The sequence below is a fragment of the Entelurus aequoreus genome, linkage group LG13 (genome assembly GCF_033978785.1).
Source record: "Entelurus aequoreus isolate RoL-2023_Sb linkage group LG13, RoL_Eaeq_v1.1, whole genome shotgun sequence".
Classification (NCBI taxonomy): Eukaryota; Metazoa; Chordata; class Actinopteri; order Syngnathiformes; family Syngnathidae; genus Entelurus; species Entelurus aequoreus.
Genome location: NC_084743.1, coordinates 50,994,414 through 51,066,502, shown reverse-complemented (window position 1 = coordinate 51,066,502; position 72,089 = coordinate 50,994,414). Strand labels below are relative to the sequence as shown.

At 37.3% G+C, this 72,089-nt stretch overlaps 1 protein-coding gene and 1 long non-coding RNA gene across 2 annotated transcripts; both read left to right on the top strand.

Annotated features, from left to right (window-relative positions):
- The first annotated feature begins 40,817 nt into the window (after window positions 1-40,817).
- On the top strand, window positions 40,818-47,427 carry LOC133663890 (uncharacterized). Its single transcript, XR_009828428.1, has 3 exons — window positions 40,818-40,901; window positions 42,600-42,706; window positions 47,286-47,427. It is a non-coding gene; the product is annotated as an uncharacterized LOC133663890 (long non-coding RNA).
- A 3,765-nt stretch (window positions 47,428-51,192) lies between these two features.
- On the top strand, window positions 51,193-70,884 carry mrps22 (mitochondrial ribosomal protein S22). Its single transcript, XM_062068612.1, has 8 exons — window positions 51,193-51,389; window positions 51,758-51,912; window positions 59,344-59,508; window positions 61,550-61,693; window positions 63,692-63,775; window positions 64,712-64,857; window positions 66,468-66,576; window positions 70,611-70,884. The coding sequence occupies exons 1-8, from the start codon at window positions 51,263-51,265 to the stop codon at window positions 70,701-70,703; spliced, it is 1,023 nt and encodes a 340-aa protein (XP_061924596.1). The 5' UTR covers window positions 51,193-51,262; the 3' UTR covers window positions 70,704-70,884.
- The last annotated feature ends 1,205 nt before the right edge of the window (window positions 70,885-72,089 follow it).

The following is a 72,089-nucleotide window of genomic DNA, read 5'->3' as shown; positions in this document are numbered from 1 at the left end:
ACACATTTAAAACAGCAGTTTCTTTCATTCAAAATTTTCGGCTCATTTTTATACTTAGCAAACTCATCCCGCGGGCCGGATAAAACCTGTTTGCGGGCCGTACGTTTGACACCCCTGCTCTAGTGTGAATCGTCCATCATCAAAATTGTCTTTCAATAAATTGAAGCTTAAAGGACCCATAGCGTCAAGATGACTGAAATTTACTAACAAGTTCTCTTTATGTATATTTTGGTCCTAAAAATGAATCTAATTTCCCATAATATCTATTAGTTTTTGAGTAATGTGCAGATAACAAATATGATATGCCGCCCCGTCTTGGTTTGACGTCATCTACAGAACTGGAGACCATTTCCCCCGCATAGAAAGTGTGGATTGTGGAGGGGGCGTGGCCTGCGGGCCTGCAGCGAAGCGGGGTGTGCCAGGCATGTGCAGGACCGGCTCCCCGCAGAGGGCCTTTTTAACCCTCTCAAACGCCTGCTGGCACTGCTCCGTCCACTGGACCAGATCTGGAGCAGCCTTTCAGGAGAGGTCAGTTAGTGGGCTGGTCAGGTCTGCAAACCGAGGGATAAACCTCCGGTAGTAACCTGACCAGCCCACCCCATCAGCCCAAACTCTGACTAAAAACCTTCTTCTTCAAAATCAGAATCGTAAAAATGATCGCTCCAAAATATATAGTACTTCTCTTGCTTGGTCCGTCCCATTTTGTATGAGTCAATTTGATTGGAGAGGTTCCTACTTTCCTCATATTCCATTCCATTCCACATACAGGCTGACTCCTTCTTTAGTTGTATTGCTACACTGCCAAAAAGAACTGACCAAATCCATCTATCCATCCATCCACCTCATCGCCGGGCAAATATCAGTTGAAAAGACTAGATTTTAGGACAAAAATACTAAAAACTAATGAAATGATCTGTTAATACAGTTAGTTAATTTTACTGGATAAAACATTAAATTAAGATTTGTATATTTATAATTTTGCAGAACTTTTAAACTAGAAATAGGTATTTTATTCTCAAAACAAGCACTATTCAACTTACAATTGTTAAATTAAGTACCCTCGGGATGTTGCAGAATTTTTAAACAAGTTTTTCTATTCAGGGAAAACCACACTTTTGAATATTTTTTTTTTTCTCAAATTTAAATGTTATAAACTAAAATAGACAAAATATAATTATTCATGCTAAAACTAAGATTATGATGTAAAGTCAATGACTAAAAATGAGTAAATACCTCTTAAAACTAGGGAAATTTCTAGAAATACATGTTTTAATCTTGGCAAGTGGCAAATACTATGCAGTGTACAACCTGCAATAATGCATCTGGCATTTGCTAATTCCTTCAAATTCTGGATGGATGGATGGGATGAAGATGCTACCAAAACAGAGAGATAAAGGCCCACCAAAAAAGGGGGGCCACCGGGGGATGTGGGGGATTGTTTTATGACCGGAAGTGATGGGGGGAGGGGCGGGGGGTTATGACCCCTCTCAGGAAGTGGACGTCGCTTCCACGTACCTCTAGGGGTCAGCAGGGGATTGATTTATGACCCCAGGAAGTACCGTAGGCATGGCCTAAACCGGAAACAGGAAGTATACATCATATCGGCAGCCATTTAAATTTTGTAGTTTTTCTATTCAGGGAAAACCACACTTTTGAATTTTTTTTTTTTTCTCAAATTTAAATGTTATAAACTAAAATAGACAAAATATAATTATTCATGCTAAAACTAAGATTATGATGTAAAGTCAATGACTAAAAATGAGTAAATACCTCTTAAAACTAGGGAAATTTCTAGAAATACATGTTTTAATCTTGGCAAGTGGCAAATACTATGCAGTGTACAACCTGCAATAATGCATCTGGCATTTGCTAATTCCTTCAAATTCTGGATGGATGGATGGGATGAAGATGCTACCAAAACAGAGAGATAAAGGCCCACCAAAAAAGGGGGGCCACCGGGGGATGTGGGGGATTGTTTTATGACCGGAAGTGATGGGGGGAGGGGCGGGGGTTGTGACCCCTCTCAGGAAGTGGACGTCGCTTCCACGTACCTCTAGGGGTCAGCAGGGGATTGATTTATGACCCCAGGAAGTACCGTAGGCATGGCCTAAACCGGAAACAGGAAGTATACATCATGGCGAAGTTGGTAGAGTGGCTGTGCCAGCAATCGGAGTGTTGCTGGTTACTGGGGTTCAATTCCCACCTTCTACCTTCCTAGTCACGTCCGTTGTGTCCTTGGGCAAGACACTTCACCCTTTGCCTCGGATGGCTGCTGGTTAGCGCCTTGCATGGCAGCTTCCGCCATCAGTGTGTGAATGTGTGTGTGAATGGGTAAATGTGGAAATACTGTCAAAGCGCTTTGAGTACCTTGAAGGTAGAAAAGCGCTATACAAGTACAACCCATTTATCATTATCATTTATATCCGGCAGCCATTTAAATTTTGTAGTTTTTTTAGCTGTCTGCCATCTTGGTTGTAGTCCTTAATGATTTATGACTATTACAGGCTGAAAAGGGTATTACAGTTTGTAATACAACACAATATGAAATTTCCTCCAATCTTCTGTAGGTGACTTCACCAGGCTGATGCAGGCATTTTGGAGCTAAAATTGGGCGTTCCAAAATGTGCTGAAACTTGATGGCAAACAAGCCTAAAATCGCTACTTTGTCTAGATGGGGTAATTTTATCTGTAGACATCATCTTTCGGTCCACAACTATGAAATAAGTGTCAGTGTTGTCAGCATTGGAGGGGCACTTTAATGTGTTGGCTGAAAATGTGTATCACTTTCATTTTCCATCTCACTGTAACAAGGATGAAATAAACCATCAAAGACATTCTGACACATTGTGACAACCTCATCCCACGGATGGTTTTAACATTCTATGGGGTTGGTTGCCATAACGTTATTTTAACGGGGAAAATATATTTAAAAGGGAAAAGAAAGCAGAACTCAATTTGAAAGTTGTATTGCACTGACAAGTTGACAAATACATAACTTAATTAATTTTAACACAAAAATGAGCAGGCCAGCCCACTGAATATTAGGACTGCAGCTAACTAACATTTTGTTTGTGAACAATATTAAAGATTTGTCAACTAATCCGATTACAAAGTGTCTGTTATATATATTTTTAGGCACGTGCTAATCAACAAAAAACATGACTTATTCATTCTGAATTATTTATTATTTATAAATTTAAAAAGTTATTACCCTTTCGCTCATGTAAACAAAGGGCAGTCAAAATAGCAACAATAAAAAACAACAACAAAGCTATGTAGCTTCCTCAAAAAGAAAAGTGCATTTTGAGATGATGATGTGTTTAAAAACCTGCACACATGTATATAGACCAAGTCTAGCTAGCAGACGTTGGTTATTATGATAGTTAAAGCAACATTTCATGTAACTTTGTCTCAGTTATAGCTGGCTAGCTTACACTAACTGTTTTACCAAGTAGAGTTGGTCACCGCATCCTCCAGATGTCCGACATGCCTGCGCTTTAAATGTTAACTTATTAGTTTGTATTGCTTTGCAAATTAAGTAGGTTATAAGTGTCTTTGTCCCCCTAAAACATGTGTCAAACACAAGGCCCGGGGGCCAGATGTGGCCCGACACTTCATTTTATTTGGCCCCCCAAAGCCTGGAAATAATATGTATCAATAAAGTACTAAATGTATTATTTTTTTCTATTTTGGCAGAAGAAAAAAGAATGTACTCCATGCAATCGCAAATTATGTTAACTTAAATATTGTCTAATAATGCAAAAATATATCATCAAACATTCAAACCATTGTTTGAATAGAAATACATACTAATAATAATGAATTCAAAGAAAGTTATCAATCAAATTGTGCACTGTAAAAGTAGCAATAGATTTCATGGTAAAATTGTGAAATTTACTGTGGTTTTTACAGCATTTTTCTCTAAATTAAAAAAAACAACATACTTTTTTTACTGTAATAAACTGTGGTGTCGTTTCGGCATTTACAGTAATACACCAACATATCTACAGTTGTTGATTTGCGGTAAAAACAAAACAAACAGGCAGCTCAGGTGCCAATCTTTTACTGTAAAATTGCAGTTTTTTTTTTATGTACAGTAAAAAAACAAAAGTACATTTTACGGTAAAATTCTGGCAACTGAGCTGCCTTTTTTTAACCATAAAAGCAGCAGTACTGTTTTTACATTTACAGTAATATACACTTCATTTTGAAGTGACATCATTTCAATTTACCATATTTTTTTACATTTTAGTTTTAAAAAATCTACTAATAAAATGCATTAAAAAAATTGTGTAATAATAGTATTCACTGTTAGTAGCGGCCCTCTGGGGCCAAACATAACTGCGATGTAACCCTCAGTGAAAACGACGTTGCCCTAAAATATTCTTAAACCCCCCTAAACAGTTTTGGTATAATTTTAATTTTTTTTCAAAACAATGCGGAGAAATTCTATATAAATATGCAGGAATATGACTTTAAATACATATTATTATAATCTGTCATTATTCACTATGATTATAAATCATTTGGAGACCTTTTGTCAGCGCTTAAAGGCCTACTGAAATCCACTACTACCGACCACGCAGTCTGATAGTTTATATATCAATGATGAAATCTTAACATTGCAACACATGCCAATACGGCCGGGTTAACTTATAAAGTGCAATTGTAAATTTCCCGCCACACTTCCGGTTGAAAACGTCTAGATATGATGACGTATGCGCATGACGTCAACAATTGATACGGAAGTATTGGTACTCCATTGAATACAATACAAAAAAGCTCTGTTTTCATTTCAAAATTCCACAGTATTCTGGACATCTGTGTTGGTGAATCTTTTGCAATTTGTTTAATGAACAATGAAGACTGCAAAGAAGAAAGTTGTAGGTGGGATCTGTGTATTAGCGGCTGGCTGCAGCAACACAACCAGGAGGACTTACTTGGATAGCAGACGCGCTAGCCGACGCTAGCCGACGCTAGCCGACGCTAGCCGACGCTAGCCGACGCTAGCCGACGCTAGCCGACGCTAGCCGCCAACCGCACGGATGATCGGGTGAAGTCCTTCGTCCTTCCGTCGATCGCTGGAACGCAGGTGAGCACGGGTGTTGATGAGCAGATGAGGGCTGGCTGGCGTAGGTGGAGCGCTGTTTTTATCATAGCTCTGTGAGGTCCCGTTGCTAAGTTAGCTTCAATGGCGTCGTTAGCAACAGCATTGTTAAGCTTTGCCAGGCTGGGAATTATTAACCGTGTAGTTACATGTCCATGGTTTAATAGTATTGTTGATCTTCTGTCTATCCTTCCAGTCAGGGATTTATTCATTTTGTTTCTATCTGCATTTGAGCCCGATGCTACCACGTTAGCCCAGTAGCTAAAGAGCTTCGCCGATGTATTGTCGTGGAGATAAAAGTCACTGTGAATGTCCATTTGGCGTTCTGGACTCTCATTTTCAAGAGGATATAGTATCCGAGGTGGTTTAAAATACAAATCCGTGATCCACAATAGAAAAAGGAGAGAGTGTGGAATCCAATGAGCCAGCTTGTACCTAAGTTATGATCTGAGCGAAAATAGATATGTCTTGCACTGCATTCTAGTCCTTTACTCTAACGTTCCTCTTCCACAAATCTTTCATCCTCGCTCAAATTAATGGGGTAATCGTCGCTTTCTCGGTCCGAATCGCTCTAGCTGCCTTGAAAACAATGGGAAATTTTGAGGAGTCCTTCCTCTGTTGACGTCACGCTACTTCCGGTACAGGCAAGGCTTTTTTTATCAGCGACCAAAAGTTGCAACTTTATCGTCGATGTTCTCTACTAAATCCTTTCAGCAAAAATATGGCAATATCGCTAAATGATCAAGTCTGACACATAGAATGGATCTGCTATCCTCGTTTAAATAAAAAAAAATCATTTCAGTAGGCCTCTAATATCCAATCCAATTCGTTCCATCAGCAACGCCCACATTAATATACTGAAAATCGAGTCCACGTTTTCACTTTTACCATAGCAAGGTCGCGCGACAGCGGAAGCATTAAGCCTACGTTCAGTGCGTTCACAACACTGTAGGGTAGGATGTCCACTTCAGATTTTTTTTGGCAAATCTAATTTTTTATGTAATTGTTCACACTACAAAAAAATGTGTCCAGACTTCAATGTGAATGCAAACTGACCCGAATACAGACATGGCGTCACAACGTCACACGTCCTGCAGTGTTTCCGGAAGTAAACCCAGAAGTAGACCTGCTTTAATTCCAGTCGTTTCAGTTCTTGTACATTTGTTGCAATTTCAATGATTCTGTGCAATCAAAATCAACATTTTTTTAACCGCGGCGAAGATTATGAAAGAAGATGTCTCCTGCAGTTTTGGGGACTTTTGCCTCGATGTCTGCTCTGAAGAGCGTGTTGGCGATCAGTGGTTAAACATTGATTGCAGTGAGGTCCTAAAACATTATTTTGGCCTGTTTCTGTTTTTGTCAACTATTTATTTTGTATCCGTCTATTTGGGTGAATAATGATGAGGCTTATGATAAGCCTCATCATTATTCACCATAATGCGACCAGAGTGCGGTAGAGTTTACACTTAAGTCGCATCATAACACTATCTGATTGGTTTGTAATATACAACTCATAATAATAATGTCTATAACTTCCATACTGTAGGATAAGCAAAGCACATTATTACAGCTTTGCAGTATAAGTGTGCTACTTAAAACTTAATTCATGTAGTTTAATAGCCTTAGTGTTTATTTAGAGTAGTGCTTTGGGGGCTGTTAAGACTGGATGCACTGGCAGACTCAGTTTTTTATCTTCACTTTAATGGTTTTCACCATAAATGGCAGGTTATTGTGATAGTCCATATCCCCCATCCCTACTGGCCTGTGGGCCTTGAATTTGACACCTGTGGTCTAAATGCCTTAAATTACCATTACAGTAATAACAGGAAACTAACAATATTGCTTTTCAACCATTTCGATTTCTTCAATATTTGCTGTGTAATTCTAACACAGTAACAACAAGTTGTAAGCAAAACAATCTTGCCAGTGCAAAAATTGTGATCAAAGAGGTTGTGCGCAGACAACGTATTTTTGGGTGGACATGCAGCCCGTTTTCCTGGCAAGAAAGTTTCTTTCCACCAGAACCTCCTCTGTTTTCAGGTCTACTCTGTAGTACTGTGCAAGTTCCTTTACACTGCTTTCATCTGTGCAACGTTCCCTGTTTGCAAGTTGCCTGCTAGCTTTTCCATGCAACAACACTGTCCTTATGTGTTTGGGCCATCTCATGCTTATGATTGAAGCTTTTTTACACTTCCACTTTCAACCATTTAGATGTATTCACTGTTTGTTGTGTAATTCTAATACAGTGGCAAAACGTTGTGAGCAAAAGATCTTGCAAGTTCAAATCTAGTGATGCCCCTGTCTTTGACATGTTTAGGGAATAATGTTACCTTACTTTTTCGCTTGCTGTTGCAGTGCGAGCAGCCATTTTTCTTTTCCGTTTACTCGTCACTGGCACATGTTCGCTTCCGTCCTGAAAAACATGAGCGATAATCTCTCTAAATATTATCAACAAATTAATTTGCAATCAGCAACAGTAATTTTTGTAGGAAAATCAAATATTGCACCCCTACTGTATACAATTTATGTTTAATGCATATATGTAATTTACAGTCCATCCGGAAATTATTCAAATCGCTTCACTCTTTCAACATTTTGAATGTTATAGCCTCATTCCAAAATGGAATAAATTCATTTTTATACTCAAAATTCTACAGACAATACTCTATAATGACAATGTGAAATATATATATATATATATATATATATATATATATATATATATATATATATATATATATATATATATATATATATATATATATATATATATATATATATATATATATATATGTATATATATATATATATATATATACATATATATACGGTATATATATATATTTTAGGGGTGTGGGAAAAAATCGATTCGAATTCGAATCGCAATTCTCACGTTGTGCGTTTCAGAATCGATTCTCATTTTTTAAAAATCGATTTTTTTTATTTTTTTTAAATTAATCAATCCAACAAAACAATACACAGCAATACCATAACAATGCAATCCAATTCCAAAACCAAACCCGACCCAGCAACACTCAGAACTGCAATAAACAGAGCAATTGAGAGGAGACAAAAATGAATATTATCAACAACGGTATCAATATTAGTTACAATTTCAAAATAGCAGTGATTAAAAATCCCTCATTGACATTATCATTAGACATTTATAAAAATAAAAAATAAAGAACAATAGCGTCACAGTGGTTTACACTTGCATCACATCTCATAAGCTTGACAACACACTGTGTACAATATTTTCACAAAGATAAAATAAGCCATATTTTTGGTTCAATTAATAGTTAAAACAAATTTACGTTATTGCAATCAGTTGATAAAACATTGTCCTTTACAATTATAAAAGCCTTTTACAAAAATCTACTACTCTGCTTGCATGTCAGCAGACTGGGGTAAATCCTGCTGAAATCCTATGTATTGAATGAATAGAGAATCCTTTTGAATCGGGAAAAAAATCGTTTTTCAATTGAGAATCGTGTTGAATTGAAAAAAAAATCGATTTTGAATCGAATCGTGACCCCAAGAATCGATATTTAATCGAATCGTGGGACACCCAAAGATTCACAGCCCTAATATATATATATATATATATATATATATATATATATATATATATATATATATATATATATATATATATATATATATATATGTATTCATTTATTTATTTTGCAAATGTATTAAAAATAAAACAAAAAAAATCAATGTGCATAAGTATTCACAGCATTTGCTCAATACTTTGTTAATGCACCTTTGGCAGCAAATTACAGCCTCAAGTCTTTTTGAATATGATGCCACAAGCTTGGCACACCTGTCTTTAGGCCGTTTCGCCCATTCCTCTTTGCGTTGGTTTTCATTCAGGATGTCTATCTACATTGTTGCATTCCTCTTTCTCTCCATCCTGACTCGTCGACCAGTTCTTGCCGCTGAAAACCATCCCCTCAGCATGATGCTGCCATCACCATGGTTCACTGTAGGGATGGTATCGACCTGGTTTCCTCCAAACATGACACCTTGCATTCACACCAAAGAGTTCAATCTTTGTCTCATCAGACCAGAGAATTTTGTTTCCTATGGTCTGAGTCTTTCAGGTGCATTTTTACATTTACATTTTAAATTAGAAATTGCTTCCGTCTGGCCACTCTACAAATCCAATTTCTTGCTAGCATCAAGGCTATTACAATTACAATTGTTTTTGTTATAAACCCATTGTGTAAAACCTATGACTGAATAATTACAATTCCGTATTAAAACCTCACCTAAAGTTAACCTGCTTTACTCCAGAAAGTACTATGTAGGTGAGCTCTGATCTCAGTTTCGTGAATATTAATACCACAATTTGAGAGACAACGCCCTCTGGTGGTGAGAAATAATGAGCGTGACAATTAACCCCTTCTCCCCTAATTGATCATCCCAGGGTGGGTAGCAGCTTCAAACCCGTCAAAGAAGGCTACAGTAATGATTTGAGGCACAGTGGAGCCAATCACTTGCTCCTCTGTATATTGACACAGGACGACCTTTGAGGCCAGCCTCTGCTTGCGAAGATGTATGGCATTAGTCATGGTATTGCTAAGTGTGTGCGCGGGTGTGTGTGTATGTGTGTGTGTGTGTCTGCAAGTTAATACAGAGGACATTTGTGTGCATAGTAGGTTGGCTGAAAAAATTCTGGTCGAAGCCCAAACCACACATATTCCCTATATGATAGTTTTTGAGAGGTGTAAACAAGCAGAAACCAAATTGTTTATACAATTCCAGTTCTGTGGGAGAAGGGTTTTAATATGAAGTGATTTGCTAATATTTTGTGGTATTTCAGGGACTGACACTGATTGTTTTTAGAGAAAATTGTCCGACTGCCTAAAACATCTCCATTTGCCTTGTGACATAATGTTGATAAGTGGAAAGTATATTGCATATATGGGTCTATTCAACAGTTATCAATAAATACATTATATTATTATTATTTTTAGTTTAACAATGGTTAACTTATTTTTACACCTGTGTGTAGGGATGGGTACCATTCACATTCAAACCGATACGGTACCAATTCCTGGGAATTGACACCGGTCCTCAACTTGACCAATTTTTAATACTTTAGTGTTTGTTCATGTAGTAATACATGTTCATTTGTTTCATAATAACATCTATTTCATTATTTAACATGTAACACTAAAGTGATAATGATAACTGTGTTATTAAATCTTACACTTCTGAGGCTTACTTGCAAGCATACTTGCCAACCCTCACAAATTTTCCGGGGTACTCCCCAATTTCAGTGCCTCTCCCGAAAATCTCCCGGGACAACCATTCTCCCGATTTCCAGCTGGACTTAAGGCACGATCCCTCCAGGTCCATGCGGACCTGAGTGAGGACAGCCTGTCGTCACGTCCGCTTGGCCAACCAAAAAGTAACCACAGAACACTATACCGTATAGTGTTCTGTGGTTACTTTTTGGTTGGCCAACGGTTTACGTTTTATTGCGCACCCTGACGGCAAGTGTGGGATTCGGTTCCGAAGTATGAAGTAAAGAGACGTAACTTCGTCACCTCGCCTGGTTATTGACTGCAACCCAGAATAATACACTGCTTATACCTATGCTCCTCCAAAGGCTGTGCTACTGGCTGCAAAGCATTGCACTTTCAAATATAACAATGAGTAGTGAGGAGTGTTATGTGTGTATATGTGTAAATAAATGAACACTGAAATTCAAGTATTTATTTTATTTATATGTATACGCCCCGCCTACCTTGACCCAGCCCACATCTTCGTTGTAGTTTTCATGATGGAATTTGGAGGTGTTGAAGTCGCCATTTGTAATCGCTAATGCTAATCAGTAGCATGTGTACCGCAAAGCCAATGTCCAGCTGGTGCATTTAGAAAAGTGGAGCCTTGCTTTTGAGTGCTTTCTATCAGGCATGCTTGCTTTTTGGTATGGACTTTTTCAACATTACTTAGAGGCAGTCTGCTACTGTTTTTCAAGTGCTTAAGTCGGTGCAGAGTGTGCAACCGGGCGTGACATGATGTACAACAAAGGTATTAAAAAGTGGTACTGTTTGAGTTTACAGGAATCGGTACAGCGTAGTAGTGCAAAATGTGGTCAGCACAGAATTTGGTACCCACACCTTTTCATATGACATAAAAAATATATGAAAATGTCTTTCTCATTATGCGTTTTTTATTGTTAAGACAATACGTTATTGTTTTGAGTTTTTTTGGACAGTGGTTAACTGATCTTCACTGTATGAATGTTGAGAACATTTAAATGTTGCTTAAACATTACTTGTACAGTTAGTATAATATTGTTCTGGAACTCTAAACAATATCAACCAATATCGTGAACTGATTGAGATTTCACAGTCCATAATGATACAATACATTAATTACAACAGCTTTGGTTTTATAAAAGGTACTTTTTTGCGCTCTTGACTTGCTTGGAAAGACATTACCTTTTTAGGACAGAAAGTCTAATAATTAGCCCATTAGGGTACATTTGAATGGTTAAAGGGGAACTGCACTTTTTTTTAAATTCTGCCTATCGTTCACAATCATTATGAAAGACATGACCGCGGATGTTTGTTTGTTTTTAATGCATTCTAAATATTAAATAAATGTGATCAAAAGCCCGCTTACAATGGAGCCCATAGAAGTCGCTCTATTCTATACCATACCATACCAACTTTATTTATAAAGCCCTTTAAAAACAACCACAGTTGAAAAACAAAGGGCTGTACACCACAAAGAAATAAAGGCAAAGGACAGACTAAAAAATAAAATTTAAAACAGAAGTAAAATACACATTAAAAAAGCAAATACAAAATTACCCTAAGAACAATTTTGTTAGATAAAAAGCAGTTAAAAAAGTTAAAAGTTAAAAACAGTTTAAAGTCTCATGCTGGGTTAAAAGCCAGTGAATAAAAATGGGTTTTAAGAAGGGTCTTAAAAATAGCCAAAGAAGGGGCCTGTCTCACATGAAGTGGAAGATCATTCCAGAGTTTTGGGCCCGCAACAGAGAAGGCTCTGTCCCCCCTGAGCTTACGCTTGGATTTGGGTACCTCCAGGATCAGCTGATCAGCTGACCTGAGGGACTGGGTGGGGGCATAGAGGTGGAGCAGCTCAGAGAGGTAAGGTGGGGCAAGACCATGTAAGGATTTAAAAACAAGTAAGATAATTTTAAAATGGACTCTAAAAGACACAGGCAGCCAGTGGAGGGAGGCTAAAACAGGAGTAATGTGCTCTCTTTTTCTTGTGTTTGTTAAAAGTCGGGCAGCTGCATTTTGGACCAGCTGCAGACGTGAGAGGGAGGACTGACTAATTCCAAAATATAAAGCGTTACAGTAATCCAGCCGAGATGTAATAAAGGCATGGATTACTGTCTCAAACTGTTGCCTAGAAAGCAGGTTTTTAACCTTAGCCAGCTGACGTAAATAAAAAAAGCTGGCTTTCACCACTGTGCCAATCTGACGGTCCAATTTAAAATCACTGTCAATACGAAAACCCAGGTTGGTGATCATGGGCTTAACGTACAAAGCCAAGGGGCCAAAGTCAACAGGGGGAAGCTCACAGGTACCACTAGGTCCAAACACTATTACTTCTGTCTTCTTTTCATTGAAGTTTAAGAAGTTTAGGGCCATCCAGGCCTTGATGTCATCAAGACAAGCAAGTAATGGCTGTATTGAAGAGGCATGATTTTTCTTTAACGGAAAATAAATTTGTGTGTCATCAGCGTAACAATGAAAACAAATACCATGCTTTCTTAGGATTGAGCCCAGGGGAAGTAAATAAATAGAAAAGAGCAGTGGTCCTAAAACTGAGCCCTGTGGGACCCCACATGTTAAGGGAGCAACAGAAGATTCAGAACCAGCAACATTTACAGAGAAGGTCCTGTTAGTCAAATATGACTTCAGCCAACTCAGGGCAGTACCACAGATGCCCACTTGATGTTGTAGGCGGCTAATTAAAATATTATGGTCTTCTGCCTATAAAGCCCTTAAAAAACACCTCCATTAAGGTTTTATATACTTGCTGTAAGTATATATGTAATGTAACAAGCACATTTATAATAACATTTAATATTTACGTATTTTGATCATTTTAAGCATATTTCAAAGACACATCACAACGTTCACCTTTCTTTCCCCACTGTATCACTGATTTCTGCTCACTGCAGACTTAATGAGAGCCAACAAACAAAATAATACATTGCTTACTGTACAATGTCTGTTGTCATTAGGATGCTGACTGATATAATCTTGTTATATTGATGAAAAATTACTCATAAAAAGGGGGGATGGAACCCAGCGTCTTTTCGTGTGACAGTTTGACCCCACACTGTCACTGTTTGACCTTTGGACTTCCTCACAAACCGTGCACATTTGTTAGGAAGCCTAACATGGACAAACTACAAACATTCAATCTTGTGAAAAGCATGTGCGCAACAAACAAATTGTTACCTGTCACTCACCATGGCTCTGAACAGTTGACTAAAAGAGTCAGGGTGGGGTTGAGGGCTTTATATAGGTGAACACACCTGCATTCACTAATTAGGCCAAATTTGGGTCGAACCATGATCTTCAAAAGCTGGGTGTTACAGAAGGACACTGGACATTTGGAAGTTATGTTACCTAAGCCTGAATACACTGTGTACAAAAATGACTGCTCTATACATGCAAAAGTACTATGTGAATACTTTTTAGACATGTGATGGTTATTTATGGTGTAATTTACATAATAACTGTTTTCTTAATTCCCCCTGTCAAATTGGTCCCAGCCAGTGGGAGGGGCTATGGGCTATTTAAGTTGGAAAATGCCTTTTTTTCTGACAGTCTGCTGTCTGTCACTGCCAGAGGAGGTTCTCTGTCCTGAGCAGGAGTTTCGGTCTCCATGCATCAAACATCTACTGAGATTGTGGGTGTTTTGTTTTTTCATGTTGTTGTTCACTAGTGATGGGTTGATGAGGCCTCATGAAGCGTTTCGACACATTGCAAAACTGTATTGATACTGTGTCGATACTGTGTCACTAAATACTGACATCTGCTGGACATTAAAAATCCCTACAGGCAACCTATGGACCGACTCAACTGACACTGATTTTATGACCTAGTATATACAATAATATAAACCAAGTCATTGTATTTCATTTAGGATTATTTAATATCTTCATTTAAATAAAAATATATTTTTATCTTTTTTAGATACAGTCAAATAATGTGAACATGTATCATGACTAGGATGGTAGAAGGTGGGGATTGAACCCCAGTAACCGATTGCTGGCACGGCCACGCTACCAACTTCGCCACGCCGTCATTCCTGTACCTTCTCTAGTAACAGTAGTGATGGGTCCTGCAACACAGATGCATCGGCGCATGCGTCGAGCTCATAGAGCGAAACCCTGTGTCGGTGCGCGTACCGCTTTTAGAAAGACACGTGACCGATCATGAGCTGCTTTGGTCACGTGACCGATACGCGAACTGTATCGCACTGACGCCTCCTCTGTGCCCTGTGAGCAACATTCCCTCTAAGGTGCGCGCCTGCGCAATTGCGCAGTGCTCAAGCGTCCTCCGCGCACACCGTGCGCCGCACAGCCAATATATGCCGCGCACCAAATCAAACCCATCTTAATTCTAAACAAAATAAACACATTTATTCTGTGTAATTTTGAAATGCAACTTTGAGTGACAGTGACAACAAGCGGCCCTAACGGTGTTCGTCAACAACACGCATTGCGCCGCTTCCTAATAAACACAGTTTGACGCGCAGGCGTCAGTGCGATACAGTTCATGAGCGGTCACGTGACCAGAACAGCTCATGAGCGGTCACGTGACCAAAACAGCTCGTGTTCGGTCACGTGACTTTCTAAAAGCGATACGCGCACCGACACAGGGTATCGCTCTATGAGCTCGACGCATGCGCCGATGCATCGGTGTTGCCGGACCCATCACTATTGTTCACCTTTTGACACTTTTGGGGTTTCAATAAATGTTTGTAAACTGTTACCAACTGCGTGCTTTGCCATCCTTGATTTGAAAGTCTGGTTTGCAAAGGTTACATTACCTTCACCCGAGGCGGGGTGTGACAGCCAGTCTAGATTGGCTGTCAAAGTGTACTAACTTGTCGGAATACGTCTTCGTTCTTCTACTATCCAGGTGAGAGGCATAATTTATGACAGGGGTGATGGACGGATGGGCAGCACCTGAAGAGCTGCAGCCTGCCACCGTGACCCCCACTCCCTCCCCTCTGTTGCTAGATATCTCGAGATGTATGTTGTAATATGTAAACGTGCTTTTCTATGGAGGTTTTTTCCCACTCCAGACTGGGCCCCCTTAGGAGCCCAGTCTAGATTGTATTTTTTTACTCATCCTTCCCCAGCGTTGACCTTTTTCCCATCTTTTACGGGGCGCCTTGTGGCGTCTCATCAGCGTTCCTGTTCTGTAACCCTGTACACTGTGTGTTTGTCTAATCTTGAATGGGTTTGTGCTGAAAACAAAGTTCCGTTGTACTTGTGCAATGACAATAAAAACCTACATACCTACCTATCTAGATTAAACTTTCACGAGCAAATGAAGAGACGAAGCACCTTACCACTCAATGATGTAAACATTTGCACACAAGCTCGTGATCACGGCGCCGCTATTAATAGTTTGTCTGCCTTAGCCCTTATAATAACAGTATCACTAATACTTGGTTAATACCTGCTCAGTGCCTAGTGGTTAGAGTGTCCGACCTGAGATCGGTAGGTCGTGAGTTCAAACCCCGGCCGAGTCATACCAAAGACTATAAAAATGGGACCCCTTACCTCCCTGCTTGGCACTCAGCATCAAGGGTTGGCATTGGGGGTTAAATCACCACAATTGAGACAATTGTGAATTAGGGCTATATAAATAAACATTGATTGATTGATTGATTGAAAATGATTCCCAGGCGTGGCCACCGCTGCTGCTCACTGCTCCCCTCACCTCCTAGGGGGTGATGGGTCAAATGCAGAGGATAATCTCATCACACCTAGTGTGTGTGACAATCATTGGAACTTTAACTTTTAACTTGGTTAATATTTAAATGACAAAATGTAAATGAACATTGTTGGAGCTTTTTATGTTTTTTTATTGGGATTTATGGGCGGAAGCAGACTATGATGTACTTTTATTTACGTGTAAGAATGCATAAAAAACAAAAAACATTGTCTTCATGTCTTTCATAATGATTGTGAACGATAGTCAAAATTCCAAGAAAAGTGCAGTTCCTCTTTAAATGTACCGGTACCTCAAGAAGGCCCCTCTAATGCTGACAACATTTGCACCTACTTCATAGTTTTGTTCCTAAAAATGTCTACAGATAAAAATGTCCTCTCAAAATAGACATAGTTGGGATTTTAGGCCTGTTTTCCAACAAGTTTCAACACATTTTGGAACGCCCACTTTTAGCTCCAAAATGCTGACGAAACCTACAGAAGACTGGAGGCAATTTCATATCGCATAGTATGAGCTCGATCAACTGAGATCAAAATAACATGTGCTAAACAGCGTGTCCAAACTATAAAATTGCATGTGCTATTTGTGGGAATGTTGCATGTGATCTACTAAGACAATTGATAAGTACAATTAATAACAAAAACAAAAGTGGTCCAGACCGCTCTATTTAAATGAGGATTTTGCTTGTACTGCATTGTGATTTTGCTTGTACGGCATTGTGTGCCCTTGGAAACACTCATTTCCCAATCTGGCAATGGAAACATAGCATTCCAAGTACAGTGAGGTTTTCTACACACTACTCAAAAACTCATGGATATTGAACGAAATGACTGCCAGATTCATTTTCATATCTATAATATATAAAGAGAACTTGTTAGTGAAATGTCGGTCATCTGAAAGCGATATGTCCTTTAAGTCAGTGTTTCTTAACCATAGGGCATGTTGGACTGCAAGCGGCCTGTAGAGGGCTGTCAAAAAAAATCTGTTTCTCAGCTGTGGTCTGTATGGGCCGCAGTGGTACTCACAGTGGCGGGCCGTGGGTTTCCCTCCAAGGCTTTCAGTGATGTCCAACTTCAATGATTACGTCTCAAAATTCCATAATTTATGTCACCACATGACCATTGCTGGAGAAATACTATACAGAAACATATTTACGCACTACTGTGCATTGAATCACCTCAACAGTGTACAAAATGGGTTATTTTCTGTCGCATTTAAAAATCAATAAACCCGCATCAGCAATTCAAACATATCTTATGTGGTACTGTCAAAATTAAGATTGCAAAAAACATATTAAACACAAAAAAATAAAGAAATAAAATATTTGAACTCACAATTTGTAGCACCCATATAAGCCAGTAGTACCGCTCGTAGTCGGTTGATTCGAATGGCGGGTATTTCCCCATTTTATTGCCGGGACAGCTGAACTAGCTTCTGGGGTTGGCCGACATGGGCTCACAAGATGTAGTTTCTCTTTAAATATCCTTCTTGAAAATGGCCTTGCAAATATATAGCTGCCACCTAATCAACATGTTGTTCTCCTTCTTTGTGGGTTAAAATAGTGAGTTTGGGTGATTTCTCTGCTAGCCCGGTATGGCTACGGTGCAACACTTCCTGCTTTCTGCTAAATTGCTACTTGTGATTTGATACTCACTTTGGAGTGACAAGTGAGTAACCAATCACAGTCTCTGTCTCAAGGTCTGCTGTCATTAGGATGCCAACTGCTAGGATGTTCATATATTCCCATTTAGGTGAAGTTCACGGAGGGGTCACCCACATCTCCAAGGTTTCTCATTGTCATCCCACTGGGTTGAGTTTTTCCTTGCCCTGATGTGGGATCTGAACCGGGGATGTCGTTGTGGCTTGTGCAGCCCTTTGAGACACTTGTGATTTAGGGCTATATAAATAAACATTGATTGATTGATTGATTGAAGAATGTCTCATAATCCTCACGAAGAAACAGGGTCAGTGGGGGACCAAGCGTCTTTTCATGTCGCACTTGCCATTTCTGGGTACTAAATGACTGTCAAAGTGTACCAACTTGTCGGAGTACGTCCTCAGCCATCTACTGTACAGGTGAGAGGCATGATTCATGGTCTACAATAAACTTCCGGGGAGCAAGGAAGCCAGTCGATCATGTGGAATTTCTACACAAGCTTGTCCTTAAGGCGCCGCTATAAATAGTTTGTCTGTGTTAGCGCTTATAATAACAATATCACTAATACTTGAAAAATATTCAAAACACGAAATGTAAATGGAGTATTATGGTTATTTATTGGATTTTACGGGCAGAATAGTGGAGCTACCATTTTATTTACATTTATTTAATACTTAAAATGAATTAAAAGAAAATCCATCCGTCGTCATGTCTTCATAATGATTGTGAACGATTGGCAAAATTCCCCAAAAAAGTCCAGTCCCCCTTTAAGTGACACAAACAGAATATTTGTTATTTTTGTAGGCAACCAGAAAGCAAATGTGGACCCCGTCAGTAACGTCTTTAAACACATTTTTGACATTTCACAAGATGTTGTACTCACTGTCACGGCGCATGCGCAATCCCGCATGTCATCTGCGGCAAGCTCTGCCGGCACCTCCGCTAGAAGCGCACGTGGATACGCCCCTGCTCGCTCTGCACGCATCGCGGTCACGCGCCTGCAAGGCTGCAGGCAATCTACAATATGCGCACCTGTGTCTGATGAAGACAGACAGCATAAGGACCAGCGGACCAGAAGATCCAGTGCCGGAACGTAGTTCACTCCTGTAGTAAGCATCCCGTCTCTGCCTTCCCTCCCGTGTACTTGCTCTCCTTTGTGCCTTCCCTGTTCCCGTGTCTTATGTCCTTTGTGTTCCCCACAGTGCTTCCCTTGCTTCCTGTGATCAAGCTGTGTGCCTCGACTTCCCTCTGGATTCCGGACTGCCTCCCTCGATCCTCGACCCCTGCTTGGACACGGACCTCGTTGCTTCTCTCCAGCCCCCGACCGCTTGCCTGCCCACGGACTGCCTTCTCGCCTTGTCCCTCTGGTCTGACGAAGGATTCATCCAACACGCACATACAACAAACTCTGCTAACATTTACATGGTTGATTCCACACATCGTCTTGCACCTTTCGATTAGAATAGCATACACATCCCACCTAATCATCAGTGAACTGATTCGTAACACTCACCTGGTCTCAACAAAGTGTTAAAAATACCGACACCTTCCAAAAAGTGCAGCCCGAGGAGCAAAGTCGAGCAAATGGAGACGATGTTAAAGTGACTCGGATACCACGGAGACTTTGCGTTGGACAGAGTTGTGAGAGAAGGAGGCAGGCAAATTGTTGGGACAGAATGGAAGACAGAGACGTTGAGTGTTGAGTGGTGAGGGTTAGCCTGATTCTGTTTCACTTAATGTAACCATGGAGGGCTGGGAGCCCCAGTGCTGCCCGCTCTGGACTCTTTAATGTAAATAGCCGTCACTGGTCCAACGCTCTGACACATGTGAATGAGCAATAGCCGTGTTATATGACTCTGTCTAACCAAACAGCACTCACAGACACTGAAATTCTTGCTCCTGCTCGCTTCCCATCACCGAGACAGACGAGGGAATGAGGTGAGACAGACAGAGACAGAATAAGAGAGAGATCATGGCGGTGAGAGAGGAAGCACTTCTTTAGCATGAGGCAAAAGGCAATTACAAGGGAGACATGCTTTTCCAAGACAAGTGGGGGGAAAAAAGTTTTTTTTTTCAAGCAGACAAGGAAGCAGAGCTCTTCTGGAGTGAAAAGTTCACGATCTGTATAGAAATGGCCCTGTGTGGAGTTTAGTGGTCCCTTTGGGGCCTGGGGTGCCATGACCTGATTGGATGTTGGCCTGAGATTGAGGCGCATGATTGGCTGTGGAGCATTCCACAAGCTGAACCAGTCCAATTTACATTCTGTGTCTCCTGAAGACAGTTTATACTTGCTATATGTATAAAAATCAAAGAATTCTAGTTTACAAGCAAAAGTCAATTTGCTCTCAACTGGTTTGGCACCATCACCACTAAATGACAACCAATGAACCAAATTGTGGAAAATTTCGTGAAAATACAATTTGAATTTGAGGTAGTGTGCCAGCAAAATTGTTTTAACAACGTGTCAGTAAAACGTTCTACTCCTGCTAGTGTCTATTTGCTGGCTCAGCAGACATATGACAGGTTCTGGAACTGGGATAGGCTCCAGCACCCCCCGCAACCCCGAGAGGGACAAGCTTCAGTTAAGTTCTATTTCAGAATCTTTACTTTGAAGCACTTTAAAAACTGAACATATAGCAACAAAGCATGTCAATTAAAACTTACAAGAGATACAACATATGTTCTACTGTGACATTCGACACAAACAAAATGTACGTAAACAAAATGTGCTAGCACGATGCTAAATCCATTGCACCGGTCGCCCAGGTTTCTCATTGTATCCCATTGGGTTGAGTTTTTCCTTGCCCTGATGTGGGATCTGAGCTTGTGCAGCCCTTTGAGACACTTGTGATTTAGGGCTATATAAATAAACTTTGATTGATTGATTGATTGATTGATGAATTACACTGAACACCCAATTCAGGTGCTAGCGATTAGCATTTGCGATTTTATATGGAGATTACAAACACTTTAATTTGTTTATCCTACATTAGGCAAAGACACCAGGGATGTAACCATATCAAACATTTCTCATCATTCGTATTTTGTGACCAACATTAGCATGGTTATTATCACGGTATTGTTGAATGTGCTCAAAAAGTACCAACACAAACTAAACTCTTTTAACCAAGTTGTATTTAAAGATGTCATAATATGTATAGAAATCCAATGTAATTTATTGGCAGAAAACTAAGTTTTTTTTAAATAATAAAGGCAAAATGATTTATATGACGTCACACAAGTTTCCGCCGAGTATAGATCGTTCACTCTGTTCTAAAAGAGCACATCCTGGTTCAGTGTGCACAATTAAATAGCTTAGTTGCTTAAACATCAATGTTTAGACACACATTTACTTTAGGGAAGGGGTGTCAAACTCATTTTAGATTGGGGGCCACATGGAAAAACATCTACTCCCAAGTGGGCCGGACTGTTAAAATCACGGTACGATCATTTAACAATAAAGACAACTTCAGATTGTTTTCTTTGTTTAAAAATAGAACAAGCATATTCTGAAAATGTACAAATCATAATGATGTTGTTGTTTTTTTACACTAACACGTTGCAGTTAATAGTTTTCTAACTTTATTTGTTGTTATTTATACTTTCTGAATAAATTATGTGATGACAACTCCTTGGTGTTCATTTTCAATCTATCAAGATAAAATAATAATATCAAAATCAAAATGTTGTCTGTCTATCTGTGTTGGCCCTGTGATAGGGTGGCGACTTGTCCAGGGTGTACCCCGCCTTCCAGTTCGAATGCAGCTGAGATAGGCTCCAGCAACCCCCGCTATCCCGAAAGGGACAAGGGGTAGAAAATGGATGGATAAGAATTTACAGGATGTTATTTATGACTGGTGCACTAACATCATGTGGTTTATAATTTGTTGTACATATGTAGCATAATCTACAAAAATACAAAGAATTGCTATTGCGACATCTAGTGGACACATTTAGAACAGCAGTTTCTTTCATTTAAAAATGTCGGCTCATTTTTATACTTAGCAAACTCATCCCGCGGGCCGGATAAAACCTGTTCGTTTGACACCCCTGCTTTAGGGTGTGTAGTTTCTTAACGGGGAAATAAGTTAATGTCTCTTTTATTCATGTCATCCTTTAAAGCAGTGGACCCCAACCTTTTTGTAAATGCGGACCGGTCAACGCTTGAAAATTTGTTCCACAGACCGTTGGGGGGGGGGGGGGGGGTTGGTAATTTAAAAAAAAAAATTTTTGTCATACAAAAATACAATCATGTGTGCTTACAGACTGTATCCCTGCAGACTGTATATATTGATATATAATGTAGGAACCAAAAATATAATAACAAAAAGAAACAACCCTTTTGTGCGAATGAGTGTGAATGAGAGTAAATGAGGGAGGTTTTTTGGGTTGGTGCACTAATTGTAAGTGTATCTTCTGTTGTTTATGTTGATTTAATAAAAAAATAAATACAACATTTGTTTTGTATTATTATTATTGTTATTATTATTTTTTTTAATTTCTTGTGCGGCCCGGTACCAATCGATCCACGGACCGGTACCGGGCCGTGGCCCGGTGGTTGGGGACAACTTCTTTACAGGGCTCATATTAAGATTGTTTTGTACATTTAAAACACTTCCTTGTAATCTATATAACATGTAATGGTGGGGGGGGGGTTTTGGTCAAAATTTGGCATAGATTATGTTTTGTGGGTTGTACTTCAACAGCGTCTTCTTCCCGTCATCCATGTTATAGTTTTTAATACTTCAAGAGCGAGTCTACTGATATATATAAGTTTGAACTGTACGCCACTTTGAAATAATAACAGCGCAGGGTGCATGTGCATGTACGAGCGAGTCTGCCCCACAACAAGGGGATAGTGAAAAAGAAAGACCACAATGGCAGACTCATGCGAACCACTTTGGGTAAATTTCTACCAATTATGGATATATCCGCTGACATCACAGTTAGGAAAAACATCCCAATTGGGCCAAATTCCAAATGCTCGTTTGGAGGAAGTATGAAAGAAGGTAAGATTGTTTTATAAATATCTTCGCCATGCTTTCATGGTTTAATTGAACATTTTGGGGACTTATGCAGATCTCAAATACACAAAAACAGGTACCAATAGGAAAGAACAGTTGTGCTGAGGATATCAATTACGGTTTTTGAATTAAAATGGTAATACTAACTCGTTTGGGAGTTTTACCGTTATTTATCATTACTATCGATTATCAAGCGACCCACTAGCCTCTTACTCTCATCATTGCCCACACAAGCCTTACATAACCTTTTCTTGCCTCTTTATTTTACTGATAAAATCTAGCTACGGACTCCAGGGAAGTGTTCAAGTTGAAGGTTCAGATTTGTTTCCACCTCCGCCAGCTAAGCGCTTACTATCAGTCATCGGCCTCATCACATGTGTCAAACCTTACGTTCGCTTCTGGCAGCTCTCGCTCCATGGCCCTACAAGCTAAAACAATAGCCCACATCCTACCATTGTGCCTGCCATGTCTGCCATTGCATCAAGCCAACAGGGCCTCAAGCCATGTGGGCATACATGTGGGTGCCCATCCTGTCCCCAGGCATGATGCCTGGTCACGCGTGCTTACCTCCGCCGAGAAACCATTGAAGGGAAGCGAACGTTCACACACGCAGGCCTAAGCAGGAATCCATTAAGTCCAATGTTAAACAAACTCAAAGTGCCGCTTCCTTTTCCTATAGTGGAGAATTTTTATCCACTCTGACCCGAGGGCAGGCATCTAGAGGGCCAGAGCCAGTGCACAGAGTTGAAAGACAGGGCAGCCCCCGTGGGTACAGTCTGTAGGTAAGAGGTCAAAGACAATACAAATTATCACTCATGTTTACACTGATTGATGTGGCAGACGGATGGGTTGCTATGCTGTATGGAATGTAATGATTTGAGTGAAACAATTCTCTTGGTTAATGTCCTCGGTCAAATCAAGTCCTTTCCGGTGTTCGTCCAAACTCACTGCCTGTGCAAAATCCACTCTAAAACCTCAACCATATACTATCGCTTGTGCTGAACTGGCAACAAGAACTTTTGGGATGGAGGAATGCCATCTGCAGAGGTCAGCTCAAAAAGCATGTTTTATGACAGAATGACTAAAATAACAGACAAGCATTAGGAGTCACTTTCTATCATACTTTCACTTGACGAACCCTTAGCATCAAGATGACCAGCATTTCACTAACAAGTTGTCTGAAAGAATCCATACAATAAATTAGTTATGAGTAATGTGTGGAAACTAACTGTACTTGGATCGCCTCCTTTCCATTGCCAGACTCGATATGTGGCATCATCTATGTATATAACTGGATTAACTGTATAATTTTACTTCCTTTTTGAATCTATACTGTGATTTCTTATGTACTATGAATTTAATGATAGGATGTTATTTGCTACTGTAGGTCAACATACAGTTTGCGATCGTTTGTTGTCTAATCATGATTGCTTTTAGGTAGACCATTTTTAACATCGGTCCAAGGACAACGGATGTAAAATAGCTTTAAGGCTAGTTCTGGTACATTTCCAGTAGTGTCTATTAATGTACACTGCCCCTGTCAAATAAATGATTAAACAAAAGAGTGAAACTATTAAAAAAGAATACTGGACAGGAACTTAAACACCACACTAGGGTTGTACGGTATACCGGTACTACTTTAGTACCGCGATACTAATGAATCATATTCGGTACTATACCGCTTCTGATGGTGGATCTACACCTGACATCCACTGTAATGATACCAAGTACAGGAGCGTATCTAGTCGATACTACTATGATTACTATGATATTTTTTGGCATCACAACATCTTCTTTCGTTTTTTTTAAATTTATATTATGTTTATAAACTCAGGTAATATGTCCCTGGACACATGAGGACTTTGAATATGACCAATATATGATCCTGTAACGACTTGGTATCGGATTGATACCCAAATTTGTGGTATCATCCAAAACTAATGTAAAGTATCGAACAACAGAAGAATAAGTGATTATTACATTTTAACAGAAGTGTAGATATAACATGTTAAAAGAGAAAGTAAGCAGATATTAACAGTAAATGAACAAGTAGATTAATAATTCATTTTCTACCACTTGTCCTTTATAATTGTGACAAAATAAAAGAATGGAAAATGACACAATATGTTACTGCATACGTCAGCAGCTGAATTAGGAGTCTTTGTTTGCTTACTTACTAAAAAAAGACAAGTTGTCTTATATGTTCACTATTTTATTTAAGGACAAACTTGCAATACGAAACATATGTTTAATGTACCGTAAGATTTTTTGTTAAAATAAAGCCAAAAATGCAATTTTTTGTGGTTCCCTTTATTTAGAAAAGTACCGTTACCGGTACCAAAATATTGGTATCGGGACAACACTATTCCTGTCAAAAAAAAATGCTTAAACAATAGAGTGAAACTCTAAAAGAAGAATACTGGACAGAAACTTAACCATCACACAATTGATGAAAAACATACAGTAAGTGCAAAATAGTTACCAGGATGTAACAAAGTCTTCAGTAGGCTAATCGCAGGCCTGCCCACAATTTGTAGCTAAAAGTGGGCAATCAAAAATGTGCTGAAATCACAACTGTGTCTATTTTGGGGGGCAAATTTTACAATGTTACCATTTTTGGGTCCAGAACTATTAAACTAAGTGCCAATGTTGTTAGCATTAGAGGCGGCCTTTTTAAATGGAAACAAGCCCCGTGGAAAAAGAAAAATGCTAACCTACTTCAACTCATCACAACAAAAAGGTCGTGCACATGACAATACTGGATATTATTCATAACAATAAGTGCAGAGCCTGTCTCTACATTGCAGTGCGTGAGCAGGACACGTCCTCAACGCCCGTGTATCTCAAAATGTGGGCTGCCACTCTTCCGTTCTATCGAGGCATATCTTCATAATTGACAAATGTATCTAATAAAGAGCTCTCCCTATCTACCACATTAACATGCCATTTAAAACAGATTTGGTCTCTTCCACTTCACACACGCAGTGTGGTTCTGGTGCTGTCTCCGTGGTAACTTGAGACCGGAGGGGACTTTTCAAAGGAAAGCAGCTCAAAGCTAAGTGAGAGCAGCTGATGTTGCATCATACTTCAAACATTCTTCAATTTACCAATATGTCAAAGGCTATGGAGTGTTCCTTAGGGTGCAAACACACACACACACAAACACATTTGCTCAGATCTGGTTTAAGATTAAGAATAACCCCACTACCACGACTAAGAAGTCAGTTCCTAGCACGTTCAAGTCCGACCAAAGTAAAAGTATTACTAACCAATTCTGTTATCAAACAGATATGTTCTAAAGCAGCAGGGGGTACGTTTCTCACCAGTGGTGGATATAGCAGATGTTTCTGGAACCTTCTGAAGCCAGCTGTTGCAGTGTTTTCCCACCGCATGAAGAGCCAAGGCCAACATCACTATCGGCTGCCCCTCCAGGTCACGTGACCCACTTCATGTGACCAAGGAAGGCCTGCTCGCGGAGCCAGTGACCATCACCACGGCGGTCATCTCAACCGGATCGGCCCACGCGGGCCCGGGCCACTGATCTGAAGCCAGACGGAGAGAGGAGGCAACTGTCAGCAACATCAAACGTCTCAAGGAGCCTCCCACTCGAAAATCGCACTGCAGGCCCGTGGAAACAGTGCGGTGGAGACTGAGGTCAGCCACACGAGCCATGCAAACACACGCTTCGTTGTGTGCACACTGTGGGCAAACTTCGCCAAATGACTGAGTCTCATTCTGTCAAGTGCATTTCGAGCATGACTTACAACTGCAGTCATCAGGAGCTAGACTGACTACCAGCAACACTCTAGTCCAGGAGTGTCAAACTCATTTTAGATCGAGGGCCACATGGAGAAAAAATCTACTGCCAAGTGGGCCAGACTGGTAAAATCACGGTACGATAACGTAAAAATAAAGACAACTTCAGATTGTTTTCTTTGTTTAAAAATAGAACTAGCACATTCTGAAATTGTACATATCACAATGTTGTTGTTTTTTTTTTACACTTACATGTTGCGGTTAATAGTATTCTATCTTTATTTGTCGTTATTTATATTTTGTGAATAAATTATGTGATAATGGTTATCGGTCAACTCATTGGTGTTAATTTTCAATCTATCAAGATAAAAAAAATTATATAAAAATCAAATTCGAGCAAATATCTCAACATCAATAGCATTAATCAAAATAACAGAGGAAATTACCAATGCAATAGATGGTAAAGAATGTGCGGCAGCAGTATTCATGGACTTAACAAAAGCATTTGACACAATTAATCATGACATTTTAATACAAAAATTAGAACGATATGGCATCAGAGGTTTGGTATTGAACTGGGTAAGAAGCTATCTAACCAACAGGAAGCAATATGTGAAGATGGGTGAAAATATGTCAACACGGCTAGATATATCCTGTGGTGTACCCCAGGGATCAATACTGGGACCAAGATTGTTTAATCTTTATATAAACGACATTTGTAAAGTTACAAAGGACTTAAAGTTAGTTTTATTTGCAGACGACACAACTGCTTTCTGTTCAGGAGAGAACACACAGAAGATAATACAAATAATAACAGAAGAAATGAACAAATTAAAAAGATGGTTTGACAAAAACAGACTATCTTTGAATCTCAGTAAAACTAAAATAATGCTATTTGGTAATAGTGTAAAAGAGCATCATACACGAATACAAATAGACGGAGTAGACATCGAAAGGGTAAAAGAAACCAGATTTTTGGGAGTATTAATAGATGATCAAATGAACTGGAAATCTCATATACAAAATATACAACATAAGGTGGCAAAAAACATTTCAATAATGAATAAAGCAAAATACGTCCTGGGCCAAAAATCACTTCATATTCTCTACTGCTCGCTAGTGTTACCATATCTGCGCTATTGTGCAGAAATATGGGGAAATAACTACAAATGTGCACTACATTCGCTAACCGTGTTACAAAAAAGATCAGTTAGAATAATACATAATGTTGGATATAGAGAACATACAAACCCTTTATTTATTAAGTCAAAAATATTAAAGTTTGGTGATTTGGTAAAATTGCAAACAGCTAAAATGATGTACAGAGCAAAGTATAAGCTGCTACCAAAGAATGTACAACAATTCTTCTCAACTAAAGAGAAGAAATTAAACCTTAGAGGAAAAAAATCATTTAAAACATTTATATGCACGTACAACACTTAGAACTTTTAGCATATCAGTATGTGGAATTAAATTATGGAATGGATTAAGTAAAGAAGTTAAAAATTGTACTGATATGATCCAGTTTAAGAGGTTGTTCAAAATAATAGTGCTTACAAAGTACAAAGAAGAAGAATTATGAGAAATACTTCCAACCTTATTGAAAATAAGATATTCTTCATCTCAGTATGTTAATAATGACTGAATTAATTAATTACATATTACAAAACTGTTGTTTATACTAATTCATAGATGTTATTTTATTATATAAAAAGGGCAGTAAATGATTCTATATATTTGTAAACGCTTAGAAGTGGGAAAGGGGTATGATTAAATAAGCTTAGCTTCTTCCTACTCCTTTTCGGGCATGATGTAAAATGAAATGATATGAAATTGTGTGCTGTATTATGATGTAAGTGTGTTCATGTTCGAAATAAACTAAAGAAAGAAAGAAAAAAAAGAAATTACAGAATGTTATTTATGTAGTTTGATCATTTTCCTCGACTGATGTACTAACATAATGTGGTTTATTTTGTACATATGTAGCATCATCTAAAAAGATACAAAAAATTGCTATTGCGACATCCAGTGGACACATTTAGAACAGCTGTTTCTTTCATTCAAAAATTTCAGGTTCCTTTTTATACTTAGCAAACTCATCTGGCGGGCCGGATATAACCTGTTCGCGGGCCTGATCCGGCCCTCTGGCCGTACGTTTGACACCCCTGCTCTAGTCCATGGAGTCTCAAACTGTGGTATGTGTGGTACCCAGGCTCCATCTAGTGGTACTCTAAATACTCACTTATTTAAATATTTAAACACAGTGTTACTGTTCAAAATGTGTGTAGTGTTACAGTGGCCAAAAATATTAAACATACTCGTTAAGTAGTTTTAATGAATACTTAGGCCAACTGCGCTACTGTATTTTAATGTTTGATGATACCTGAAGAGCCTAGTGTTTTCTGAGGTGGTCTTTGGTGAAAAAAGTTTGAGAACTATTGTTCTAGTCTTTCTAACAACAAGGCACAGCTTTAGAGCAGTGGTGTCCAGGGGCGTAGCACCAAATTTTCAGCCCCCAAACACAACACACATTATTATAAATAAATTATAGATAAATTCAAACAAAACGGAAACTCTGATAATTGCCCCCGATAAAAAGATCCCCCTGATCAAGAACGCCCTTGGTGCTCTGGGTGCATCTGTTAAAAACAGCCTCAGAAACCTTGGGGTTGTGTTTGATCAGTCAATGTCTTTGGAGGGTCACTGCCATCAACTGAACAAAAATGTTTTTATCATCTCAGAAATATTTCTAAAGTGAGAAATTTGTTGTCAAAATTAGATCTCGAAATGAACATTCACACGTTCATTTCGTCTCGCATTTACTATTGCAATTCTCTTTTCACTCTGTTCAACAAGTCAACACTAAAGAGACTTCAGAATGTACAAAATGCAGCTGCCAGACTTTTGACCGGTGCACCCAGAACAGCCCACATCAACCCCGTTTTATCCAGTCTTCATTGGCTTCCAGTTAAATTCCGCATTGAATTTAAGATTTTAGTCCTGACTTTCCGTGCGCTGCATGGTGGGGCCCCTCAGTACATCACTGACTTGCTATGCCCCTACTCTTCAGGGCACAGCCTCCGGTCTTCAGGCCAGGGTCTTCTAAAGATCCCAAAAACTTGTTTTAAAACCCGTGGAGACCTGGCATTCCAGGCTGGAGCAATTTGCACCAGTCCCTCCGTGATCTTGACTGCGTTGAAACTTTTAAGAAACATTTGAAAACTTCTCTTTTTAGTAAAGCTTTTAGTTAATGCACCTTTTAACTATCATTTTTAATCCTCGTTGTATCCTTTTTATGATGTTGCCCCTGTTGTTTTACATTGAATTGTTGTTTTACTTTACCTATGTTTTGTACAGTGCTTTGTGATTTTATCTGTGAAAAGCGCTTTATAAATAACATATACTTACTTACTCACTTATTGTTATGAATGCGTTATTATTAGTGCACCTCCTTGGAGTTAAGGGTCCCTTTGTCTTTAAAACCTGGTAATAATCAAGGGTCCGTGAATGCACCACAGGTATGGACAATGACAAGCAATCATCAATTTTGTCCATCTTGAATTTCCGTCAGTAATTTTTCTTGTTGAGTTTTTTTATATATATATATATATATATATATATATATATATATATATATATATATATATATATATATATATATATATATATATATATATATATATATATATATATATATATATATATATATATATATCACTATAAGAGCTACTTTGGCAAAAATAAATGATTTTATGTGTTATTTATATGACGGGCAACTTTTAAATTGTGTCTAATTAGGAAGAAGATCTCCACCACAAGCTTTGGTGAGCTACGCAAAATCACTTGGCGAGCTACCAATACAGTAGCTCACAAACTACAGGTTGGATACCCCTGATCTAAAACAAACATAGATTCTTGTTTTTATATCACCTAATCATTCTATTTCAGCAACGGATGAATATGAAAATCGGCAATTTTAATTAGTGGTTTAAAATAACATCCATTTTTTAAATGTCTATGTTACACAATTGCTAATAATATTCAATAAAAAACGTTTGTCGGCCTGAGGACAAAGCGTGGCACTAATGACTGTCATTTACCATATGCACACTGCTTTTGTAGCATAACATTGAAACTGGTCTCTATTACTACTAAAAAATCCTGTTAAAATCACAAACAAATTAGTCTTTTTTGTTGTTTGTTACAATAGGTCAGACTTTTTTCACCAAGTGCCACCTCAGACAAACATGGCTCTCCAAGTACCACCACAATGACCAACATTAAAATACAGTAGCATAGTAGGCCTAAGTATTCGTTAAAAAACAAAGCAGTGTTTTCTTTTTGTAAAGTAGTATATTTAGTATTTTTGGCGACTGTGACATTACAAACAGTTTGTACAGTAACACTGTGTTTGAATAGAGGAAAATAAAACACTGTACATTAATCAAGTGATTCTTTGGCGTAACACTAGATGTAGCCCGCGTACCACTAGTGGTACCTGTACCACAGTTTGAAATACATTAAATGACAGCTAGCGTTATTAACTAAACTTAGCCAAATCGCTATCATTAGCTAACAACCATAACAAGTTTTAACCCCGTTCCAAATCTGGCATGCTCACTAAGTTGGGTGGCTTTTCCAAAAGTATTGCATATTCATACTAATCTCTTTCAAGCTCACACAATCAATTATGGCTAACTAGTTGCTATCTATTAATTCAGTGTTACAATTTGAGTCGTCCCCGAACCCCTCTGTATTGAAAAAGTTGGGCCCCGATTTGAAAAATGTTAAGAATCCGAGTCAACGGAACGCTTAAAAAACAAGTCAGTTTGAATTTAGAGTCATTTGTTGCAATATTTCAGAGGACTGTGATTACAGTATTATTACTGTAAAGTAACAGTTAATTAAAATTTAATGTTATCTTGATTTTTACAGTCATTTGCAGTAATGTTAAGGTAGATTTTGATTACACTATTTTACTCTAAAAAAAATACTGCAAAAATCAGTAAAAACCCGTGTAAAGTGTAACATTGATTTATTTTCTATTTTCAGGACAATCCAATCTAGTCTCCACACAGAAATGTTCCAATTGGCAATTAAACTCAGGTCGCCAGACTGTGAGGCTGGTGTAATAAACAATAATCTAGAAATATGGTAAACTAACTAAATTAATTGAGTTCCAGGAACTACCATACCATTTAGAAAAATGTTAATGATCATTGTCATGTATCATTTATTATTGTAGTTGATTCATATATGAGTGTCATTTTCCTCCATCTTGTTAAATAAGCAGTCTTTACTGGCCACTTTAGCGGAACAGGTGCAGGAACTTTGTGTTGTTCAAAACAGACTTAAGGCGACATTGATAGGTGTTGACAGACATGTATAAATATTGATCATGTTGCTACAAGTTAAGATGTCGCCCTTGATGTTGACGAGTTGACAAAAAGGTGTGTGTGAAAGACAAAATGACTGTGTAAAAAAACAACATTATAGCTTTGAACTTAATTTCATATGAGCAAAACAGCCTATGTTGCTTAAACTAACTGTTTCTATTTGAAAAAATACATATTTTATTATACTAGTTTTAATCCTCAAAGGGAAATTACATAGTCAGTCAACATGTTTTAATCATCTATAATTAATTGGAAAAAAAAAAGTTTTTCTTTAATTACTCGCTTGCATAATTTAAAATAACTTTAAAAAAGGACCACATGATTAAGATGCAAATGCAATTTTATTGTCAGAATTTCATGCGGGAATTGAATGCACTACATTTGCTGTATTTGCTTAAAACTTGGTAAAAAACATAAAAAATAAATAAGGATTAATTTTGTCTATAAATGATTAATTATTTTGTTGTGATTAATCACGAGTTAACTTGTTTTTGACAGCTCTAAGAAAAAAAGATATATATTTATAATACCAACAACAGCAATAATACTATACTACTACTACTAATGATAACAATTATAATAATACTATATTACTACTATTACTAATAAAAATACACATATTAATAATAATAATGTTGCTTGTATTGCTCTCCAGTAGATTAATATTAAAACATCTTGCCATAATGGAAAATACTTTTTCAGACTAAGTCAGGTAGTTTTGTAGCAACATTTGCATTGCATATGTGAAAAAGTTCATGATTCTGTACTCTACATAACATTTGCCTGAAGGTCACTGGAGAGTTTGTCTTTTTCTAATTCCAATGTGTTTTTTACTTAATGCAGAACAATGATTCAACTTTAAATCAACTCGTTTCTCAGCATCTGACTTTTATTTGACTGACACCCTCCAATGTGTTTTGTTATTGTTTCTCTTTACACTAATAAACGACCAAATCGATTTGCATTTCTTTCATTTCCATACTCTCTCGCTTATAACCACATAAATAGAAAACATTGGCACTTTTATCCTGATGGATAATGTTGTTGATCTTTTTGCGTCAAGCAGGAACAAACACCTCGTCAAGCAGTTCCGTTCCACAAGTGACGCACAACACAACACACACAACGACAACAATGGCTGTTAGCATCTCGCGTGTAAGTCCCTTTCCCTTCCAGCATCAGCACCGCCGCATCTCCCCCTCATGTACAACCATGACAGTTGTTATAAATCACCTTTGCTTCCGCCTGTCCCCTTTTTAGAGGCAGGAAGTAATGGCTGCCAGTTGGAAGCTGGGAGGCTAAACTTAGAAGCCGGCTCAATCATCGGACTAATTTGGTGCTAGTGTGTAATGTGTGTGTGGGTGTGTGTGTGAGTACAGATCAGACAACTGATCCCACTGCATTTCCTCTTAATGGTCCCAAGATTCTGTGTTGTAAAAAGTCCTCACGCTATCCCTTCGCCTTTCTGTCAAAATATGTACTCCTGCATCTATTTACTCTTAATCATTTACCGTTAATGTCTTTACTTTTTCTAACTTGTTCTTATTTATTGTCAGTTGTACTTGTTGTTTTATTATACTTTTAATTTTCCTGAGGGAACTCTCCTGAAGGAATCATTAAAGTAATCTCTATCTATCTATCTATCTATCTATCTATCTATCTATCTATCTATCTATCTATCTATCTATCTATCTATCTATCTATCTATCTATCTATCTATCTATCTATCTATCTATCTATCTATCTATCTATCTATCTATCTATCTATCTATTAAATGTTAAATCCACTTAAATTTAAAGAAAATACCCTTTTTAATCCATTAAAATATAGTTATTATTATTTTATTTTATTTAATCGTCAATAATGTACTGTCATTACAATTACGTGGGCTTAATTATGTGGGCTCTGTACCGCGGATGTCGTTGTGGCTTGTGCAGCCCTTTGAGACACTTGTGATTTAGGGCTATATAAATAAACATTGATTGATTGATTGATTGATTGATTGATTGATTGATTGATTGATTGATTGATTGAATTAACGATTATTTATTAACATACATTAATTTGTCTGATCTATCTAATCGTAGTGTACTAAATAGCTATCAATGTGTTTACTTTAACTGTATATATTTTATTTATTTATTTTTTAATATATGTACTTATTCTGAAATAATTTATTGTATATTTATCATTGATTCTGTTTTGTTTTAAATCTAATGTTTACTCTTATTGTTAAATTTGTATCTTTATTTGCCTATTTTTTCCTTTAACATTGCACAAGCTTTAGAGCAGTGGTTCTTAACCTTGTTGGAGTTACCGAACCTCACCAGTTTCATATGCGCATTCACCGAAACCTTCTTTAGTGAAAAAATTTTTAAAAATTCAAATTCAAGACAAAGTTATATGTTTTTGGTAACACTTTAGTATGGGGAACATATTCGAAGTAACAAAGACTTAATTTAGAGTTATTTGGACACTAGGGGAACATATTCTATGTAATAAAGACTTAATTTAGAGTTATTTGGTTAGGGTTAGAGGGTTAGGGTCAGGGTTAGAGGGTTAGGGTTATAATAAGGCCATGCCGAATAAAGCATTAATAAGTACTTAATAATGACTAGTTAAGAGCCAATATGTTACTAATTTGCATGTTAATAAGCAACTAATTAATGGTGAATATGTTCCCCATACTAAAGTGTTACCATGTTTTTTTACTGGTGCACAAAATGAACCGTGCATAAATATCACCTTGTTCAAAAAACAAAACCAACACAGTGCATAAACTCACAACAAATTACACACCTGCAAATCAGTCAGCTGTTGCTGTATCCGTAATACGCCGATAAGGAGAAGTTTGTATTTACACGATGAGTCGGGTGTGTTTTGACCTCTGCTGAACCCCTGAGGCCGACTCACCGAACCCCTAGGGTTCGATCAAACACAGGTTAAGAACCACTGCTTTAGAGTATACAGTCAGTTTTTACTCATATATTTGATTATATATGTTTAATATATGCATTTATTCAAATGTATTTTATTTTAAATGTATCATCGATTCCGTTTTTTTTTTTTTAACAATCTTAATATTCATTTTTATCTTTATTTCTTCGTTTTCCTTTAAGATTGCACACGCTTTAGAGTATACTGTCATTTTTTTACTCATACATATTTCATTTATTTATTTTTAATATATGTACCTATTCAAAAATATTTTATTTGAAATTGATCATCGATTCTATTTTTAAAAAAATATATTGTTTAATGTTATTATTTCTTTTCATCTTTACTTCTTCTTTTTCTTTTAAAATTGCACACAATATAGTATTCTGTCAGTTTTATTTACATATTTATATTGTGTTTATTTATTTGAAATACATGTACTTACTCCAATCTATTTTATTTAATGTTATATTTTTTTATATTTCTAAGGTTCACAAGCTTTAGAGCAAGGCTTGGCAAATTATGACCTGCAGATTTTAAGATTTTCAATCTCGCCTGCCGGACTTTTCCAAATAGTTTTTTTAAAACTTTTACCATCAAAACTGTCGCCGCCATTATGATGTGCAGCGTTGTTTGGAAATTACCACAAGTCTTGAACTGTAGAACATATTTCCACGGTCGGAATCTGCACTTTTGAGTGATATACGAGTAATTACGGTAATCTACGTCACAGCAGCTCAGAGGCAACAAGCAAAGTGGGCAGGGTTTGTTTATATCAGATTGTAGGTGTTTTTTAGTCTTTGCGTTCATATTTCCCTGCATTTGTTGCATTTTTGTTGCGTTTTGTTTGATTGTAAAAGATGTCGATCAAGGGGGTAAAGAGGAGCGACGTACATTTGTCATAAATTCTGTTTTTGTTTTAAATGCATTTTATTACCCTAATTATTACATATTTATCTTTATTTCTCCTTTATCATTTAACATTGCACAAGTTTTAGAGTAGACTGTCGTTTTTTTTACTCATATTTGCTTAGTTTTTTTTTCCTTCATGCTTTTTTTTTTCATCACTGAATTTGTTCTAACTTAGACTTAAACTTAGACTTAGACAAACGTTATTGATCCACAAGGGAAATTGTTCCACACAGTAGCTCAGTAACAAAGGATGGAAAGGGTAAGAGTGGAAAGGATAATGCAGGTATAAAGTAGACTAAAAATGTACCATAGTAGCAATATAAAATATATCATATATGTAATATTTACATATCATATATACAGTATATAATATATACTGATATATTATATTATTATATTATATTATATTTTTATATAATATATACAATATAAAACAAATCCCATTTACCATGTACAATATTACAGTATAAGTAACAGCTGCAGCAACAAAAAAAGGGTAGCATTAAATAGAGAGTAGACCCAGCAGAAAATATACATTGTAAACAATCATTTATATTCTAAGTAATATAATATAATATATAATCTACTGAATCATTTGCTATACATTCTCTATTTCAGGCTTGTCCAAAGTGTGGGCCGCAGCTAATTTATTAAAGGGGCTTCACATTCTAAAAATAGTATGCCGAAAAAAACGTTTTTAAAACACATAAAAAGTTAAATAAAAGAGAAAACTGGTGTACTGTCATGAGAAAAATGTAAATGTTGAAGGCAATAACACAAAGCTGACATGCAGGCTGTGTCTTTCTTTAAAAAAAAAAAAAAGTATTTGTATTGTACTGGTTTTGAAAGTTTAATTTATCAAAATCCTTAAATTTTTTCGTCTGCAGCTCTCTGTGGAAAAAGTCTAGAATCCTCTGCTCTATTGTTTTCTCTTTAATTAAAAAAATGTAACACTTAATGGCTATGAGCAAACTTCACATGGTAATAACTTAGTAAATAAATCAGTTCTAGCTATGGAGAAGGTGTATATAATTAAATAAATAAACTCTGCTTCCATACCTACTCCTGTTTGAACATGTTAAATGGCTTGTACGAATAAACAACCAAACAGAGCCTTTATACCTCTCCAATACAACCCCGGTCTCCCATCACACCCCAAACCTCCCCCCGTGCAGCACAGATGACTTTTGACCTTTTAAAAAGCAGCGTGTTAGCTTCCTTCAGTGCCACGCTCCTCCTGTCACCTCATCTCTCGGTCAACGCCCTCTTAAATTATAAAAATAACAAAAGCGAGCCTGGCTTGTGTGCTTGCATTCATGTTAGTTCTCCTTTCAACTTGATGGACCAAGGTGAGCATGGGGTGGGGATCATGTGCATGTGCATGTGCATGTGGCCTCGTTTCTAATGATTGTTTTTTTTTTTCAAAAGGACCAGATTATGAATAGGTTTATAATGAGCGGCATTTATTTGCCTTGTTTTTCTTTTTTCATGACGACATGCTCCTCACTGGATAAGGTTTGTTAATGAAAGCTCAAGTTTCTCATTATTTCGCAACGCATCCCAGCTACAACTGGGTTCTATTAACACAAATACGACTGTATATACGACGGACACTGCCCTCCAAAATAGTCTCTCTATTTTTGATGAAATAACATTAGAGGAATTATTACAGCGTGTAAGTGGGATAAAACAAACAACATGTTTACTTGACCCACTTCCTGGGAAACTTATCAAGGAACTGTTTGTATTATTAGGTCCATCAGTGTTAAATATTATAAACTTATCACTTTCCTCCGGCACTGTTCCCCTAGCATTCAAAAAAGCGGTTATTCATCCTCTGCTCAAAAGACCTAACCTCGATCCTGACCTCATGGTAAACTACCGACCGGTCTCCCACCTTCCGTTTATTTCCAAAATTCTCGAAAAAACTGTTGCACAGCAGCTAAATGAACACTTAGTGACTAACAATCTCTGTGAACCTTTTCAATCCGGTTTCAGGGCAAATCACTCTACGGAGACAGCCCTCGCAAAAATGACTAATGATCTATTGCTAACGATGGATTCTGATGCGTCATCTATGTTGCTGCTTCTTGATCTTAGCGCCGCTTTCGATACCGTCGATCATAATATTTTATTAGAGCGTATCAAAACACGTATTGGTATGTCAGACTTAGCCTTGTCTTGGTTTAACTCTTATCTTACTGACAGGATGCAGTGCGTCTCCCATAACAATGTGACCTCGGACTATGTCAAGGTAACGTGCGGAGTTCCCCAGGGTTCGGTTCTTGGCCCTGCACTCTTTAGTATTTACATGCTGCCGCTGGGTGACATCATACGCAAGTACGGTGTTAGCTTTCACTGTTATGCTGATGACACTCAACTCTACATGCCCCTAAAGCTGACCAACACGCCGGACTGTAGTCAGCTGGAGGCGTGTCTTAATGAAATTAAACAATGGATGTCCGCTAACTTTTTGCAACTCAACGCTAAGAAAACGGAAATGCTGATTATCGGTCCTGCTAGACACCAACATCTATTTAATAATACCACCTTAACATTTGACAACCAAACAATTAAACAAGGAGACTCGGTAAAGAATCTGGGTATTATCTTCGACCCAACTCTCTCGTTTGAGTCACACATTAAGAGTGTTACTAAAACGGCCTTCTTTCATCTCCGTAATATCGCTAAAATTCGTTCCATCTTGTCCACTAGCGACGCTGAGATCATTATTCATGCGTTCGTTACGTCTCGTCTCGATTACTGTAACGTATTATTTTCGGGCCTCCCTATGTCTAGCATTAAAAGATTACAGTTGGTACAAAATGCGGCTGCAAGGCTTTTGACAAAAACAAGAAAGTTTGATCATATTACGCCTATACTGGCTCACTTGCACTGGCTTCCTGTGCACTTAAGATGCGACTTTAAGGTTTTACTACTTACGTATAAAATATTACACGGTTTAGCTCCAGCCTATCTCGCCGATTGTATTGTACCATATGTCCCGACAAGAAATCTGCGTTCAAAGAACTCCGGCTTATTAGTGATTCCCAGAGCCAAAAAAAAGTCTGCGGGCTATAGAGCGTTTTCTATTCGGGCTCCAGTACTCTGGAATGCCCTCCCGGTAACAGTTAGAGATGCTACCTCAGTAGAAGCATTTAAGTCCCATCTTAAAACTCATTTGTATAATCTAGCCTTTAAATAGACCCCCCCTTTTTTAGACCAGTTGATCTGCCGTTTCTTTTCTTCTCTCCTCTTCTCCCCTGTCCCTTGCGAGGGGGAGTTGCATAGGTCCGGTGGCCATGGATGAAGTGCTGGCTGTCCAGAGCCGGGACCCCGGGTGGACCACTAGCCTGTGCATCGGTTGGGGACATCTCTGCGCTGCTGACCCGTCTCCGCTCGGGATGGTTTCCTGTTGGCCCCGCTGTGGACTGGACTCCCGCTGATGAGTTGGATCCACTGTGGACTGGACTTTCACAATGTTATGTCAGACCCACTCGACATCCGTTGCTTTCGGTCTCCCCTAGAGGGGGGGGGTTACCCACATATGCGGTCCTCTCCAAGGTTTCTCATAGTCATTCACCGACGTCCCACTGGGGTGAGTTTTTCCTTGCCCGTATGTGGGCTCTGTACCGAGGATGTCGTTGTGGCTTGTACAGCCCTTTGAGACACTTGTGATTTAGGGCTATATAAATAAACATTGATTGATTGATTATTTGCTGACGTCAGTTTGTGACTCACTGCAGAGGCCTACGTCACATCCAAATTTTAGCCTTTCAATTGCTATGGAAAGCAGGTGTGCAAATTAGTCCAATTTGTTGCCAAAAATCGTGAATACCGTATTTTCCGCTACTTTTTTCCAATGCTTTGAACCATGCGGCTTATAAAACGGTGCGGCTTATTTATGGAATTTTCTGCGCTAACAGCCATAATGTTTTGTGTTAAACAAATGGTTTTCATTTTACACCGACAGATACACTGAAAAGGTGTGTTATTGTTTCTGCTATGCCGCCATCTTTTGGACGAATTCGCTCACTGCAGGTGCTGCGGTTTGAAAACTTCCTGTTTTGTGCCTTGACCCGAAAGTATAACCCGCCCGCTTGAAGTCCCAAGTTAAAAAAATAAATAAAAAAAACTATATATATATATTTTTTAAATATATATAGTTTTTTATTTTATTTTTTTTCAATTTGACCTTTCTAATCCATTTTCTATCGCTTCTTAGTCTGGGTGTTTCCTAGCCGTTCAGGCAAATCATATTGTCTAAAAAAGCATTTTCCCATCGATAACGTGACATCATTGCACTCGGAATATATATATATATATATACACAAACACACACACACACACAAACACACACACAGACCGCCTCCCGGCCAATTTTTTTGAACCCAAAGTTTGGGGACCCCTGGTCTATAGCGTTTATGCTCAAAGGATTCTTAATTCGTCACTCCAAGCAACGTTTGTAAGTTTTACCATAAAAGTAAAACTATTCATACTTACTAAACCGTTTCATGTGTCATGTCCGTAGGAGTGTTTTCATGCATATGTGTACATGCAATCAAGCTAGTGTTGTTAGCATTAGCGAATATGCTAACACGTTTACACGTGTCTGTGTTAGTATTATCAACTTACAATGGTATTCTTTTTGTATTGTTTCAGTTTTGTAAATTCACCAAAACGTCACCATGGAGTTATTTAGTCTGTTTAGCTGATTGGAGAGCTAACTTCCGCAGCTAGTGGGTCCATAGCCATGACTTCTGTTTTGTTTGATCAGCCGTTTTACTGCCGTCTATCAGGCACCGTTTGGAAATAATTGAGGTTTGTAAATAAACATTTAAAAAATCTTTCATCCCTGCTTATATCAGCAGCTTATAGTCCGGTGCAGCTAATATATGTACAAATATTAACATAAAAATAAAAACAATTGGTCGGTGCAGCTTAAATACCGGTGCGCTCTATAGCTTGGAAAATACGGTGAAATGTATCGACGACAAATTTGTTGATAATAGTCGGTGACGTCATTGCTCGTGTCAGAAACAAACGTGAGCCAGTCAGTGCGGCCGATGACTGCCAAGAAACAGAAAGAGATAAATAGCTGTTAACACTGCAACAACACGGCGAGTGAAAACTATGTAAGTATGGGAACATTTCACCCTAAAAACATCAAAGTGAACTTAACTTTTCATGGTAGTATGTCTGTGGTGCGGGAGCATTTCAAGCAGAGGCTTGTCGGACATCTGAAGGTAAGATAGTTAGCTTGTTAGCTAGCTAGCTAACAACAGAGATAGAGAGTTGCGTGAAAATTTGCTTTAACTATCATTTTAGCCGAAGTCCGCCAGCTAAACTTTTTTTTTACATACATGTGTTCATCTTTCTATACATTACAAAATACATTGTCTATTTATGAAACACAGAAAGCTTCGGTGTTGTCTTGTGCAATTGTTGTGATTGCTGCTATTTTGACTGTCCTTTGTTTCCATAAAAACTAGATACTTAGTTATCAGCTCTTTCCCTGTCCTTGCGTTTAAATGAATAAAGGTTGAATTGTCATTTTTATTTTGTACCAGCCTAATGAGCAGCACAGTCACATAAATATTTCTGAAATAGTCATCATTTTTATTGTCTTTACTGTTCGTTAGCACATGCCTCAAAATACCTCAAAGCTTTACAGTCAGAGTAGTCGACTAATCGTTAAGATAATCGATCATTAGTCGACCGTTAAGATAGTCGTGAAAAATGTCTGAGGGGGCGTAATTGTCATAATTGAAAATATGTTAGTATTAAAGATAGTAGCACCAATTAATTTGGAATAAATACATGTTCTTAAGCACAAAAGCTGTCAAGCTGACAGATATAGTGTACACCGCACATCTTTCACATTAATTTGTGTTTTTTAAAACATGAAAAATGTGCGATATATATTGAATAATTTTGAAGCAAATATGTGCCTGGGTTCTTATTGATTAGTAATATTGTTGAATGAAAAGTTGAGCGACACTTTCACCATTTTCATAAAATTGTAAAAAAAAAAATCAAAAATCCCAAAAATTACTATACTCTTTAATTGTGTTCGTCTTTTTAAATGTTTAGATCACTTTTCAGACAATCAAACTAATACCAATACAGCTAGCTATCTTAAATGCTAAAATGACCATAGAAATATTAATATTTATTTGTTTTTATTTTAAAACATGCAAGGTACACTGCTATTTTTAAACATTGTGTTGGATCAATGGTAATGTCTACATAAAGACATTTAAATTAATGGAACAATTGCAGAAGAACACATAATTATATGTTTATATATAAATATATATATATATATATATGTATATATATATATATATATATATATATATATATATATATATATATATATATATATATATATATATATATATATATATATATATATATATATATATATATATATATATATATATATATATATATATATATATAAAGTCCACTCAACCAAAATTTCAGGACACCCCTGCAGTACCTCTGCAGACCCCCTGAAGGCCTCTGGCTTAGCATTATTTGACCCACATTAAATGGATTTAATGATGTGAAGAATATCTCCATGGCTTTAAATAACATTTAATTTTTTTCTAATTAAATGTTGAATAATTTCAAGTGTAAAAGGTGTGAACACCCCTGATACTTTATATGGCTCTAAAAAGATATATAATTGTTTTGCTCTTGATGGCTTCAGAGGGAGGTTTTGTAGGGCAGATGTAATGTCACTGTGCCCCGTGGTCCACCCAAACGCTTACCCCCCCTGGAGCCCCCCCTTACCCTCATTGCTCCTATCATTGTGCCTCTTCTAGCCTTCACTCGGCTCGCTCCTCATCTTCATTCCTCCTCCTCCTCCTCTTTGTGGGGGATAAGACTGGCCTTGAGTGTTCATTCCCAAGACACAACTTCTCACATGCAGGTGCAAGCACACACACACAATTACACACATTCACACGCACGCACACACAATTGCACAAGCACAATATGGAATTGTCTTATACCAACTTCAGTTTATTTAGGGACTGACATAAATTGAAACAAAGTGGTGTCTGCCCTGTCAATTTCGACTGAACAGCATCAGGGTAATGTTCCAATATCACAGCGTCTGGGTTGGTTTATCTTCTTTTATTATTATTATAGGCTGTCAGAAATGTATGAAATTGTACTGTTTTATGTCATTGCGATTGTAAGCTAGTGTGATAATGTTTAAGAAACAGTTCAACTTGTTTGCAGGACTTGAGGAAGGAGAATGCTGAGCCTGCAGTGTTTGTTTAGTTTTTGACAAGGACCTATTATACAGTTATTTGTTAATTAAATACATTTAATGCAGGATTTATCAATTTATCGATAGAGTTTATTTAAATTACTCTTCATTTTTGTATTATTCAATTAAAGTATTATGCATCATACATTTTGTGCGGTTTTTTTTTTTAAAATAATATTTATGTATTAATTTGATAGGGAAATCATAATACAGGTACTGAGAAAACAGACACTTTTTTTTGGTTCACTGAATAAAAACAACAACAACAACAACAACAACAACAAAAAGAGTTGAGGTAAGTGGAAAGGTTCATTGTCAACAGTGAGTTACATTTATCATATAATGTCTTTAATTTAGCTATGTAACTAATTATGCAGCCCCAGGTCAAGTCAAATTGTTTTGGTGTACCCCTTAGATTATATTACATTTTCTCTAAATCTAAGAAAAACATGAGGTCCTTAAGCCATAGAGAGGCCTTGGGGGCAAACTGTGATTTTCACTCCAATAAAATCATTCTCCGAGCTATTAATGATGCAAAGGCGATACTATCCCTAAAAGTCTGCTTAATTTTTTGATAGTTTGGTGGAATTCCAAAAATAGCTAATTCTGCACAAGGCGTCGATTTAAAATTGAGTGCATCTGCAAGATTTAGTACAACCTTTATAGTCATTGTAGAGCCCATCCATCCATTCATTTTCTACTGCTTGTCCCTGTCGGGGTGGTGGGGGTGCTGGAGCCTATATCCCAGCTGCACTCGGGCGGAAGGCGGGGTACACCCTGGACAAGTCGCCATCTCATCACATGGCCAACACACTAGGGCTAGCATACAATTTTGTTGTGTGCGGTCCTATTCAGTGCAGAAAAAAACAAACAAATAAAAAAAACTAATTAAATAAATAAATAAGAACAACTTTTCCTGGAGTGTACATTTAGCTGCCATGGGAAGAGTAATATTGCACTGTTAGCGTAATATTGCACAATGGTTTCAATTACAATTCATAAAAAACAACAACATTTCACATAAGGGAGATTGCACATATACAAACGTTTGTATAATAAATGTAGGGATGTCCGATAATGGCTTTTTGCCGATATCCGATATTCCGATATTGTCCCACTCTTAATTACCGATATCAACCGATACCGATATCAACCGATACCGATATATACAGTCGTGGAATTAACACATTATTATGCCTAATTTGGACAACCAGGTATGGTGAAGATAAGGTCCTTTTTAAAAAAATAAAATAAGATAAATAAATTAAAAACATTTTCTTGAATAAAAAAGAAAGTAAAACAATATAAAAACAGTTACATAAAAAATAGTAATTAATGAAAATGAGTAGAATTTACTGTTAAAGGTTAGTACTATTAGTGGACCAGCAGCACGCACAATCATGTGTGCTTACGGACTGTATCCCTTGCAGACTGTATTGATATATATTGATATATAATGTAGGAACCAGAATATTAATAAGAGAAAGAAACAACCCTTTTGTGTGAATGAGTGTGAATGGGGGAGGGAGGTTTTTTGGGTTGGTGCACTAATTGTAAGTGTATCTTGTGTTTTTTAACATTATTATTAAATATATTTATTATTTTTATTTTACTATTTACACAAAAAGGTAACCTCATACTCATTCAGTACAGAAAGGAATGAAACTATCAGTAACTATGGTGAAGAATTCCAGTAATTTAATTCCCCTCTGCTTCTTCCCGCTACTTTTTGAACATGTAGAACAGTAATCTTGCAATGTATAAACCAGTGGTTTTTAAACACTTCAGAAAACACTTGGCTCTCCAAGTACGACCATAATGACCAACATTAAAATACAGTAGCATAGTAGGCCTAAGTATTCAATAAAAACAAGGCAGAGGTTTAAGTTAACACACATATTTAATATTTTTGGCCACTGTACCATTACACACAGTGTGAACAGTAACACTGTGTTGAAATATTTAATTAAGGGATTATTTGGTGTACCACTAGCTGGAGCACGAGTACTACTAGTGGTACATGTACCCCATTTTGAGACTCCCTGGTATAAACCAAACTATTATTTAGTGGCGCCGCGTGTTTGTGTTGATTGCAGCGTCAAAGAGATAGTGGTTTGGAGTTGGTGACTATGTTGTTTAGTGCTGTGTGGGTGGGTGTTTGGTAAGATGCCATTAGCAAATAAAAGAGTGCAAATTCATAGCAAGGGGAAATATTTCTGAATATTTCCTGGTGCAACTCAAGCTCACCGCTATATGTTTGAGACTGGGTTTGGTTTTATGTGTTTCTCCTGAGGGCGCCCATCTGACGCACATATCCTGACCTGATGAGCAAAGCGCCAAGCACAAATAAATTTGAATGTTTTTTTCCCCCTCTTCATCCTTTAGGCGCCCCCTAAAGAATGCCGCCCTGGGCAGCTAGTACACTATTATGGCCCTGTAGCTAAAACCGCCCCTGTCGTTACCAGTAGCATTTTAGTTAGTTTTTTTAGTAACGATATTTCATATTTTAGACTTAGACTTAGACTTAAACAAACTTTATTGATCCACAGGGAAAATTGTTCCACACAGTAGCTCAGCTTCAAAGGATGGAAAGGGTAAGGATGGAAATGATAATGCAGGCATTAAGTAGACAAAAAATGTACCATAGTAGCAATATAAAGTATAACATATATGTAATATTTACATATTATTCATATATATATATATATATATATATATATATATATATATATATATATATATATATATATATATATATATATATATATATATATATATATATATATATATATATATATATATATATATATGTTGTAATTCGACCACATTATTTGCCAAGGGAGTTTACTTCTGTAATCTTCATCGGAGTGTACATCCCTCCTTCTGCAGACGAAGCTGCTGCTTGCGACACCAATAATGCCGCCGTTACTAGGCAACAGACCAAACACCCCGATGCCCTTGTTCTCATTTCTGGTGACTTTAATCATTTTCCTTTTTTTTAACAGATTTTTACCGCAGCTTTGTCTCAGTGTTTACATGTCTGAAAATTGCACTCGTGTAAAAGATTCCTACAAAATGGATTCACACTCAAGGAGACACAATTACATTTCCGTATTTTATTTTATTTTTACACGCGTGCAGGAGTTGCAGGAATTTCAGGGGATTGCATGTTTTGCCAGAACACCGGCTCCAATTTGAGAGTCAAGCTGTAAAAAAAAGCGTTGTCTATCCACAGTGCGAAGCCACTTCTACGATATGAATCCATGGCGAAAAGTTTTCTCCCACTTGAGGACTAGAGGGAAAAGAATGGCTAAGCATGCTACACACACACACACCGTGCAGGGCGACAAAAGAAGCTAACCGCTAAAGCTTCAGTGTAAAGTAGGGGTGATAGATCCAGATGTCGATACTATCGATACCGAGTGTAGTATCAGTATACTAAAGGGATTAAATCGATATTTTCCTTTTTCTTGTTCTTATTATTGCAGGATCATTTTTGTGGTTGTTTTTGGTATTGCTTACAAACCCAGGAGGTAAACATCTGAAGGAAGGCTTTGAGGGAATTATTTAGTTTTTTGTTTTGTTTGCTTATTGTGCACTATTTATTTTATTTTGTTAAAGAAAATGTATCTAAACTTTTAATGCCACAAATGTAATGCATTATATGATTTACACCAACACCAACAAATTCTAAATCTAATAGGATAAGCGTTATAAAAATGTGTTATTGTGTTTACTTTAGTTACTTTTGATCAAATATTTTCACTTCTATAAACTTTTGTCAAAGAATCAGATCCGAGGCTAAAAAAAACAAACTTGACGTGACATCCCTAGTTTTTAGTTGTAGTTTTTAATGGTACTAATTCAACAATATGTTTATGATCTTGGCTGTACGTTTGCATGTGATCTATTTTACTGAATAGTTCAATAATAATAATACATTGAGAAGTATTTGTTCCCTTATCCACTGACATAATTCAGCAATATATGCAACAATTGCTTGCAGCTCATGTATCTCATATATATCACACACACACACACACACACACACACGCACGCACGCACGCACACACACACACACACACACACACACACACACACACACACACACACACACACACACACACACACACACACACACACACACACACACACACACACACACACACACACACACACACACCTTTCCGTTTCACCTCACGCTGAACCTGTTCTCTGTTCAACATGAAAAAAGCAAAATAAACAGAGGAGGCGAGTCAGTGCCCTGCTACTACCACCACTGCAGTCGCTCACTGGGCAGCCTGCCCACCTACCAACCCACCGCCTTTCATGCACCAGGAGCCCCTCCTTGGACCCCTGCACCCCCATCTCTTCTCTCTTCTCACTTCTCACCTTCCATCTAACGCAGACACACACTATGTAAAATCAAACAAACATGTATAATAGCATATTTGTCATTGTACTTTTTTACGATGCACTATTTGTTTGAAATGAATGCAAGTGATTGCTGCAACAAATTCTTACATTGTCTTTATTTATTCTTTTTTTAGCTGATGAGAAAGAAAAAATAATATTCAGAAAAAAAATACACTGAACACAAACTCAGCAAGTTGACATTTGCTCCTGTGTTAGTTATGAATTAGTTATCAATGCTACTCCTATGCATATTTGTTGTTGTTATAAATGGGTGGCCAGCATTCTTTTTTATTTATTGGCTCGTGACTTTTTCAAAATAAAATAAAAAAAGATTTAACATTACATCACACTTTGAAACCGCTGAACGTCTCTGACAACAATTTTCTTTGCCAACAATACCTCAAAGCTGACATGTAAGCTGTTTTTATTGATACATGTTTATGGGTTATTCGGCTCTCCAGTAAAAAAAAATGTATGAACACACAACATGATTACAGCAACTGTAAAAATAAATATATTTTTCATGATTACAACAAATTTAATTTAAAACATTTACACAACACTTAAGCCCTTCAGTATATCAGTATGTGGAATTAAATTATGGAATGGATTGAGCAAAGAAATCAAAACAATGTACTAATTTAATCCACTTCAAGAAACTCTTCAAACTTAAAGTGTTTACAAAGTACAAAGAAGAAGAACCATGATAAACATTCTGAATTTATTTCATCCATCCATTCATTTTCTAGATAATCTTACTTATCTCACCATATGAAATATAACTTTTACTTCACTAATTATTATGTATGTATTTATTTATTTATTTACTTGTATTGTTATTACTTATGGAGAACAAAAAGTATTGTCCATTGAACTGATTGCATATTTACAGAATAAACCAAACATGTAATTGCATTTATTATTGTTATTGTTATTATTATTATTATTATTTCATTTTGTTTCCATTTATTCATTATTTATTATGACAAATATGACACAAAGCTAACATGGATAGGCTTCTTTTTTTTTGTACCATGTTTAGGGGCAATTCCAAAGAATATGTCTCATTTGGCTCTTTGGGAAACACAATGTATGCATGCACAATAAAATTAACTCTAAAATGTGCAATTTTCTTACTGATTAAAAGTCATGGTCATTGATCTGATTGCATTTTTACAGTAATTCATAGAATGTAAAAGGTTCACTTAAACAATACATAAACACTGGAAAAATAGCATTAGTTCCAAAAAGTAGACTTTACCATGTAAAATAATCATTTACTGTATATTTATCTGCATATATATATATATATATATATATATATATATATATATATACTGTATATATGATGTATACACATACATATATATATATATATATATATATATATATATATATATATATATATATATATATATATATATATATATATATACATATATATATATATATATATATATATATATATATATATATATATATATATATATATATATATATATATATATATATGTTGTGTGTGTGTGTGTGTGTGTGTGTGTGTGTGTGTGTGTGTGTGTGTGTGTGTGTGTGTGTGTGTGTGTTATCATCTTTGCCTATATAGGCACATTGTGCATAAGGAAATAAATGAAATAAAATAATAATAAAAATACTTGTTGCATAATATGTGAATTAATGTTTTTTTTATTATTTTGAGAGAAAATGACACATTTTTGATAATTACTACTTGTAATCCACATACAAATAGACAGTCAACTATGTGTGAGTTTTGGACATGTTACTAGACATATATGGGCAATATGTATATTGTATATACAATATACATACAATATGTATTTAAAATCCAGTATTATAATATCAGTGTGTAAAGTAATAATGCATTAATAGATAGATAGGCGTAAAGGTCACAAGGTTACTTGTAGTTCTCCGTCAGCAGTGTGCCAGCTGCATACATCTGGTTGTGTTGAGTTGTGGGGGCTCTTACAGCTCAATCAACACATCGCTCTAACGGTGTGTGAGCCTCTGGACTCGCTACTGTTAACTTTTCACTTCATTAGCAATTGAGACCCACCTCCTGCTTACATTGGGGAAAACATACTTTGGACCTTTTAGAACAAAAAGTACTATTTGATAAACAGTTTATTATGTGAATAAATATACTGTAGAACGGTGTACAATCTGTGTAAAAATTAGACAAAAGCAATGATTTGAAATAACAAAATTAAATATGTATAAAATCAAACCAGAAAATGTGTACAATTAATAGAGTTGTGTATTATTAGTGCAATTTTTGGCCCTAAAGCTCTAAAATGAATTAATGTCATCAAAATGTGCATTAAATTAATTTGATTATATATATTTACCCAAAAAGGAGTTAATATTCTGAAGTGTGCAAGGCTGTGTTCCGATACAAATGTTTTCATATGAAAGTACATTTGAGTTAAGTGATAGTATTAAAAATAAAAATAAATAAAAAATAAAATTATATATATATATATATATATATATATATATATATATATATATATATATATATATATATATATATATATATATATATATATATATATATATATATATATATATATATATATATATATATATGTGATGATCTGACTTTTAACAATAAAAATAAAAAACTTTTTTTTTTCAAGAAAAAAATAATATATATATATATATCATAAAAATAAACATATAACCGAGAGTAATTGTAGGTCAGCGTATAGATGGTGTGTACTTAGTATTAATGGTAGAAGATATATTATAGAATGATAATAAAAATATCAGCGTTTTTGTCACTTTTACACATTCTAATACTGGTTGTTTGGAGGCATTAACTCCTACTACAGGGGACAGACCCAAACTGTGGAGCTCTGATGCATCATGGGAACTCATTTAGTAGTCGTTGGTTAAATTAAGACAATCCTGACATATTTACATTGAGAAGTTTTGCTATGTTGTTTTTGAAAATTGCATTTAATTCTACCATGTTACCACATTGCCACCTAACGGTCTGAGTAGACCAATACAACAAATCACTGTATTTGTTAAAATCCAGAATTATTGTTTTAGCAGAATGACCATAAATATACCACTGCATATACTCTAAAAGTATAGTAATTTACAAAAATATAGTACATTTATGAAATGAATCAACTATTTTTATTCATGAAAATTATTAAATTATTTAAATAATTGTATTAACACAGATTCATGACATTTTAACTAAAATACCAAAGATTAACCTTTTTTAAACAGTTTTTAATGAACTAAATGTATTAAGTTGGAATAATAAAATACAAATTAAAATAACAAACATTAACAGTTGTTTTTTTTGTTTTTTTTTACCATGAATTGATTAACGTGGACCCCAACTTAAACAAGTTGAAAAACTTATTCAGGTGTTACCATTTAGTGGTCAATTGTACGGAATATGTACTGTATTGTGCAATATACTAATAAAAGTCTCAATCAATCAATCAAACCCCCGCCACGTACATTCACATTCACACTCATGTGTAATTTAAGACTTGCTGGTCAAATGTTATAATTTATCTATTTATTTATTTACAATTATTTAAGTAGTTTATACTTGAAACAAACACTCCAGCACCCCCCGCGACCCTAAAAAGGGACAAGCGGTAGAAAATGGATGGATGGACGTTTGTTAGCTTTTTAAATTGGAAGTCACATTTCCTTGAACTGAGGGTGGCAGTATAGGGCAAAACTGGTCAGGATGTCAAGCGGCGTAGAAGAAGACAAAGAAGAACTGGCAGCCGAAGAAGAAAAACAAACATGGCGGCGCATGATACAGCGCGGTGTTTATTTCGAGGCTATTTTTGGATAAAAAATGTCCAGAGGAGCAACAGCGTGTTGTTAAAATGTGGCACGAGAAGATTTTGCAGCGATAGTCAAGAAAACGGTAGGCATTTTACGGTATTAATGTCAACACGTTTAAAACAAACAACTGACCTTGTGATGTGTCGTGAGTACTCATCTTCATCTTCTATATTGTTCTAAAAATATTTTCTTTTCAAATTACTTTTTAATCATCTGTTTTTTTAATTTGTTTTATTAGTGAATACGTTGGCTTAGGCTTGGATGTCCGATTATTTTATTACAAGGTCTACATTAATCACATATCATTGTAATGGAGGCATGCAGTGTATTTGCAAAGTTCATCCCATGCCATTAATAGATTGTGAAAAATAATAACTAGTGCATTCTCTCTCTCTCTCTCTCTCTCTCTCTCTCTCTCTCTCTCTCTCTCTCTCTCTCTCTCTCTCTTAGTTCAAGACAATGCAAAGCCTCAATTCACACATCCAGTTGTGCAGGACATCCTCAGCAGGATAACAGGTCTGGACTTGCATAAAGTGTTCAAGCCCCTTAAACAGGAGCTGAAGCCACCTACTTATAAACTTATGACAGATGAGCAACTACAGCAGGTACTTTCCTTTTTTTTTATTCCCACATGCAACTAGGGATGTATATCGTTAGGATTTTATCAATACCAATATCAATATTCCTTATCGATACTGGTGGGTTCATCGGTGCTCCTATCAGTAATATATACAATTAGTTAGAGATGTCCGATAATATCGGACTGCCGATATCGGCCGATAAATGCTTTAAAATGTAATATCGGAAATTATAAGTACAGAGCGCCAATAAACCTTAAAGGCACTACCTTTGCATGCCGGCCCAATCACATAATATCTACGGCTTTTCACACACACAAGGGAATGCAAGCATACTTGGTCAACCGTCATACAGGTCACACTAAGGGTGTCCGTATAAACAACTTTAACAGTGTTACAATTATGCGCCACACTTTGAACCCACACCAAACAAGAGTGACAAACACATTTCGGGAGAACATCCGCACCGTAACGCAACATAAACACAACAGAACAAATACCCAGAACCCCTTGCAGCATTAAGTCTTCCGGGACGCTACAATATACAACCCCCCCGCTAACCCATACCCCCTCCCCCCACACACACACACACACACACACAAAGATGCATCAGTAATTAAAGGCCTACTGAAATGAAATGTTTTTATTTAAACGGGGATAGCAGATCTACTCTATGTGTCATACTTGATCATTTCACGATATTGCCATATTTTTGCTGAAAGGATTTAGTATAGAACAGTGGTCCCCAACCTTTTTGTAGCTGCGGACCAGTCAACGCTTGATAATTTGTCCCGCGGCCCGGCGGGGCAGGGGGAGGTATTTTTAATTTTTATTTTTTTCATGAAAAAATTAAAATAATAAACGTGAATCCACTGTGTACTCATATGGACCTTTATTAGCACATTGCGCCAACAACATAACATGAGTATAACAACAAAGTCTCTGGTAACTTCCTGTCTGCCTAATACATAAATAAAAAATCATGTGGAAAAATATATAAATGATAAGAACCAGCAATTCCACACTACTGTCATTATGAATGTTATTTTTCAACAGCTGTAATAAAGTTGTCACTTTGGACCGTCAGATAAGCCTCCTGCATGTTTGTGTGCCCGAGTCGACTCGCAAGCTCCTCCTCTCCCCTCTCCCTCACCTCCCTCTGCCCAAACGCGCTCTGATTTTCGTTGCTATGTTAACGTTTACATGCCTTCAAAATAAGATGCATATACAACATTAAAAACGAATATAAAGTGCATGAGATTTTTAACTCACCGTAACGCTAAATCAATGAGAGCCCTGAGCTTGTTTCTCTGCAACGAGACGGTCCCAACTGGGGGTATTGGGAGACAAAGACACCCGAAGTGTGCTTATGTCCAGTCTGCTACGTTGTTTTGTTTTGGTGGCTGTCACTGCAGAAAATCCCGCTTCACACAGATAGGATGTTGGAAATGGCAACAGTGTTTTCAGTGCTGTGGTGGCGATCTCGGGGTTTTCTGCCATGACTTTAATCCAGATAACAGGCAGAGTTTTTGTCTGAAATACACTTTTAAGGGTGCCGTCATTTGCGATCTCCAGCATTTGATTTTCTTCTTGCACAGACATGCTGGATTCATCTGCTTTGTTGACAAATGGGTCGCGGATCCATTCCTTGGCAGTTCGTGGGTCTTTTGAAGTTGAGAAGTAGCGCTCAAACTCTTTTAAAAGCACAGACAGGTGATCGTGCAGCAGCTTGGTGAATGAAGGAGCAGGCTCAGTCTCACGCAAAAACCCCGCAAATGTTTGAAACATGTCCAGGTTTTTTGGGTTGGTGCACTAATTGTAAGTGTATCTTGTGTTTTTTATGTTGATTTAATTTTTAAAATTTAAAAAAAATAAAAAATAAAAATTAATTAAAAATTCTTCTGCGGCCCGGTACGACCGGGCCGCGGCCCAGTGGTTGGGGACCACTGGTATAGAACAACGACGATAAAGATCGCAACTTTTGGTATCTGATAAAAAAAAGGCTTGCCCCTACCGGAAGTAGTGTGACGTAGTCAATTGAACATATACGCAAAGTTCCCTATTGTTTAAAATGATGGCCGCCAGAAGTGAGAGAGATTCGGACCGAGAAAGCGACGATTTCCCCATTAATTTGAGCGAGGATGAAAGATTTGTAAATGAGGAAAGTGCAAGTGAAGGACTAGTGGGGAGTGGAAGATGCTGTGAGAGCCGGGGGTGACCTGATATTCAGCTGGAAATGACTACAACAGTAAATAAATAAAAGACATATATATACTCTATTAGCCACAACACAACCAGGCTTATATTTAATATGCCACAAATTAATCCCGCATAAAAACACCTAGGTGTTTGTTATGCTAGCTCCTAGCTCCTAGCTACTAGCTCGAGCTAGTTATAGCTCGAGCGGGTAATATGGACGGGATCCCGTATATATAACCCGCCAATACAATTCAAACACCTGCACAACACACACACTCACTCAGCCCAAACAACCGTTCACCTAACCCAATGTTCATAAAGCTTATATATTTAATCAAAGTTACGTACATGACACGCACATACTGGCAAGTAAGGCTGCAGCTAACGATTATTTTTCTATCGATTAATCTATAGATTATTTTTTCGATTAATCGGTTAATCTATAGATTATTTTTTCGATTAATCTATAGATTATTTTTCCTTTTACCGATTATTTTTTTATTCAAAATGAAGATAAAAAAATAAATGTAGGCCCGTTTTTTCAAAAGGCATGGCTTTTATTTACAAAAAAAAAGAAGTATGGCCACTCAGTCAACATTGACAACAACATGACTAAATATTCTGTAACAATGTAAACATTTAAAACTTTTAACATTTAACAAAATTAAAAGTAGCTTATTTGCTTTTTAATGTGCAAATATAAAAGTCAACATCCAGTGCAAATCTTAATATTCTGCAATAGTATAAGCATTTCAAAAGTAAGTTGCTTATTTTGCTTTAAAATGTGCAAAACTAAAGATAAACATCCAATACAAAAAAGTGTAAAACGAAATATTCTGTAACAACAGTGTAAACATTTTAACAAAAGTGAAAGTATTGCTTATTTGCTAAAATGTGCAAAAATAAAGATAAACATCCAATACAAAAAAGTGCCAATCTAAATATTCTGGAGCACTGTAAACATTAAGTATTGCTTTTAAAATGTGCAAAATAAACATCCAGTCCAACACAGTACACAATAACCAATTCTACTCATTCCAGTGAGTGTCTAACAGTTGTAATGAAGAAAGGTTAGCATGTTTACATGCTTTGGTTCTTTTCTTGTTTACAATATTCCCAGCAGCTGAAAATAGGCGCTCAGAAGGGGTCGATGTGGCTGGAACTGAGAGCTAATTAGCCTTCACCTCAAGCCAGGATTGCGAGTTTAAGTTTCTAGAAGGTCAACGGGCTCATAGTGATGTTACTAGTAGTTGACTGGGAGGTGTTTATTATCATTCAGTCCGCTGCCTGATGCTCACCTGCTAAACACCTATCTGCTCCACGCTGAAGCGCTGACTACATGCGCTCTGAATACGCACTGCTGATTGGCTGATAATGCTTTGTGTGTACCAATCAGATGGTTGTGTGGGTGGGACAATGCTGCGTGTGTACCAATCAGATGGTTGTGTGGTTGGGACAATGCTGCGTGTGTACCAATCAGATGGTTGTGTGGGTGGGACAATGCTGCGTGCTGAGACAGAGGCAGACGGAGCAAAGCAGCTTGTTAAGACTTTAGCTTTAGCTTAGAACTCGTTCGGTACACCCCCGTACCGAACCGAAAGCCCCGTACCGAAACGGTTCAATACAAAACACGTACCGTTACACCCCTAGCAGATACAAATGACACATTCATGTTTTTGTGTAATGATGACAACGTATGCTCGCGCGGACGATTGACTAGTTGGTTTTCTTTTCAAATGTTGGTTCATAGCCGTTGTGCTGCTATGATAGGCCATTTCCGCTCGACACAGTGTGCATACAACAACATTATTAGGCCGTTTATTGAAATACTCCCACACTTTTGACCACTTTTGGCATACTTTTCCCCCCTCGCTCGCACCGCTCGCATCGTCTTCTTTGATCGTCTGCTTTGCGCTTCGCCATGACGGTAGTGTGACGTCATTATGCGACGCGTCGACGCACAAAAACGGCGTCGACGTATTTACGTAACCGATGACGTCGACTACGTCGACGCGTCGTTTCAGCCTTACTGGCAAGCAATCAAATGTTTGAAAGCGCGCGGGTGGGACCTGATATCCAGCTGGGAATGACTACAACAGTAAATAAACACAAGACATATATATATACTCTATTAGCCACAACACAACCAGGCTTATATTTAATATGCCACAAATTAATCCTAATGCTAGCTCCTAGCTACTAGCTCGAGCTAGTTATAGCAAGCGATCAAATGTTTGGAAGCGCAGCTGTGTACTCACGGTATCGCAACTGTGTATCCAAATCAAAGTCCTTCTGGTAAGAGTCTCTGTTGTCCGAGTTCTTCCATCTTGACTGCATCTTTCGGGAATGTAAACAAAGAAGCGCCGGCTGTGTACGTGTTGCTGCTGACTTCCCTCGCAAAATAGACACTTCGCACCGACAACTTTCTTCTTTGCTTGCTCAGCTGCTTTCTCCATAATGCAATGAACAAATTGCAACAGATTCACCAACACAGATGTCCAGAATACTGTGGAATAATGACATGAAAACAGAGCTATTTTGTATTGGCTTCAATGGTGTCCGAATACTTCCGTTTCAATGATTGACGTCACACGCATACGTCATCCTCAGAGGCGTTTCGAACCGGAAGTTTAGCGGGAAATTTAAAATTGCACTTTAGAAGTTAACCCGGCCGTATTGGCATGTGTTGCAATGTTAAGACTTCATCATTGATATACAGGTATAAACTATCAGACTGCGTGGTCGGTAGTAGTGGCTTTCAGTAGGCCTTTAATGGTCCACCTATAGTGTTAGAAGCTGTCAAGTTGCCATTACCTTACCAATTAATTTTTCACACAGCTTTTGGATGACAAGTGGTCATCAAATTTGCAAAAGAAACATATCACCTGACACGTAGAAGTCATTTAGGAACGGTTTGGCTCTGCAATTTGGAGTTAGTTTGGTAGTGCTGAGTGTCAAAGAGAGGCGTAGTTTAAAACCATTTTTATTAGATGTATTATTTTTTTTTATCATTGCTTCCATATTTGTGATTATTCTAGGCTAGGGGTCGGCAACCTTTACCACTCAAAGAGCCATTTTGGCAAGTTTCACAAATTAAAGAAAATAATGGGAGCCACAAAAAAATTTTTTAAATGAAAAACACTGCATACAAAGCTTAAATGCTTTGTGCTATGTTAACCAGGGGTCTCAGACACACGCACCGGCACGCACTTTAATGTGGAAATTTGATGTTAGTGCGGCCCGCGAGTTTTGAATGAATGGCGCTTGATAGCGTCATACTTGCCAACCCTCTCATTTTTTCCGGGAGACTCCCGAATATCAGGGCGTGATGGCACTGCTTTTGGCGCCCTCTACAGCCTGCCCAAACAGTATACTTGCTCGACCACATGTAGAATGCAGTTTCAGCTTGCTCACATAAGTGACAGCAAGGCGTACTAGGTCAGCAGCCACACATCTTACACTGACGGTAGCCTTATAAAACAACTTTAACACTGTTACGTTACAAATATGCACCACACTTTGAACCCACACCAAAAAAGAATGACAAACACATTTCTGGAGAACATCTGCACTGTAACACAACATAAACACAACACAACCAATACCCAGAATCCCACGCAGCCCTAACTCTTCCGCTCAACCAACGCACGGAGGGGGGGGGGTTGATGTGTGGGGGGATTTGGTGGTAGCGGGGGTGTATAATCTAGACCGGAAGAGTTAGGGCTGCATGGGATTCTGGGTATTGGTTGTGTTGGGTTTATGTTGTGTTTATGTTGTGTTACGGTGGGATGTTCTCCAGAAATGTGTTTTTCATTCTTTTTTGGTGTGGGTTCACAGTGTGGCGCATATTTGTAACGTAACAGTGTTAAAGTTGTTTGATACGGCTACCGTCAGTGTAAGCTGTGTGGCTGACGACTAACTATGCTTTGCTGTCTCCTATGTGTGCAAGTAAGAGCTACATACTACATGTGGCCGGGGCACGCTGTTTGTAAATGCTATAGAGAACAATTACTACAGTGCAATTAGGGCACTCCCTTAATTTAGTAATTAGAGTGAAAATAGGATTATAATATCCCTGGGAGTTATCTAGGAGAGGCACTGAGATCCATATAATATCCCTGGGAGTTATCTAGGAGAGGCACTGAGATCCATAAGTTTCCTGGGAAAATCGGGGGGGTCGGCAAGTATGCAGCTGAGCCGCATCAGAGTGGTCAAAGAGCCGCATGCGGCTCCGGAGCCGCGGGTTGCCGACCCCTGTTCTAGGCTGATAATCAGACTCTAAGGCTGGGCAATATGGCAAACAAAAAAAATCATCCGATTTTGATTAATATCACACATTTTTTAATTGTTTTTAACCTGCCAGCATCTGTACAAAAACAAATAAACTCAGGATTAGTACAACATTTTATTAACACGATTAGCAAGTAAAAAACTCAACTAAAAAACTCAACTAAATAAGAAAAAGCAAAATAACCTAACTATATACCAATAAATTAGAATTCACATGCTTTCAAGTAAAAGAAAGCACATGCAAAGGTGCATCAGTAATTAATGGTCCAACTACCTGTATAGTATTAGAAGCTGTTGAGTTGTCATTACCTTACCAATTCATTTTTCACACAGCTTTTGGATGACAAGTAGTCAGCAAATTTGCAATAGAAGCATATCACCTGACACGTAGAAGTCATTTAGGAACGGTTTGGCTCTGCATTTTGGAGTTAGTTTGGTTGTGCCGCATGTCAAAGAGAGGCAGGCACAGAGATGGCCCGAGAAGGGAGCGGGGTTGCCGACTACAGTGCTGGCCAGGCTTCATGGAGGGGAGTGTTTGTCAAATATAGGGTCCACGTAAACATGATTTCACCTTTTCCCCTCAATGACAGCATCTCAGTCACATTAGGCCGATTACCACGACTTTACACATTTCGATCCTGTTTGACGCGATTCCAATCACTCGTAAATCTATGATTCGGCTTACTTCTGCGTACCTTGTACCCTGAACGGGGCAGTAAAAATTTGACTCTGATTGGCTTTTCTGCCGTGTCTTTTTTATGCTTTGCAGTGGCACCTAAAAAAATTGACAGTGTGCGTGTCATAATTCCGACGGTCAGCTGGATAAAAAAAAAGTATATATAGCCTTATTGTTAGTCCAGAATGTTGACGGTCCTCTTGGACTGACTCATAAGGAAATGGTACCAAAAAATATACATCTATACATCCCAACATGCAACTTAAAAATGTTTCACATAAATATGTTTCCAGGCAATGAAGTCAGCTGAAGAGAAGGCTAAGAAAATGCTGCAAATGCCTCCTGTTCTACCAGAGAGGAAGCCCATCAATGATGTATTGTCTGTGGACACAGTCCTGGATGGTATGGATACAGCCAAATATGTCTTTACAGACATAACCTATCATATTCCACACAGGGTATGTACTTCATTAAGTGCAGTACACTTGTACTCTCGCTAGGAGTTCAACTTTTTTATAAGTGTCTTCTAACGTACAATACAATGCATGCAGCAATGCTTCTTAGTTTGAATCACAGCCTGCAGTTGTGTAGAAATGCAATTAAAAGGGTAAATTATTCTAACAGGATGATTAACCACATTTTGTTCCAGCTGTTTGAAGATGTCTTCGTAACACCATGGTTTCCCCTACTTGTAAATGACCGTGGCGTACTGCCACTGCAAGATAAATGCCGCCACACATTCATAATACGTTTTTTTTTTACATTAAACTAATTTTAGTAATATATTGTATATATATATACTTCATAGTCTATTATTTACATACTATTAGCCATAATAAGTTTGAAAAACATCTCAAATATCATACAAAAAAAACATGCATCTAAATCGCCTGTCAGGAACGGAGTTAACACCCAGCAAACTTAAGGAAATAAAGTTAAAGAGAAAGGTATTTCAGGTTATTTTAAGCATTTCTTGTTCAAGTCTGTATAAACTACCCAAATTCTTTTGACGTTGCTACCAACAATAACGTCTTGCTTTACACTGTGCGTCTCCGAACCTGTTAGGATGTCGCTGTGTAGTGTATGTATGGTGTCCCGAACGTGTGTTGTGGGTTTTCTCCGGGTACTCCAGCTTCCTTCTTCATTCCAAAAATAAGTATGTTAGTTTCATTGGAGACTGTGAATTGTCCATAGGTATGAATGTGAGTGTGAATAATTGTTTGTCTATGTACAGTATGTGCCCTGCGATCGTCCATGCTCATTTTGGTTAGCCTGTCACAGAGATTGTCCATTATACATTAGCGTTAAGCACACGGCATCAGAGCTCAACGTTCATCCTGCATAATTGTATTGTTTTTTTTCAGTTTATTCCAAACTAAATTATTAATTTAACGGTTTACTACATGTATGTGCACTTCATGTGTATATATAATGTACTTTCCTTAATGTGGTTAGTTTTACAGTGACTTCATTGTAGAGAATATCAACAAAACACTAAGTTATTTTTTTCATCTCTAATTCAAAGGACTGTTTACATATTTGGCAAAGTAAATTGCAACATTCAAGGAGGGCATAATATAGTGTTGCCTATTTTACCTTTCACAATAAGCAGCAACAATTGAAATTGCATTGAACAAAGAGCACAGCAGTCTACCAAGTCAAATTCTGTTAAACATACTTTGCCAATAAAGCTAAGTCTGAAAACATAAGAACAAATATGTTATTACTGATAACTGCGATGAGGCGGCGACTTGTCCAGTGTGTCTCCCGCCTTCCGCCCAATTGTAGCTGAGATAGGCTCCAGCGCTCACCGCAACCCCGAAGGGAATAAGTGGTAGAAAATGGATGGAAGGGAATAAGCGGTAGAAAATGGATGAAAACTAATAACACATTTGTTTTTAAACATACATAACATATTTGTTTAGCCTTTTTAAAGAAAATAAATGCATTATTGCAAATCCAAATGAAGTCATATTGACCATGCCCCTACCGCTACATGTAGTGTCACTCTATGGGAAACCCTGAACACAAAATATTTTTTTGATAGTGCCATCAGAAATTTAAAAAAACTAACTTAATTACAAATATTGCAGTTGGAAAAGTAATTATTTGATCCTCCGCTTAACAAATAATTATTTTTGTTGTAATTTTATTTTCCCAGAGACAAAATATAAAGAGGAAATTCAGAATAGGAACATTAAATAAAGATTGTGCATTTGATTGATTAAATTAAGTGCTTTGATCCTCAAGAAAAATGTGACTATTTGGGAAACCCTTGTATGTCAGTATGGTCAGTTTTTTTGCTCACTTTTGAATGTATTATATAGATGCAAATGCAGATGATTGCTGTCAAGCAGACATCTCTGCTATGGTAAAAGTAGTACAGTACTCAATTACTCTTAAGTGTGTAAATGTCATGTGTGCTGAAATCAAATGCGATCGTGCTCCCGTATGTTTCCTAGTTTGGATATGTGAAATAAATGTATTTTTTTTTTTTAGGAAAGGTTCATTGTTGTGAGGGAGACCGACGGGAAGCTAAGGAAAGCAACCTGGGAGGAAAGAGACCGGCTTAGTCAAGTGTACTTCCCAAAAGATGGACGCAGAATTACCACACCTCCCTTCTTTAAAGAGGAGAATGTAAAGGTAAGACTAGGCAGGGTGGAATAGTCTAACATTATGATTATTTCTACTCCTGTCAATGGTAGTATAGCAATTACCTTATTAAACTTAAAGGGGAACTGCATCTTTTTTGGGAATTTTGCCAATCATTCACAATTGTTATGGAAGACAAGAACTTATGGTTTTCTTTTCTGTTTTTTTTATTGCATTCTAAGTTGGTAAATACGGCAAGTACAAGGTGGCCAACAATGCAGCTCATGGGAGGTCCTCTATTCCACTCATAAAACCTTTTAAAAAAATATCTCAAAACCGCCATTGTTATTACCGGTATAAGCACTAACACAGACAAACTATTTTTAGCGGTGCATTGATCAAAGAGAGCTAACTAGCTTATGCTATTATATTGATTTATTGAGCCGGCACACTGGTGAAAGTTAATTCCAAATTATCAATCATTCCTCTCACCTGGATGGTAGACGGTTGTGGCCATAAACTGAGAAGTTGGTCAACTTTGACTTCCAATAGCAAGAAGGACACGAAAAAAACACTTGTTTGCAGCACTTTTTATTATGATTTTTTTTAAACCCTTCATTAGGATTATGATTAATCCTTCATCTAAACGAGAAGATATGAGCATCTCATCTGTCGGCGTCACAGTAAGAGCAATCATTGTACAGTATGTGATTGTTTTATTATGTTCATAGTTTGTATATCTTGTTCAGCACTTAAGAATACTGCTGCATTATGCTTAATGTTTCACTAAAGCTGCATCTGTTTAGCAATTTAAAACTTGTAGATCATACTCCGTATATTCAGGCTCAGAAATATAAGGTTATGGCTCAACATTTGTTCCAAAGTAGTCATATTAATCTCTCATGAAGTCTGCCATGATTAGTAGTATTTGTTAGTGTTGAAGGGAAAAGGAAACGTTGTGAAGTGTCTGTGAAATTAGTATACTGCTAAGGTTGTCCCGATACCAATGTATTGGTACTGGTACCAAAATATATATTGATACTTTTCCAAATAAAAGGAACCACAAAAAATTTCATTATTAGCTTCTTTTTAACAGAAAATATTACGATACAATAAACATACGTTTTCCTATTGCACTAGACTTTTTATTATTGCACTCAAGGAACAATTTATAATATAGTCTGCCATAATCTCAGATTACCGCAGGTTATAACACAATAGAAATCTTTACTGATATTGTATTAAATGCTCCATGATTTATGGTTGCCCCTCTTGGTCTATATGTACTCTGTGCTATAAAACGAATACAACCATCCATCCATTTTCTACCGCCTGTCCCTCTTGGGGTCGCGGGGGTCTGTAGACTAGTAAATACTAAAAAAAATACTGTGGCTAAGTCCACATGTAGCAGGTAAAACACACATTGTAAAACATAAAACACAAATTGGATGAATTTGTTAAAAAATTCAGTCATTTCACTTGCATTAGTTTACCATACGTGGGCGGTGCCGATTTGGACTGCGCTAATAAAATTGGCAAGAAGCCAAGCAGCTGTGTGAGCATCTAGGTAACTGTATGAGCACAACAGGGGAGCTAGTTAACTACAATATTACTTGTCATTCTTTAAACTCATTGTGCAGATCTGAATGCTTGTTATTTAAATGTTTACCTAACTTTGACGCAAACGTGGTAACAATACCGGTAATTGCCACCTTTTGCGAGGCATGTTTTAAAGCCGCGCTTGCAGAGCAGCGCTTCCGTGTTTAAAGCGTCACCTTTATCGATAGTTTTGAAGCCCAAACACTATACGCATTTTTTTTTTAGTTGGGGGGAATCACTAAAGTCTCAAATTCCAAACGGCTCGTTTGTAGCAAGTTTGGAAAAAGGCGAGATTATTTTATAAATATCTCTGCGTCCATGATTTAATTTCACATTTACGGGACTTATCGGGATCCCAATTACACCTAAACAGTTAAAAATGGGTAAAAAGAAAAGTTGGTTGTACGGCCTCAGAACCATTATAAAGACTTTTTCCTTTTTTCCCCCAAGATATTATTCTCCCAGGACCGACACAAGGATGTGTTGGACTTATGCCTGGTTCAATTTGAACCTGACTCATCAGAGTACATCAAGGTGAGCTAATCTTGACTTCGCTCTTATCTAAGCTGCAGAGTTGTGTAGATGTGCTGATAGCTAATATCAGTGTTTGTGCTGACATTTTAATTTTATTGTCTTATAAAATGTAAAATTAAATGAGAGGAAAATCCCCTAAGGTTATTCAGTCAAGACTGCCCAATTAATCACATTTTAATCACAACAATTTTAGTTTCCTTGATTAAATAATGGTGATCTTCAGCAATATTAACGTTTAAAAAGCAGGCTCCACTGCATATCAAATCAGGCACTTTCACATCATTGGCGGCAGGAAATAGAAATGATGAAATGTTAATACTAATATTGAACAAAAACATACAGATTTGTCTTAAAATATATGTATTATGTTCATATAGCCTTTTTATTAGACTGTTTCATTACACATGACATGATGATCTTCGGGACCTCACCCAGGGCTGGGTGATTTGGACCAAGACTGATATTCTGATTTATCTGTATTTTAAACACAATGTGCAAATTGTTTAAACTCAACACAACATTACTGTTACTACCAGTGTTCCATTATATTTACTTGTTACCTAACCAAACAAGTAATTTAATTACTAATGAAATTACTCTTTAATAAATGTAAATTATTAGTAGGGAAATTAATTCATGTGTTTTAAAAAATGTTTTAAATAAAAGTCAAATGCAGTTGAGAGATGTTTATGAGAGCAGCATCTGAGTGTGTGTGTGTGCCTTTTAAAAGACGGTGTCTGTTTATATAATGTTTATATTACCGGTACTTAAAAGAAAACTGTTTTGTTCAATAAAATGCTACCCAAACATTTAATAAAGTCAAATACAAAAAAGGCAGCTAGAGAAGTATGCCACACTTCTCTTTTCTAAATTAAATCTGTACAGCAGATATGAGCATCTACATAAATAATAGGATTTGCCAAATGTGTGTTTCAGGTGCACGCTGCCACCTATGAGGATTTGGACAAACATGGGAAATATGATCTCCTTCGCTCCACCAGGCACTTCGGTGGCATGGCCTGGTACCTGGTCAACGCACACAGGATTGATGGCCTCATTGTGGACATGCTGAAAAAGGAATTGTGAGTTTGAAACAGTTTACATTCAAGGCTTTATTCAATGTATTCGCTATTATTTCTTATGCTGTATTTTGCTTTTCTACATACTTGGCCAGTATTGACTTAGCAGGCGTCTCTTTACTGTTGTGCCACATGGCAGCAGTTAAAATTCGGGGTGTCCCGTTACAACTTTTTCACTTCCAATACAACACCCAAATTGGAGCTTTGAGTATTGACCGATATGGATACTGACAGTATCGATATCAGCACAAATCATACTTCCAGTGCTTTTATTATTCCCCAGTGCGGGTGTACCCCGCCTTCCGCCCGAATGCAGCTGAGATAGGCTCCAGCACCCCCCGCGACCCCGAAAGGGACAAGGGGTAGAAAATGTCTATGGCTGGTCTCATTCATCCAGGTTATTGTATTCTCAGGGCATTCAATCGATCGCAACTGGACTGTTTGGTTTGTAAGTTGGTTTGTTGGTTTGTTTGTTTGTTCATTGTTAGAAAAGGTTTGATCATATGACACTACTCAGAGAACAATGGTATGAAAACACAAACATATTTATTAACTGTCTGGAATGGTCTTAAGCTGTCTTAAAGTTGAAGAGGAGTAGTATTTTTAATTTTTTTTGGCAACAGTAGCCACAATAATTCAATAAACTAAGCTCAGGATGTCATAAGTTAAATGATGCGGACACTTTCGGACTGGATACTTTTTAATACACTTGTATATGTAAGTAATATGCAAATATAATTATTTGATACTTATATTGACAAATGTGTTTTAGATTGCAATTTTGTTGAATTAAGGTTACTTATTATTTATTGTGTGCTTAGCTGTTGCATAGCTGCTAGCTCCTAGTAGACTATAGCCTACCATGTTTACCTTTTATAAATAACTTCACTGAAATGCAAGACAAGACCAACCTTGTGTGTTTATTGGAGGACATTTAGATGTTAACTGACTGTGCAACTTTGCACACGGACAGCTTGTTGTGTAAGATTTTAGATGCAAGCCGATATAATCTAATACTTGCTATTTGCTGATATCGGACTGATGTCCGATATCAGTAACACATTGTACGCCCTCGTTAAAATGCATTTTTAAAGATTTGTGATAAGGACAATTGAGCCAACCAAAACACTATAAGCAGTATAAAAACTGTTCCTGTTTTTTTCTTTGATTTTGATGAATACTGTACATTCTCTGGCAATATTAATGAAATGCATTGGGAGATAATTACCTAACGGACTATTCTGAGTAGTAATGATACATTTATATTATAATAATACATACAAATAATAGCTAAATTAAGTACTTTTTTAATCAAGAAAATCCTCTTCCAAGAAGAGATTATATTCCATAAATTACACGTTATTTTACTTACAAGCCAAAAATATCATCAATAAGTAACTACATGAAGTCTTTCTAGTTGTGTAAATGTGAGAAAGGTCTTAAATTTAATTGATTGATAAAATTCAATATGTCAAGCTATTACAGCTTCAAAACCAACATAAGATTGAGTCAATGTTTATACTAACTGTCCAATAATAGCCAATTTCTGTCCAGTAGAATACAAGCCAATGTAAAGTCCTACGAGGTAAAACAAACATGTTTTTGGGTTTCAGGGTGCAGGATGCGGTGAGCCTCGTATCTCTCTTCCATCTCGTACACCCTCACAGCAAGTCGGCCCAGGAGGCTTCCAGCCAGCAGGCCACAGGCACTGACCTTCTCACGGTGAGAACATTGCAACCATGGCTATTGAGTGTTAACCTTGTGAATGTCAGAACTGTCCTGGGTTGATAAAAGGCGTTCCCAGGTTGATGCTTGCAGCCTTGCTGTGAAGCGCAGAAGTCAAGGTTGCGTTGGCATCGCTGAGAACTGCAGGGTCCAGGTTTCGGTCACGTCATGTCTTAGTAGTACACAGAACTCTTTGGCCATGATGCATTGGAAAGTGGCAACATTTAATTTAAAAAAACGGAGGTGCGGTAGACATGGTTATCATTCTACTGCCATCATTAATCCCTAGAGATGGTATAAAATCTCACAAGATGATGTAATGTATCACATCAGCATAAAGTATTTCCCATTTTTTCAGTTATTTATGGTGGTCTGACACAAATACTTTTGGACCAGGACTGTTGCAATTAGTTATGCCCTTGCTCATAAAATACATTGCATGTACACTGAACAAAAATATAAATGCAACACCTTTGTTTTTGCTCCCATTTTCCATGAGTTGAACTCAAAGATCTAAAACTTTGACTATATACACAAAAAACCTATTCCTCTCAAATATTTTTCACAAATCTGTTTAAATCGGTGTTAGTGGGCATTTATTCTTTGCCGAGATAATCCATCCCACCTCACAGGTGTGGCATATCAAGATGCTAATTAAACAGCATGATTATTGCACAGGTGTGCCTTCGGCTGCCCACAATAAAAGGCCACTCTGAAATGTGCACATTTATCACACAGCACAATGCCACAGATGTTGCAAGTTTTGAGGGAGTGTGCAGTTGGCATGCCGACTGCAGGAATGTCCACCAGAGCTGTTGCCCGTGAATTGAATGTTAATTTATCTACTATAAGCCATGTCCAAAGGTTTCGGAGAACTTGACAGTACATCCAACCGGCAGACAGCATGTGTGGCGTCGTGTGGGAGAGCGGGTTGCTGGGGTCAATGTTGTGAATCGATCGGCCCATTTTGGGGGTGGGGTTATGGTATGGGAAGGTGTATGTTTTGGACAATGAACAGAAGTGCATTTTATTGATGGCATTTTGAATGCACAGAAATACCGTGACAAGATCTTGAGGCCCATTGTTGTGTCATTCATCCGAGACCATCACCTCATGTTGCAGCATGACAATGCACCACCCCATGTTGCAATGATCTGCACACAATTTCTGGAAGCTGAAAACATGCCAGTTCTTGCATGGCCTTCATACTGACCGGACATGTCACCTCCAATCAAGCAGAGTGGCCTTTAATTGTGGGCAACCTAAGGCACACCTGTGCAATATTCATGCTGTTTAATTAGCATCTTGATATGCCACACCCGTGAGGTGGGATGGATCATCTAGGCAAAGAAGAAAGGCTCACTAACACACAATTAGACAGATTTGTGAACGATATTTGAAAGGAATAGGTATTTTGTGTATTTAGTAAAAGTTTTAGATCTTTGAGTTCAACTCATGGAAAATGGGGAGCAAAAACAAAAGTGTTGCCTATATATTTTTGTTCAGTATATGTTTAATGGGACGGTCTGAATGCAGCTTTGTCCAGTAGAGATGACTTTGTAATGCTGCTTTTTAACACACTTCATAATCACCTGGTCTGCTAAAGAATGAAGTTGTGGGATCAGTCGCTATACTTAAGAGTATTCAGATGCCTCTAGATTGTCTTTTCAAACCTAGCAAAAATGTTCTAATCTTATTGGACACTTTAGGAGACTTGCACAAAAGTATGTATTGCTCTTAACAAGCAGCATCTTCTGCTGCCCCTACACATCAATTAAAAAACACCAGAAAAAGCGACCAAAAAAGGTTAATTCGTATTTCTAAATGTAACTTATTATTTTGTAAAATTGTTGTACTTTGGATGTCCTTTGCTCACATGTGCATTCTCTACCTGCCAACATTTGCATTACAAAATATGGTAAATTTAAAAAAGGGATTCAATTGTCATCAGCAAACCACTGTTACATCAATTATGAAAAATAAATACCACCAATGTTTTATTTTATCCTGACTAGGACTTGAACCCAGGCTCTTTGCCATATGAAGCAGGGTCACAAACCACAGAGCTATCCTTTCCAAAACATGGATTGGTGTTTAGCAAACCCAATTTAAAGGAAAACCATTTGGCAAAACCAACCTTTCTTATCTATTGGTACCTGTTTTTGTTTATTTGGGATCTGCATAAGTCCCGGAAAAGTTAAATCAAACCATGGAGGCATTGCAGAGATATTTATAAAACAATATTGCCCTCCTTCATACTTACTCCAAATGAGCCATTTGGAATTGTCCATTTTTGTGACATATTTCCCAATTGTGACTTCAGCATATACTGTATCTCCAGATATTGTAGACATTTACTTAAAGTGGTTTGCGTGAGTCCGTCATTGTAATCCGTGTTGTAGTGAGTAAGCTTCTTCTTTTTCTCTATCCTCATGTTGTGGGGCAGACTGGCTTGTACATGCACATGCATCCACCGCTGTTGTTTTTAATAAAAATTAGCATATATTGTAGCTCAAACTTATATCTGTCAGTAAACTTGCTATGGAAGCGCTAAAAACTACAACATGGATGATGGGGAGAAGACGGAGTCGTAGTAAGGCACGTTCTGCAAATTTCATAAAGACATCATTTAGTTAATTTATTTTCACACTTGACATTCTTAACTGTAATGTTTAAGAATGGCAATTCTTAAAGAACAGAAAGAAAAAATTTCCGCCGTGAGCAACGTGAGCTGAGACCGTCTCTACAATGTATGCAGACGATACAAGTTTATTTATCAGCCCCAATCCTCATTGTTTGCAGAACCTTCTAAATCTGTTGGACATCTTTTCACAACAATGATAAATGTAAAATATTAAGGATCGGAAATTTAAAGGGAACGTCCTTTCGAATGGAATGCAAAGTGCCTGTTTTGTGGACAGATGGACCAGTTAACATACTTGATGTTGTTGTCCCAGAGAATCTGGAAGATCTAGGCTCAATAAATTACGATAATCGACTAAGAAAGCTGGTTTAAATTCTGCAATTATGGAAAGGGAAATCCATAACCTTGTATGGTAAAATATATATTGTCAACTCTTTAATTATTCCTCTATTTATTTATTTTTGTCATTACCAGATCCATCACAAAACTTTTTTAAGGTTTATGAGCGTCGGGTCTTTGATTTTGTCTGGGAAGGCAAACCAGAAAAGATTAAAAGAAAGGTTTTGTACAATTAATATGAATATGGGGGCCTGAAACTTCTTAACCTTGAAGCTATGTGTCTGTCTTTAAAAGCATCAATTGTTCCAAAGATGTATCTAAACACTGAGTAGTACACAAGTGTCCTGTTGGACAAAAAATATGCACTGCATCAAAATAAATTGTATCCGTTTTTACAAGTGATGCCCTCCCATTTTCCTTATGTAGAGAGTCTGCTGGGAAACATGGCTGGGATCATAAAGGAAACAATCCACTCATGGTGGTGTTTTAAATTTTATGTGCCAGAAAAAAGAGATGACTTTTCGCAGCAGATAATATGGATGAACTCTAATATTGTAATAGATGGGAAGCCTTTCTTTTGGAAAAATATGTTTGGAAGAGGAATCATTTTTGTCAATGACTTTATCAATGAGAATGGTAAGGTTATGGAGTATGATGAATTTAGAACTATGTACGGTGATGCTTGTTCAAGCTTTTCATTAATCAACTAACTGGAGGAATTGGGAAAAGAGGGAAACAAATAATTAATTATGGAACTACTAAATTATTAGTTTGTAAACCTCTAATAAGAAATTTTAGTTGGCAAAAAGGAACAAAAATAAATAGAAACATTTATAATTTGTATTTAATAAAGAAATCTCTGAATGCTGCCCCATATAACACATATGGAAAATGGGAGGACTTTTTTGACTGCCCGTTGCCGTGGGATGCAATATTCAAATGATTCTACAAAAACTACTATCGATGTGCAAAACAGGATGTGCTCCATCCTAAGGCAATAGATGGGACATTTATTTCACCTTGGTGTGCTTGACTTATGTCTCTGCAGATCTACGCCCAGAACGAATCCCAGAGGTCAGGCTACATTGAGCTGGCCCTGCAGGCGTATCAACAGACTGTGGGTAAGAGCGCTTCTGCTTGACCCGCTTCCTCCCACTGCGTGTTCTACAAACCCACAATGAAAGATGAACAAAACCTGAAGGACAGGCAACATAGCTTCTTCTTTGACAAATCCTTGTCTATTGTTTTTTTAAAGAGTTTGCATCATAACCGCATATTGTAAAGAAATGAATAAACATGTCTTTGTAAATGTGATAGAATAACAGCGTTTCCCCTATCTTTATATCAGGAAATATGTTATGGCATGTTATTCGAATTTGCAGGTCAAGACAACCATCCGCTCTAGGCTGCAAGGTGATCTTCGAGCTTGCATAAGGATCTCGATAACTAAATCAGATGTTTCTGACTTCACCAATCAGAAATGTTTTGGGAATGTTCTGCCGTAAACACTGCAGTGACAAAAGATGTCCACAAATCTGTGTGCATATGCTTTCGTATGTATGATTACATACCACAATGTCCGGGCTATAGAGCACACCTAAATATAAGCCACACCCACCAAATTTTTGGACACATTTTATTTTGTACATATCTTGGCCGCACACGTCTGGAAGCCGCATGTGTACACTTATAAAATGAAATATTTACACAGGCGCTTGTGTTCTTTCACAAATGTAACAAAACACGGAGCCTGTAACACGGCATACAGTAGCCTAATGGAGAAGTCATTGAGCGTTGTCTTTGTCCTTATCCACCTGCGCACTGAAACCATAGAGGTAGTCTTCCACACTCGCTAATGGTGGGGGATTTCCGTTCCGTGCGCAAACTGTTTAATTTGTCGATGGCCTTCGGCTTTGGGGCTGTCTTGTCCATTTTTTTGTTTCGTCTCCATGATGAGGGGGAGTCCATACCACGCTAAATGGCTGATTTAATGATTGTTAAATTCCACTCTTTTCCTCCACGGACAACTCACGATTTCCAATTGATCAACTTTTATTTTTTCCAACTTGAAGAATTGTTGGTTTCTTTTCAGTTGATCTTCAAAATCGTCAGTAGGTTGTAAACCTTTAAACCACATAAACAAAAATGTTAATGTGATTACACAGGTATTTTCAAACAACTTTTTATAAATGCTTTTAAACTTCTGAATGTTTTAAACTTTCTATATAATGTTTTAACTTTTAGCAAAACATGACTTTATCCTTTAAACTTTGCAATAATATTTTGTACTTTTAACTTTAAAGAATTTGCTTTTAACTGGTCAAACAGTATGAAATCAAAGCTGAAAAGGTAAATGCAGTGGTACAATTTGAACCCAGCAGTTCAAACAAACAAATGAAGAGAGTTCAGTAAGCTAATTAACAAGCTTGCAGGTATAAGTTAAGCTTAACAAACAAAGCATTTCGATAATCATTAAATGAAAAAGCATATTCACCGACCATTGGTGTGTTTGGAAACTTGAGTGGAT

Coding starts and splice junctions, on each gene's coding strand:
- mrps22 (XM_062068612.1), top strand. CDS start 51,263: ATGGCGGCGCATGATACAGCGCGGTGTTTATTTCGAGGCTATTTTTGG. Junction 59,509..61,549: donor CCTATCATATTCCACACAGG/GTATGTACTTCA, acceptor TTTTTTTTTTAG/GAAAGGTTCATTGTTGTGAG. Junction 63,776..64,711: donor ACTCATCAGAGTACATCAAG/GTGAGCTAATCT, acceptor TGTGTGTTTCAG/GTGCACGCTGCCACCTATGA.